The following is a 72,089-nucleotide window of genomic DNA, read 5'->3' on the forward strand; positions in this document are numbered from 1 at the left end:
TATGGGGCTGTTCCGTAGTACAAAGGAATCATGGGCAGAGTGGGGAAATAGGCACAGATGCTGTGATGTACAAATCTGGTAAGCAGACAACTTGCATGTTGATTGAATGGAAGTTCTTTCATTTCCACTGGACCTGCTCTCTGAAATGTGGTGGCACTAAGGCATGGAAACTGGATGAAGCTGTTGATGTGTTTCATCACAGAAGATAGGACTCTTTTAGCACACCACTAAAGGTTGGCTTCATGCCCCACTAGATACTGCCACAGTGTATTGGAAGGTTCCTGTGGCCCCAAAATGAAGTACAGACTTGATTTTGGCAATTGGTGTAATAGAAGATCTGGCTCCAGCTGATGATATTGATCCAGTATCATTCGCCAATTCAACCTTAACTTCTTGATTATATCCCTCCATGGTGGCAAACTCTGAAAATGTTTGGTACATCGGAGGCTATCTTCTGCTCACTCTCCCATGGTTGATATGTCTGGATTTGGAAAACATGTGAACCTTTTTTATATCATCCACAGTAACATATTTGCAACACAAAGTCATGTATTTTGCAAAAAGGTAAATGGTTTAGTACATATTTTGATGCATCATTTGATTCTTGTCCTTTAACCATCACAAATGGCATTTATGCCATTTATATGAATCATGAAAATACCTAAGTAAATAATTAATTTCAAATGTATTATTTCCAAGTTAAAAAAAAAATTCCACCAGAAATACCGTCAATGGAGGTATTCACAACACCGCCTTAATATCACATTTCAGCACAGTAATGTTAATTGAAAAAAAATAAGTGTCTATCGAAGTGTGATTATATGAACAAAGTAGCCCCTATTTTAACTGGTAGTGATGCACTCAACAGTCATAGATGTAATTTGGGAGTAGTTAAGGGTTGCATCTCCGACTTCTAACTTGCACCCTGCTACTCCTGGCACTTCCTTTGCAAACCCCTGGCCTCATAGGAGCCAAATGTTAACGATCCAAGCTGTGACCCCTGATTACTCCCAAATGACGTCCATGTTAACAGTCAGTAACACACTAGTTTGAAGTCCTGAAATGGCAGGCCTGACCTCACTGATAAGATATTTGGAATTAGATGGTGATGGAAGAAGTCGACCAAGCGATGGCCAGTAAACTCCATGAAGGATACAGCCATAGGCTAACATTGATGAACGTAACAGTAGGGACCAATGGCTGTGTCCATCTCTGCTGAAGATGGCGTACATCACTTACCAATATACAGTGGTTAGAAAAAAAGCTCAGTTGCCTCCTATTACTGCTGCTATCAAGACCTCCTCCACTTGTGCTGCTGTTTCCCACCATAGGGAGCAACCATGCGAGGTCCAACAGGTGAGAGGGCCACTGCCTTCATGCCAGAGGAGCTGGGGTTGCTGGCAAAGGAGATCCTTTCCCTTTATGGCCATCTCTGTAGCTCACCAGAGGAACAGGTACATGTATGGCATACAAATGTGAATATGTTTAACTTGCTCTTTTTCATTTACACAGACTACAATGTCCCTTTAAGTTCTAGAGTGAAGTCGAGTGATTGATGTTAAGTGTTACATAATGTGGTCCTTACGTAGGACAATGATGTTAGGGATTTTTATGCACTCTCCCATGTCAAATACACAACTCCATCAATATGTGTTGTGTGTTTAAATCTCTAGATTCAAATTGGTCTGTATTTAGAGATCTATGCATGCATGTGTTTGATGTACTTGTGTTACGTTGCCAAATAGCATCATGGTAAATGGTAAACATATCATGTACGCTTTACACCTGTGGATGTGTATGCACTGTGTAAAAAAACTGTACAAAAACAATGTTAGCTATATGCATTGTCCCACAAATCACTCAGCCTAGATCAGGGCTCTCCAAAATGTCATTTGGGAGCTAACAGTAGCTCCCAGTCCCCTTCAGAGTAGCACACAGCTTTGAAGTCACTTATTGGATAGGCAGAAGGTGACCCGTTTAATGTAAAAGTTGAGGAAAGGTGGTGTTTATGTGACATCATGATCATCAGGATGCAGATATCAAGACCTGTCAATGAGCAGTGCTTATTCAGAATCAGTCATGGGCCAGGCAGATCCATACAACTGAAGCACTGAGGTACAGCTGTCAAGAACGAATGTATGACGTTAGATCGTGGTCTTTACACCACGATATATTTACAACGCAGTCATTACAACACAAGTCGTTACAACGACTTGCGCAGGAAGGCGCTGGACTTAGAAATAGTATGATTTACTATTCCAACTCCATCCTACGTAACAGTAGGGAAGGTGTTGGAATAGTAAATCATACTATTCCATAGTGTATAGCGCCATCCAGCGCAAGTCATTGTAACAACTTGCGTTGTAATGGTCACGTTGTAAACGTAACGCGGTGTAAAGACCGCGTTGTAACGGATGTCTCCAGTCAAGAACATTTATACTTTGCAGGTCAAAATCTGAGGTGTGCTTAAAATATGCCCCTGAATGTTTTAAATGAACGACAGTTGAAAGGGAATGTTCCCTGACTTATTGAGCTAACACTTCCTTTCTATTGACTCACATTTCAAAGTATGTCATGTCCAAACTTCAGGCTCCTTATTCACAGTGGCAACTAGCCACTGTCCTATAATTATTAATATTTAGCCTTCAGTACTTCACAATCTTTTGCACTGATCAGATGTAGGTAACATCACAGATTATGTAGGGGCCCTTGGGCTAGATAATGTTGCAGGCCGGAATTTGTCTGTTAAGACCATGACATGGAATAAGGATGGGCTATTAAAGTGTTTATGAGTATATTGATTTAGGTCAGCATGTGATAATTCACATGTTGTATGGAAACGGATGAGTTATGCTAGTGATAGCTGTAGACAATTTTTGTGACAGCAATACAGACACACAAAAAGTCACAATACCATTGTTTGCTCTTTCCTTTCATGCATCCATACAGGTCTACGCCCATCAGAAGTGCGACATATGGAAGGCCATTGTCAGGAAGGTAGAGACCTTGGGGGTCTACAAGTGGCGCAGCATCCATTGCTGCAAGAGGTGGGAGGACCTAAGATGCGGGACCCGTAAGATCACTGAAGTCTAGCTCGGGAAGATCTCAGAACATGTGAGGGGTGCACGCCGCACTCTTGCCACTCTAACGGCCCACATTTTGTGGTGGCCTATCCGGAGTTTGATGGACAGTTGAGGGCCCAACAGCAGCAACAAGGAGGTACGTTTTTATCAGAGTTACACATATTACATGACCCATTTAGTGTTATAGCCAGGATTTTGGCCATCAACATTCAGAGTGACCAATGGCCAATGCTTTAGAAGAGTTCTTGAATGTGTAAGCTTTGTACAAGGTATATGATGATGTGCTTTGCCTTTTGTCTTTTTTTAAATTATGATCCCACCTGATTCCTGTCTACAACCAATGGACTTCTCTGAGCAGACACATGGCTGTCTAAACTCCTCACATGCATCATGTTGTTTGCTGTCATGAGGGGCACTTACACTAAATAAAAAAATAGTCTTTATTGTGTCAGGTGTGATGCTCCCTCACTGATGTGGATGATGTAAAGGTAGCCCTATTACAGGTGATATAGCAGACTAGGCACTTATGAGACAGTGGATGTACCAACAATCACCTTGGTAAATTTGGATTCTGCACAAACCAGAGTGAGCATGTGATCCAAAATCACTAGTGACAGCAGAATTGAGGGCTACATATTGGTATCAAGACATATCCAAATTGTGTTTAGCCTCAGAAATACTGTTTCACACATGGTAAACAGATTTTCATGATGTCTTACTGCTTCACAAACGGTGATGACGTCACATATTACATCACTCATGACATGGTGAGTGACATCACTGATGACATCACTGATGACATCTCAAAATGACATCACTGATGACATCACTGATGACACCATCCAGTGAATGTCTGTTTCTGTAAAGTTTAAATATTTTTCATATATATCTATGCCAAGGTGTATTGAAGAAAGAGTGAATTTACAAGTCCCTGAATGGATTATTTAGTAGGTGCGTGACTGACTGTATAAGTGAGTGATTGAACATGTGTTACTGAATGTATGGGTTAGTGACTAAACTGTGTAAAAGTTTGTATTAGTGTCTCAGTTGGTGTATAAGCGGCTCCATGGGTTGGTGAGTAGCTAGATGAGTGTCTATATCGGTTATTGATTTGTTGTCTGTGTTATGTTATGTTATGTTAAGTGCACTTATTACGCGCGCAGATACTCCGAGGAGTGTATCTGTATGGGTGCCTGAGTGTCTGTATGGGTGGGTGCGGGGATGTGTGACTGTGCATTCATGTCTGAGTGAGTGATTCACTGGTTGTATGGATTAAAAAGTGCATCTGTGAAGGGCTGTATGGGTGAGTAAGTGTTTGTATGGGTGTGTTGGTGAGTGAATGAATGTCTCACTGGTATATGTGTGAGTAACTACATATGTTTTAAGGCAGTATATGTCAGTGTTGGAGTATATAAATTACTATAAGTGAGAGTAAGTTGTTTGAAGAGAGGGTGTATAAAAGAGTGTCTGCTTGTATCAGTAATTGTTTAAGACAGTAAGTATGTGTTAGTATCTGAATAAATAAGTGATGTGATGTGTGTATAAATAACACAGTTGCTGTGTATAACTGTAAACACAAGTAAATGCCTATGTGATTTGCATGACCGACTAGGTGTGTGAGTAACTCTATGGATGAGTGGTGGACTGTGACTGTATGTATAGGTGTATGAGTGCATATTATAGTACTGTATTGATGAGTAACTGCATGTATAAGTGAGTGCATGTGAGTGTAGACCTAGGAAATAGTGGGTGGTATGCAGTATCTTGCATTGTTGTGTGTATGGTTTCAAAAACAGTAGTCTGTATTTTAGAGTGCGGGTATCACAGTTTATATTAGGCCATCAGTATGTGCATCAGATTATCACGTGGATGATGTCATCAGTGATGTCATCAGTGATGTCATTTGAGATGTCATCAGTGATGTCATCAGTGATGTCACTGACCATGTCATGAGTAATGTAATATGTGACGTCATCACCAGTGCATTGCGGGCGTGCGAGTTATAGTTAGCTCAACTAACTATAACAGGTGAATTTCTCTGGTTTTATATGAGTCAAATGTCCAACTAACTATAACGTCCCTGAAACCTATGGTTTTTTCAGTGAATTTCAAAGGTTTTTTAAATGTTAATTTCATATTTTAATATTTATAAAACCTATGTTTTTTCTATTTAAAAAAAAAATATTTTGCAACTCTTTTATCCTTTTTTTAAATGTGAAAAAATCTGTAATTTTTTATATCTTACCCAAAAAGTATGAATATATATATTTTTTTTTTAGAAAACTAGACTCCTGTACCGGTAGTGTACCAAGCTCCATCACCACGTGAATCCTATCCGCGATATTGCGAAACTCGTTAACGTTTGGTATCCGACGGCTTCGTAGCACCGTGTCCTGCCTAACATCATATACGTATAAGGTTGCGCCAGCTCCTAGTTTGGTATGCAACGGCTGCGCGGTACCAATCCATGCTTTCCGTCATCTATGGATAGGGTCGCGCCAGCTGCACGTTCCGTATGCGACGAGTGCACACTGCCAGGCCCTGTGTTACGTCATAGGCGTATGGTATCGCGCCGGGTACGCCATTCCCTCATTTATTATTTTATGTCTCAAAACAATATCTAAAAAAGTTTAAAGTGTATATGAGAGCAAGCGATAATCTAAATTATTTTCCACATTTATATATTCCTAACTGTAATAAACTTATATTATGGTAAATATATTTTCTCAAAATCGTGCTGGGTGCGGCCTTCTTGCGCGCTCGGTGCGCGCTTGCCATGTGACCTTAAAAAGAAGCTATTCATTGGTTCATAACATTTCCCATTGTAACAGTTGGAGGACCCCACCCATTTTAGTCATTCTCTCTACACCGTTTGATGAGAGACACCTCTTCTGCTTACAGAGCTTTTTTGAAAAGTTTTTTGCTGTGTACACATATCTTATAGTACACACAACATGCAACGATCATCTTAATCAATAATCATGCTCTGTACTGTAGCCTTCCACATGTGATAGCCATGCATCTGAAACGTTACATAAAAAATCAAATTTGTGTTACACGATGCCCCTGGTGTGTGTGTGCGCGCGAATTATTGTGCTGCCTTTTGGCCTGGGTATTGGTGGCTTGAAGGGGTATCATCAGCCACGGGCAGAGTGCACATCCTAGATCACATGTGACAAAGAGCAATGTGTAGATTTGTGTTGCGGTATGCTCTGTTGTCAGGCTTTACCAGTATAGTAGTGTGTCATATGTGAGACTTTCAGATTCACGTTTGGCATGCATTGCTTGACTGTAATGAGCGTTATCACTGTGTGTGACGTAGCCTCACTGCTGATCCTCCCTCCATCCGAGCACATTCACATGTGTGCGCTTCGCGATAGCAACACTTTCAATAATACCGCACACCATTGACTTGCGTGTCTGCGCATATCCACAAGCTTGACAACGACATGTGCTGTTGTCCATTCAATATTTTCGGACAGCATCTCATTAGCGATAGTTGCCGCCCTCCCGGTACATGCTACATTAATGTAAATTGCGGATTGTGCGACGTTAAAACTGCAACAGGGACACACACATAAGTACACTTTCTGCCCAGGCAGGAACTGAACAACGCCCAGGTCCCCGAAATTATTATTCACACCCCTACGCTGGCCTGGCGTACACAAGCCCAGCCCACTTTGCGTACGTACAAATAGGATAACAATGATGACACATGTCAATCAATCAGTTAATTTGTAAAGCGCACTACTTACCCGTAAGGGTTTCAAGGCGCTGGGGGGGGGGGGGGGGGTGCTGCTGCTACTGGTCGAAAATCCAGGTCTTGAGTTGTATCCTGAAGGTCAGCAGGTCTTTGGTTTGTCGTAGGTAGAGGGGGAGGGTGTTCCAGGTCTTGGCGGCGTGGTGGAAGAAGGACCTGCCTCCGGAGTTGGTTCTACGGATGCGCGGGACCGCGGCCAGGGCATGGTCAGCGGAGCGGAGTATTCTGTTGGGTACTGTTAGAGTCGGGGATCTCTGGTTGGCGCAAGGTTGCCCTTGTGTCAAGCAGGAACCCTCTCCTCCACGTCAGGGCGCAGGATAACCCCTCGCGAATGACCCTTGCTCACCCTCTAGGTGCGTGGCGTGAGCAGCCAAGGCGATTCCTCAGGCGTTGTTGGTTAAGCACTTACAATCATACACACAGCAAATACATCAATCCCCCCAGAAACGGACACCAGACTTGGATATATATAAAAATACGATTCTTTATGTAAAAATAAGGTATATATATCTCAGCAGACTTATCACAAGACCAATAACGTTTCCGCTAGGCCACCAGGTTATACAGCAGGCAAATGTTCTGGGTTCGTTGTTTCAAATGGATACTTTGTAGTCTCTTTACTTGTAGTTCCAGTACTCACAGAGATCGGTTCCTGCGAACGGGGAAATAAGGCGTTGCGGGCCCCGAGCCCGATACTGGGACTTCTTTCGTGATGTGGAGAGTCGGCACAGGTCGGTGCGACTCTCGGCTTGGGAAGTGTTCTTGGGTCCTCAATCAGCAGGTGTGGGCACGTAGGCAGGCGCGGCCAGCGACCCTTTAGCACGGCGGTGCAGGAGGGTCTCCACAGCGGGGGCGGCGCGGCCTGAGATGTCCGAGGATAGCGAAGCGGGGCCACAGGGCACAGTCAGTGCAGCTGGGTGACCCGGCGTAGATCACAGTCGTCGGACGGCTTCCGGCAGGAGGGGTGATAGCGCGTTCAGCGCGCTCCAGTAGCAGGCGGTGACAGGGATGCAGGCGGCCTGGCCCGGGGACAGAGAGCGGCTCGGGACGGAGCGGGGCTCTCACGGGTTTGAGGCAGGCGAGCTTCTGGGTGTCACGGCCCTAGGAGGGGCGATGAAGGGCGCAGTCTCTTTTCCAGCGGGATGCACACACGGCTCGAATTGGAGGACGAGCAAGAAGCACAAAGAACCCACTGTTCCTGGGGTTCAGTTCAGGGGGCAAGCTCAGATCAAGCCCTTGGAGAATGTTCAAGCACAAAGTAGCAAAGTCTTTTCAGTAAGTCTCTTCCTCTCCTCTCTCAGCAAGGCAAGCAGCAGGCCAGCTCCTCCGGCGTCTTCTTCTCCTTCTAGTCGGGCAGAGGTTCTTTGTGGTAAACAGGATTCTGATTTCTTAGGAGCCAGGCTCCTACTTTTATACACCAATTCTTTTGTTCTTTAGCGCCAGGGGGCCTAGGCCTGGCTCAGTCCAGTTCTGGAGCACTTTGTTATGGTGACTCTGCTCTTTCCTTTCAGCAGCAGGGCAGAGACATCAGCCGCCCCACAGGGGGTGGCGCCGGCTTTGTGGTGGCAGAGCACAGGTCTATTCAAGAGTCAAGGTGTACTCCTCCCACCCATCCAGGTGTAATCTCTCTACCCGCCACCTGGCAGCCAACCTGTCTCTGGGGATCCCCCCACCCTGCTCCTTACTGTTGCCAGGCAGAACACATACACACAGCAGAGGCGGACTGAGATGGTCAGGTCAGTAGATACTAACTTTCTAAAAGTAGTATTTACAAACCCAGGATATTAAAATAAACTTGACTACAAGAAGTATCTTATCATCCTGAGTTCAGGCATACCAAACTTGACACTCTACCATGCTCTCTGAGTCCACTGGGGTCACAGCGTTGGCGGGATCCCAGCAGCCCATTCTGGCCTATGGAGAGCAGGTAGCCTTCAATAGTGAAAAACGACAAGGGCTGTAATTCACTACTAAGACATGCCACACACATCAGGGCATGTCCTACCTTATGCCTACAATGCACCCTGCCCTCGGGCCTACCAGAGGGGTGGCTAATATGTAGGTAAGGGAAGGTTTAGGGACTGGCAAGTGGGGGCACTTGCGCAGTCAGCGCGACGGTCCCGGACCGCGCACAGGGTCGGCGGTGGCAGACCCTAGACACACTTTACAAGGCCGCTTCCGTGGGTGGCGCAACCAGCGCTGCAAGCCCACCAGCAGCATTGGCATTCACAAGCCCTGGCACCCCTGGTGCACTTTACTGGGGACTGACAGTGAATCCAATAAACCAATCGGGAACATCAATTACAGGTACACTTTACTTAGGGAGCACTTGCACTGCGGCACGGATTAGCCGTGGCGCAGTGCCCTGAGCGGACAACACCAGCAAAACAGTCGAGGCACACCATCAAAAAAAGTGGAAGGGAAACTCACGCCAAGGTGCCAGGTCTAACACGTGTCCCCTCCAGCTGAAATGTGGGGAGAACTACCCTTGCCCAGGGGGTTCCTCGTCACTAAGGCGGAAATACCTGGACAGACCGTCAGCGTTGGCGTGATCTGTACCAGGACGGTGTTCCACCGTAAAGTCCATACCCTGTAGGGAGATGGACCACCTCAACAGCTTCGGGTTTTCACCCCTCATTTGCATCAACCATCTGAGGGGCCTGTGGTCCGTCTGAACCCGGAAGTGAGACCCAAACAAGTAGGGTCTTAGCTTCTTCAGCGCCCAGACCACAGCAAATGCTTCTCGCTCAATTGCACTCCACCTACTTTCCCGTGGAAGTAACCTCCTACTGATGAAGGCTACGGGTTGGTCCCAGCCCTCCTCAGTCATCTGTGAAAGAACAGCCCCCACACCATGCTCTGAAGCGTCTGTCTGGACTAGGAATTCCTTGGAGAAGTCAGGGGCCAAGAGCACGGGCGCCGTGCACATGGCAGTCTTCAGGGTGTCGAAAGCTTTCTGACAGGTGTCAGTCCAAATCACGTTCCTGGGCTGCTTCTTCGAAGTCAGCTCTGTCAAGGGGACAACGATCGTTCCATAGCCCTTGACAAACCTCCTGTAGTACCCCGTGAGCCCCAGGAAGGCCCTCACTGCGGTCTGCGTCTTGGGGGGTTCCCAAGCCAGGATGGTTTCAATTTTGGGTTGCAAGGGTGCCACCTTGCCACTCCCCACTTGGTGTCCCAAGTACACCACGGAACCCTGCCCGATCTGGCACTTGCTTGCCTTGATCGTGAGGCCTGCTCGGCGCAGCGCCATCAACACTTCCCAGAGGTGGCGCAGGTGTTCAGGCCAGGTGGCACTGAACACCGCGATGTCATCCAGGTAGGCGGCACTGAACGCATCCAGCCCAACCAGGACCTGGTTGACCAACCTCTGAAAGGTGGCAGGGGCATTCTTCATCCCAAATGGCATGACTCGGAACTGGAAGTGCCCATCTGGTGTAGAGAATGCTGACCTCTCTTTGGCCCCATCGGTCAAGGCGATCTGCCAGTACCCAGACGTTAAATCAAACGTACTGAGGAACCGGGCAGCCCCCAGCCGATCAATGAGCTCATCAGCTCTGGGGATGGGGTGCGCGTCAGTCTTCGTGACTGAATTGAGTCCTCTGTAGTCCACACAGAACCGGAGTTCAGGTGTGGCTCCCGGCGCAGCAGCTTTGGGGACCAAGACCACGGGGCTGGACCAAGGACTGCTGGAGGACTCAACCACCCCTAGCGCAAGCATTTTGGAGACCTCCTCCTTAATGCAAGCTCTGACCCTGTCAGTTACCCTGTAAGCCTTGTGCTTCACGGGTAAGCTGTCTCCTGTGTCCACATCATGGACGCACCAATCTGTGACACCAGGAACCAGGGAGAATCGGTCGGAAAATTGTCCCAGCAAGTGGCGGCAGTCTTCCTGTTGTTCGGGCGTCAGTGTGGGTGAGAGGTTAACTCCATCCACTGACCCATCTTTCTCAGAGGCCACTAAGAGGTCAGGAAGAGGCTCGGTCTCCTCTTCCATTCCATCATCAGTGGCCAGCAGCATGCCCACTTCGGTCCTCTCTAAGTGGGGCTTAAGGCGGTTAACATGTAGGACCCTCAAAGGGTTCCTGGGAGTCTGCATGTCCACCAAGTAGGTGATAGGACTTTTGCGCTCCACAACCTCAAATGGACCGGTCCACTTATCCTGAAGTGCACACGGCTCCACTGGGGCCAAGACCCACACCTTTTGTCCAGGTTGAAGCTCTACCAGAGTGGCATTCCGGTCGTACCACCGCTTCACCTCCTCCTGGCTGGCTTCCAGATTTGCCTCAGCAAGTTGCCTGAAACGCCGAGTCTGGTTTCGGAAGGCCAGCATGTAACTATATACATTCTGGGGAGGTTTCCTGGGAGATTGCTCCCAGCCTTCCTTTACCAAACTCAGAGGTCCTCTTACCGGGTGACCATACAGAAGCTCAAAGGGGCTGAATCCTAGAGACTTCTGTGGCACCTCTCGGTAAGCGAAGAGCAGGCATGGCAAGAGGACGTCCCACTTACGCCTCATTGGACCGTCCAGGCCCATGATCATGCCTTTGAGGGTTCGGTTGAATCTCTCAACCAACCCATTTCCTTGGGGATGGTAAGGAGTGGTGAACTTGTACGTTACCCCACACTCCTTCCACAGGGATTTCATATATGTGGATATGAAATTGGTCCCCCTGTCGCTCACCACCTCTAGCGGGAATCCCACTCGGGAGAAAATCCCCATCAGTGCCCGTCCCACCACGGGGGCCGTCACTGTCCTCAGAGGGATGGCTTCAGGGTACCGGGTGGCATGGTCCACCAAGACCAGGATGAACCTGTTGCCCAGGGCTGTCTTGGGGTCCAGAGGCCCCACAATGTCAATACCCACTCGTTGGAATGGCGTACCGACCACAGGGAAAGGTTGCAGAGGAGCCTTGTGCTTCCCTCCGCTCTTACCACTTGCCTGGCAAGTCTGACAGGTTCTGCAGTAGGAATCTGAATTCTTATGCATTTGGGGCCAGTAAAAGTGGGTGACAAGCCTGTCATAGGTCTTGTCCATCCCCAAATGTCCTGCTAACGGCACATCGTGAGCCAGCCCCAGTAGGAAGGTTCTGAACTTCTGGGGTACCACCAGCACACGGGCTGACCCAGGTTCAGCAGCCTTAGGCTCGGAATACAGGAGGTCACTCTCCCAGTATACGTAGTGTGTTTTGGCCTGAACACCATTGGCCTGGTCTGCAGCCTGTTGCCGCATACCCACGAGAGAAGGGCATTCTTTCTGCTCCCTGCAGAATTCCTCCCTGGAGGGACCTCCTTCTTGCTGCCAATGGGTCAGCTCAGGCAGATCTCCCAGTTCGGCAATTTGTTCCCCGGTAGGCTCCAGAGCATCCCCCTCAGGGTCTACTTCCTCCTGGGCCGTGGGAACTTCGGGGGCCGGTTTCCCGCGCCTCCTGCGCCTTCTCCCTAAGGCCGGTTCCTGGACCTCTCCCTCAGGCTCCAGGGCCCTCTCAACACCCCTACTGGCTGCCATGGACCGGGTGGTCACGCACGCCCAGTCGGGTAGACCCACCATCCTCAGATGCGTGGTCTTCTCCACCTTTTCCCAAGGGGAACTCTCCAGGTCGTTCCCTAGCAGACAGTCTACAGGCATGTCAGTTCTCACAGCGACTTGTAGAGTACCAGAGACCTCCCCCCACTCAAAGGGACCTTGAGCCATTGGACAACGACTCTCTACGTTGTCAGCATTGACAACCCTACAGTAGGCATTGGGTACAATCTGCTCTTGAGACACCAGGTGTTGCCTCACCGAGGTCACGCTGGCTCCTGTATCTCTAAGAGCCTCCACCTTCTTTCCATTGATGGTCACCACCTGCCCATATTTCTTAGTGTTAGAGGGCAGGTAGGTTACAGGGACCATCTCACTGTCTCCTAGCGAGACTAGGGTCATCTGCCCGGGACCCCCACCCTCCTGGACTGCTACTTCCTCCCCAAAGTTAACACTAGCTACTTGCCGGGGTGGAGCACCAGTGGGTGCGGTCTTACCAAACAGGCGACACTTAGGATCAGAGGCAATGTGACCCGGATCACCACACTTATAACAATTGAAGGGCCCCTTTGGAACAGGTCTACCTGTCGGGGCCCCGTTCTGCTGCGGGGTTGGGGGAGGCTGAGAACCCTTCTGCTGGTTCCCTTGGGAATTACTTTGGGGGCCTTTTTGGAACCCCTTCTGTTTACCCTTGTCCCCCCCACTCTTCTGCTGGGGACCCTGCCCACCTTTGGCGGAGTCTCCCACTTGACCCTTGTGGACCCTGGTGCTGAGCCAGCGGTCCGCCTCCTCAGCAAGCTTCCTCGGGTTGGACAGCTTGCTATCAATCAGGTGCTGGCGTAGCTCAGGAAAACATTGACTGGACAAGTGCTCCCATGCAATTAAATCAAGCAGCCCTTGATAATCATTCACTTTGCTACCCTTCACCCAACCATCCAGCGCTCTGCAGAAAAAGGTCACATATTCCACATACGTACTCTCAGGGATCTTCTTGGTCTCCCTGAACCTCTGTCGATATAGCTCCGGAGTTAACCCATACCGGGTCATTAAAGCTTCCTTCATATGGGGGTATGAGGTTTGGAGATCTAAGGGTAAATCTAACAGGGTGTCACGTCCCTCAGCAAGGAACCTTCCCCACAACCCCGCTCCCCAGTCTTTCTCAGGGACCCGGTGTGAGGACATGGCCACCTCGTAGGCCCTAAACCACTGCCCTATGTCATCCTTTCTGAAATACTCCTTTACTACATCTTTGGGGATGTACACCTTGGACTCTACCTGCGCTGGTGGAGTGCTGCCACCAGAAGGAGCGGTGTCCAAACTTTTCGCCTTCAGCTCCAACTCCTTCAATCTGATATCATGATCCATTTGGCGTTGTTGTGCCTCCAGGGCCAACTTCTGCTTTTCCATTTCCATTTGTCCTGCCAACTTTGCCATCTCCATTGCATGCGCCCTGTCTGCTGCCCTGTCTGCCAGCTCCTCTGGCGACCGGACTCTGCTGGGCTCCTCAAGGTTGTCGGGTGGAACGATGTCCCCCGCATTCCGTAGGTCTCGTGACTCCTTCCAGGCTCTCAACGCCTTGGTGTACTGGGTCTTCCTCTTGCATCCAGCATGGGGGACTCTGAATTGTACACTGTAGCCTTTCAATTGCTCCATCGTGTAGCCTTCCAGTCTCTCCCAATCCACCTCATCGATTCCAGAAATCACAGAGAGTGCTCTCCCAGCGGAGTGTGAGCCAGGCATGGTTGCAGTAATGGCAGATGTCTCAACAAAGTTCAGAAAATGAAAACCTGTGGCTGCGTTACTTGGTCTGCTCTCACTATCTGGTGATTAACAATTCACTGTATGCAAATTACAAGTGCAAATCCGAAATCCCACCCGCTGCCAACAATGTTAGAGTCGGGGATCTCTGGTTGGCGCAAGGTTGCCCTTGTGTCAAGCAGGAACCCTCTCCTCCACGTCAGGGCGCAGGATAACCCCTCGCGAATGACCCTTGCTCACCCTCTAGGTGCGTGGCGTGAGCAGCCAAGGCGATTCCTCAGGCGTTGTTGGTTAAGCACTTACAATCATACACACAGCAAATACATCAATCCCCCCAGAAACGGACACCAGACTTGGATATATATAAAAATACGATTCTTTATGTAAAAATAAGGTATATATATCTCAGCAGACTTATCACAAGACCAATAACGTTTCCGCTAGGCCACCAGGTTATACAGCAGGCAAATGTTCTGGGTTCGTTGTTTCAAATGGATACTTTGTAGTCTCTTTACTTGTAGTTCCAGTACTCACAGAGATCGGTTCCTGCGAACGGGGAAATAAGGCGTTGCGGGCCCCGAGCCCGATACTGGGACTTCTTTCGTGATGTGGAGAGTCGGCACAGGTCGGTGCGACTCTCGGCTTGGGAAGTGTTCTTGGGTCCTCAATCAGCAGGTGTGGGCACGTAGGCAGGCGCGGCCAGCGACCCTTTAGCACGGCGGTGCAGGAGGGTCTCCACAGCGGGGGCGGCGCGGCCTGAGATGTCCGAGGATAGCGAAGCGGGGCCACAGGGCACAGTCAGTGCAGCTGGGTGACCCGGCGTAGATCACAGTCGTCGGACGGCTTCCGGCAGGAGGGGTGATAGCGCGTTCAGCGCGCTCCAGTAGCAGGCGGTGACAGGGATGCAGGCGGCCTGGCCCGGGGACAGAGAGCGGCTCGGGACGGAGCGGGGCTCTCACGGGTTTGAGGCAGGCGAGCTTCTGGGTGTCACGGCCCTAGGAGGGGCGATGAAGGGCGCAGTCTCTTTTCCAGCGGGATGCACACACGGCTCGAATTGGAGGACGAGCAAGAAGCACAAAGAACCCACTGTTCCTGGGGTTCAGTTCAGGGGGCAAGCTCAGATCAAGCCCTTGGAGAATGTTCAAGCACAAAGTAGCAAAGTCTTTTCAGTAAGTCTCTTCCTCTCCTCTCTCAGCAAGGCAAGCAGCAGGCCAGCTCCTCCGGCGTCTTCTTCTCCTTCTAGTCGGGCAGAGGTTCTTTGTGGTAAACAGGATTCTGATTTCTTAGGAGCCAGGCTCCTACTTTTATACACCAATTCTTTTGTTCTTTAGCGCCAGGGGGCCTAGGCCTGGCTCAGTCCAGTTCTGGAGCACTTTGTTATGGTGACTCTGCTCTTTCCTTTCAGCAGCAGGGCAGAGACATCAGCCGCCCCACAGGGGGTGGCGCCGGCTTTGTGGTGGCAGAGCACAGGTCTATTCAAGAGTCAAGGTGTACTCCTCCCACCCATCCAGGTGTAATCTCTCTACCCACCACCTGGCAGCCAACCTGTCTCTGGGGATCCCCCCACCCTGCTCCTTACTGTTGCCAGGCAGAACACATACACACAGCAGAGGCGGACTGAGATGGTCAGGTCAGTAGATACTAACTTTCTAAAAGTAGTATTTACAAACCCAGGATATTAAAATAAACTTGACTACAAGAAGTATCTTATCATCCTGAGTTCAGGCATACCAAACTTGACACTCTACCATGCTCTCTGAGTCCACTGGGGTCACAGCGTTGGCGGGATCCCAGCAGCCCATTCTGGCCTATGGAGAGCAGGTAGCCTTCAATAGTGAAAAACGACAAGGGCTGTAATTCACTACTAAGACATGCCACACACATCAGGGCATGTCCTACCTTATGCCTACAATGCACCCTGCCCTCGGGCCTACCAGAGGGGTGGCTAATATGTAGGTAAGGGAAGGTTTAGGGACTGGCAAGTGGGGGCACTTGCGCAGTCAGCGCGACGGTCCCGGACCGCGCACAGGGTCGGCGGTGGCAGACCCTAGACACACTTTACAAGGCCGCTTCCGTGGGTGGCGCAACCAGCGCTGCAAGCCCACCAGCAGCATTGGCATTCACAAGCCCTGGCACCCCTGGTGCACTTTACTGGGGACTGACAGTGAATCCAATAAACCAATCGGGAACATCAATTACAGGTACACTTTACTTAGGGAGCACTTGCACTGCGGCACGGATTAGCCGTGGCGCAGTGCCCTGAGCGGACAACACCAGCAAAACAGTCGAGGCACACCATCAAAAAAAGTGGAAGGGAAACTCACGCCAAGGTGCCAGGTCTAACAGGTACGTAGAGGGAGAGTCGACTGTTGAGATAGGCTGGGCCGGTTTTGTAGAGTGCCTTGTGTGCGTGGATCAGGAGCTTGAAGGAGATCCTTCTGTCGACGGGGAGCCAGTGCAGGTTCCTCAGGTGGGTGGAACTGTGTCCCAGTTCTTACACACTGCTTCAGGTGATATGGCCACATCCACCTCGCATATCACAATGCGCAATAAAAAAAAAGGGATCCATGAGGTGTACATCATCCTGGCAATCAAAACTACATCTGAAATGTGAACCCTGCTGGCCGTCGTGTTTTGACACAAACTAATGACAGCAGGTGAGCAGTGGGGCCTGGGTACACAGGGGCTGTAATTGAGCGCGGTGTGGCGGAAGGGATGGGGTGCATCAGCCTGGGTGCACAGGTGCAAACAAGCGATGTTGCCGTGCGCAATGATGTGATCTCTGACCTTATTCAGTCACATCCGTACTGTAGGCCTGAGCCAGCGGGCAGCACTGCTCTACAGACACGTGGCGTTGGCTTTTGGGGCACTGTAGTGAGCTGATTACTAAGTGTACATGCACACAGGCTTGCCCAACTGCATTGCACGTGCACATTATCCTTCTAGCATGTGTTCTGTTCCTTTGTATGTGAACGTTGGCATAATATATTATTATTTACCTTTGTGTATTTTCGTGCACTCCAACTCCTCTTTGAACCACTATTTCCACTAACAGTTGGTAGATCGTACTTCAAGAAGGAAGGATGCACTCAATTGGTGTTCTCTCTTAAGCTTGAAATAAACCTTCATTTACCTTAAGATGTGTTCACCATTATATTGTTTTTCCCTTTTCAGATACTGAGTTAGTTGCACGAAAAAGCACGCAGCAGGTGCTCAACTGGTGCTGATGCTCTGGCCTTTCTGACGCCTTCCATCGTGGTATCAAGACACTGTCCCCGACCGGAGACCTGCTGTGCCACCCTGAGAGGGGCACCTCGGAGTGGGAGCTCGCACCGGCACGTCGTTGGACCCACTGGTTGTGGAAGGTGAGCAGTGAAGCCTCGGTGCGCAGAAGCTGCAATTGAGCACAGTGCGGGGGAAGGGGCTGGGGTGTAGCAGACTGGGTGCACAGTTGCAGACAAGCGATGTTGCCATAGATAATAATATAATCTCTGGCCTCATTCATATCGCTGTTTCATTTGAAATACTTGCTGGACCGCACTGTTTCTCGCGGACCCCAGCATCCCAGACACATGGGTGACGGAAGGTGAACAGTGAGGGCTGGGTGCAGTAGGCCGACGCTCTGTCTCCTCCTCCCTCTGTTCTTTTGACTCTCCCTCCCCTTCTCCCTTCCACCCACTCGCTCTCTGTCCCATTCTCACTTTCTTCCTTTTATTCTGACTACCTTTCTTTTTAGGTCTCGCCTACGCAGTGCGCATGCACTGCATAGGAGACCTTTAGTCGTCGTGCAGCTCTTTTTACAAAGCACATACTCGTGCTTGTGGCGTCATACGGCTTGTGGGGGTGCCCAGCCATGCGCCACAAGCACGAGTATGTGCTTTGAAAAAGAGCAGGATGCGCGATCACATACCCGCTCATCGCCAGCGTACTCACTCAAGCACCTCTGAGCACCACTCGCATGCTTTTTAAAATTTTATTTTAGCGCGCATGCACACAACTCCCGGGCTTGTTATTTCATTGTTTTTATTTTGACGTTTTTAGAGCGCCTAAGTGGAGCCTTATGAGAACTTCAGGGCTGGACTGGTATTTTCTGAAGCCAGCTCATGAGCGTGGCTTAAGTTTGCCTCTGGTCTCATGCGGTGAGCCAACGGTGGTGAGCTTTAGGGATAGAAACCTTCTACTGTGAGCAGGAGCAAGTGTCACTGGGCAGGGTGCATTGGGTCAAAGGGCAAGGAGCCTTTAGTCTCGTGCAGAGGGCGCTTGCTTGAAATGTACAGTGCCCAGGGCTTTAAGTGGGCCGGGTCCCTCCTGGTCGTAGACCTGCCAGCAATTAACAAGCATTTGCAATGCAATTGGTCTCGCATTTACACGAGTTTGAGCTATTGACAATGCAAATAACGATGCCTTTTATTTTTGTTTTTAAAACATCAATAAAAGGCATTGTCATTTACAATGCCAATAGCTTAAACTCGTGTTAATGCAAGACCCCTTGTTCTCTTTGACATGGCACACATGCTTATGTTTCTTTTTTCTCTTGCAGGTTTTGTACGCTGCTTCCGGAGGAGTCCCACCCACTTCTTTCATGTTTTACTGTTGTTCGAATAAAGTTACGTTTCCATTTATTTGTGTTGTTTTAATAAAAGTAATTTTTTTTACCAATAAATAAGTGAGTGTATGGGTCTTCTTTTTCTCACAACACTTGTCTGTAGTTTATTGTGAAAATCGGTGGTTGATAGTAGGTTATGAGGGAAAACATTTTTAATTTTGCGGTGCACCTACCAAATATAAACCAACAGACTATTACATAAATGAAGCCTGGGTAATTCTACAACGGCAAGGGTTCTATGAGTGTGTCACTTTACACCATGAGTACTGCCAGTGTGATTTCAGAACCAATAAGGCACTGCCTAGGGCCACCGAGGCTTCAAGGACTGGCAAGGCCCACCCTGCATATTTAAGTAAAGCCCCGGAGGTTGCTGATCCCTGGTCTTGAGTTGGCCTCGAAGCCCCCTGAACAATTCGTAAACAATACCTGGGGAGGTGTCGATCCCCTAGCCTGCGAAACGTCTCTGTGCCCTCCCGTGCCTAATTTACATATGAGATTAAGGTCCCCAGTGCTGCAGAGACCCCGCAATATAATAATAAGATTGGCTCCGGAACATTACCCACCAGTGGGCTCATTTAAATGAACGGGTGAGACCCAGCTTCATTTTTTTTTCTCCATTTTTACCATCCGGATCCGCTTTATTGAGGCGATACAAGGATTTCCTCCTCTCGCTTCAACGAGGCAAACAAGAATTTACAATCACAGGGTGGAAGCAATGCTCCTGCCCTGTAATAGCAAACATAAATGTCCCGCGGATGCACACCCTGGGACATTGCATGACCTGTGCCTGGGATGTGGCGCTCCATAGGGCCAGGATGCATTGGTTAAAGCATAACTACAGAATTAGTATAAACGCATACTAACACTACTTAAACACTTGTAGTACAGCAACCAGAGTGTAGTGAAGAGGCAGAGGAAGCCCAAAATCAAAAAATATAAATCCTACCAGTAGGATCACATAATTTGATCAGCCGATGACTCTGGGATGAGTCGAAACAGCATCACCAAGAAAACGGGTCTTCAGCAGAACGCAAGCAAGCTCAAAAACTTGGTGAGTGCTGCCTTCTTTTTACCTTCTTCCGCTCGTCACCAAATTTATGTAGTGAAGAGGAAGACAGCAGTGGATCCGATAAGTAGATTTATTGCAGGAAAAGAAGACATCTTAAACAGCCGCCAACAGGAGCACACAACAAGGCAACCGTCTTCTCCAGCATCGTGTACAAACTCCCCAAGATTCCCCTCATGACAGCCCTACATTCTAACATTATATACTTACATTATAGTAGCATTATATAATAACATTCTACTATGACTTACATTGGAATACTACACAGAGCACATGACTTTACAGCAATACGCTCATGGTTTCATCCATGAGTCTTGAGACCGGTAGGGGTAAGTAGTTCACTTCCCACTCCCTGTATTGTATAAATGCAAACTAACACTACTTCCACAGGTATACTACAGCACCCAGAGCACATCACTTTACAGCAATGAGCTCACGGTTTAATCCCTGAGTCTTCAGACGAGTAGGGGTGAATAGTTCTCTTCCCACTCCCTGTATAGTATAAACGCATACTAACACTACTTACACAGTTATACTACAGCCACCAGTATGCTACAGTGCCCACAGCCCATCACTTTACAACAATTAGCTCGGTTTGATGCCCGAGTCTTCACACCGGTAGGCGTGAGTACTTCACTTCCCACTTCCGGTATAGTATAAATGCACGGCAGAGGTCAGTAGTTCGCTTCCCACTCCCTGTATGAATAAATGCCTACTAACACTTCTTCCACAGGTATGCTACAAACACCTGAGCACATCACTTTACAGCAATGACCTCTTCCTGTTTCCTACTCTTTTTGCCCTTTTTCCCCCTTACTCGTTTCAACAGAATCACAAAATGGCTGTCAACACTTCCTAGTTACAACCACTTTCACCACTTGCAGCCAATAAGCAGCAAGCTCGTGCTCGTAACGCCTCAGCCAATCAGATGGCAGAATTCCCAAACATCGATATCTATAAATTTTGATATTTCTCCAAGACTACTGAACGGATTTACACCAAATAAACAAAAGCGTGCTTTATAGACCAAGACCCTTCTCCTTGCCAAATTTGGGGTAATTTGTTCACCCGTTCGACCTGTAGCCTTGTCTAAAGTTTCCTATGGAAATTAATATGGAGAAAACATGTTTTTGGACCCCCCTTTTTCTCAGCCTCCCCTTGACAAATCACCCCCAAACTTTCAGCATAGGAGCTGATATGAACAAAGAATTAGTTTGGAAAATGTCATGAAGATTCATCAAATGACGCCAAAGTTATAAGCAAAACAAGAAATGCTCTTCCTATGGAAACTTGATCCTAACTATAACTACCTACTGGCAAGCGCCAGTAGGTAATATATATATATATATGTATATATATATATATATATCCGCTACTTTCCGTAGTTTCGTCAAGTCCGCCCGCTTCTGGTGCCGATCCCCAACAGTACAGACACGGACCTCGGTTTTGGTGCAATTTTTATTTACAAATCTCGCGTGCTAGTCGCCATAACATTTCGGCTCCACCTGAGCCTTGTTCACATGACCATATATATATATTCACCGAAAAAAACATAGGTTTCAGGCACGTTATAGTTAGAAATTAGCATTTAAAAAACCTTAGAAATTCACTGAAAAAACCATAGGTTTCAGGGACGTTATAGTTAGTTGGATATTTCTCTCATACAAAACCACAGAAATTCCCCCGTTATAGTTAGTTCACCTAACTATAACTCACGCCCCCGCAATGCACTGCTGATGACGTCACATATTACATCATTCATGACATGGTCAGTGACATCACTGATGACATCTCAAATGACATCACTGATAACATCACTGATGACATCATCCAGTGACTGTGTATTTCTATGAAGTCTAAATATGTATTATATATATGCCAAGGTGTATTGAAGAATGAGTGGGTGTATAAGTGTCTGAATGGGGGATTTAGTAGGTGCGTGACTGACTGTTTAAGTGAGTGATTAAACATGCCTTACTGAATGCATTAGTTAGTGACTAAATTGTGTGAATTTCTGTATCAGTCTGTCTGTTGTTGTATAAGCTGCTGCATGGGTTGCCCAGACACAGCGGGGCAGTGACCCAATAACAGTGAGTACGGCACAGTCGGGGACCCTCTTTGGCGCTCAATCGACCTGGTAGTACGCCAAAGTGTCCCTTACCGGTACTGATACCTTTGCATATCACCATTTTTCTTTCTCTATATTGTGAAGACAGGCACCCCGTCACAGGCTCATGGGGCAACTTTATCTCTCAATTCGAGTAGGTCACCCTTTTTCCACTCTGCTTACTTCCATTCAGGAACCAACCCCCCCAACCCCACCCACCCCTCCATTTTTTCAATGCATCATCTAACTCAACCTTTTGGGATCGCTAGACGTGATCTTTTGACATAGTGTGTGCTTTATGTTTAATGTATGTGTGTCTCTGTCTGTCCTTTTTCCTCCTACTATTTTAGCGGGATACACCACCAACAAACTGCACTAAGAATAATGATAATGAGATATATGGTCACTCATTTCACCTCTTTGTTGCAGGTATATTATATAGTCACCACGGCGGGCTATGCATTATGTCGCGCATTAAGACACTTGTACCTCCTTTCTTTATTTCAGATGAGTTGACTCATGATACCTAATCAGGTATCCAACAAAGTGCATTGGGAATCGACATGCACTTACATCCTTGTGACTATTAGCATAATTTTGCAGTACACATAATTCGTGAGTGTAGACAGGGATCATTCCAGTCCTGATGAAGAAGGTTGGGGAGCTTCGAAACATGTTGACAAACCTAGGAGGCATAGCTCATTGAGGCATATCTACCTCCGCCCCCTTATTTTTAATAATACTAGCTCACAGGTATATTAAAGATTTTTCTAAACCGACGTGCCAGGTATTTTTTAACCTCACCCACCCATTCACTCCTGACCCTAGCACTCACTTCCCTACAAACCACATAGTCGTTTTCACAACCAAAAGGTTCTGCCACGTAATTGTAGGTTGTAGCACGCCCCGTCCCGTAGAGGGGCGGGAAGACCCCTATGATGAAGCATGACACCAAGGGTGCTTTTCGTGTGTGAGGGGTATTTTAACAACACTGTGTGTTCTTTTCCCACAATTGTAGGAAACACACATTACCAGGGAGGACATTAAGATATTCTTTCTAAAATCTGTTCTGAGGGTTGATCTTTATGGTTTACTAGACTACATGACCAGGTGCACCCCTATTTCAGTGACTACAATCTTGGATCTGTAGCACAGAGGTGTCAAGCAACGTCTGGGGTTGGTTGTGCAGGAATACTATGAATTGGGACGAGCGGGTGGTGCGGATACAGGGGCCCGAAGTGCTTTTGTAGACATGCATCCAAGACGTGTGAGAAAGTTTAATAGGGCTGAATGTGAGACTCCTCCGACTCTCGCAGTTGTTAGTTGGAAGGTACCAGAGACTAACAGGTGCAGCACAGCCAGCAGCTTTGTCTGCGTAAGGATGTTGATTGTCCACTGTGTTGGTACCATCAGCCTGTGGGCAATGTGGGCAATGTGGGCAATGTGGCAGTGTGCACCAACTTGAGAATGGGGTGAAAATTCGTTTGCCACTTTTGCTGCGCTAAAGTGCTGATAACTCAGTCGTAAGTCCCAACTGTTGGGTTATAGGGTGACTCTAAAATGAGCCCTTGTGTTATTATGACTTTGTTGTAGCTACATGCAAATCACAAGAAAAAAGATGAAAAACCAAGAAAAAGTGGGCAGGGTACAAACACCCTCACCCCCTATACCTGCTCAGGGGATCCCACAAAAAGCCCCAGGGCCCAAAAATTATTACTATTTTTTTTTTAAACCGTCTGGATGCACGAATCTGGACAAATAAAAACAAAAAATGATGGGGCGTATTCTCAAGGAGTTATCGCTGAGTTATCGGCACTTTAGCGCAGCAAAAGAATTATCATCCCAATCTCAACCTGGTGAAAATTGCTGTTATCGCCAGTTTTCCAGCGATAGCTTCCGCAAAAAACAGTGCCACCAATGAGAGCGACAACTAATGCTAATGATATGCAGAATAGACGTTTCCGTGCAAAAAAAACACGAAAACACCACTTCCGGATATTTTCAACGACCAGCCAAATCTGCGATGTGATCCAAAAACAGGTGATAAGCCACGGTAGCAGTAAGAATTTAACATCTGCCTTTTACTGGTGTAAAGCAGGATGACTAACTACAGTATGAAAGGGAGCCCAACCCAGAGCCACATCTGAAGCCCAACACATGTCATAGAACTACTGATCATGCAGCTCCGACACCCAAGAAGGCCACAACACCCACCGCCACTACCCCCAGGACCTCCCCCATACCACCCTTCTACTACCACCGAGGCAGTGCAGAACACAACAGCAGACCTTCCCAAAACGGCATGCCACACAATGCCAAGTGTAGCGGTGATGTGCTGGACAGACCTCACTGCACAGACCTCTCCATGTGTACATATACTGCTGGTGCTTGTACTGTTGAGGACAGTGGATGCAACCATGTTACCTCAGGCAGTGAGGAAGATCTCAGTCATGCAGCTGTGTCGTCCCCTACTATAAGTGGAAACGGAAGCAAAGTGGTCTGTTCCAACATACGCCACTCCAGCGTAGGAGTGTGAATAAATAGGCCGGGGCTCTGGGCGTGGTTCACTTCTGGGAAGGCCAACGCATCTGCCAGAGCGGCGGCCCTCACCCTGTCACTCGGCCGTCGCCGTGACCGCCGGCCTCTTTGACACAGGCCCCTTGCGAACCCAGTGGCACAGCACTGCAGATTTATGTCTGTACAGACTACTGCCTTCAATGTACACTGCAGACAGCAGGGGGTTTACAATTCAGATCAAGTCGAGATTGCAGATGACGCAGTTCAGTAGGTAACAGGCATTGCTCCCAGTGTGACCCACCCGCACCACACATTATCGCAGGCTGCGCACACGCTGAGTGCTTCAGGTGCCACTAACTCAGTGCACCACAAGTCATCGCCACATAGTCCTATTAAGGCAGAATTCATTAGGCAAAAGACATTGCTACCAGTGCGGCCCGCCAAGACCATGCATCATTGCATGCTGCGCAGACGCTGAATGCTTCTGGTGCCACTAACTGTGCAGCTGAACTCAATGCTGCCTCCGGCCTACACTGCAGACAGCAGGGCTCACAATTCACATCGAGTCGCGATTACAGATGACGCAGTCCAGTAGGCAGCAGACATTGCTCCCAGTGCAGCCCTCCCGGACCACGCATCATCGCTGGCTGTGAACACACTGAGTGCTTCAGGTGCCACTAACTCTGTGCAGCTCAAGTGAACACCAAATGGCTGTTGACCCTTGCTGACCGCTACCTCCGGCCTACACTGCGGTTAGCAGGGCTGACAATTCAGATATAGTAGCGATTCCAGATGACGCAGTCCAGTAGGCAACAGACATTGCTATCAGTGTGACCTGCCCAGATCCCACATCATTGCTGGCTGCGCACATGCTGAGTGCTTCAGGTACCACTAATTCTGTGCAGCTCCCCAGGACATTGCAGGAGCCGGCCCCGGGGTGTGGCGGTCCCCAGGGCTATGATGGTTCCAGGAGGGGGGCCGCGCGGCCCCCTTCCCTTTATTTTCAAAGCCTTGGGGAGGTGGTGGTCCCCGGGGCTTCGGGGGGCTCGCAAGATCCCCCTGCATATTTAATTAAAGCCCCGGGGGTGGCGATTCCCGGGGCTTGGGGGGGCCTCGGAGCCCCCCTAATAATTACAAAACAAGCCCCGGGGAGGTGGCAGTCCCACAGGCCCCCGCAATATGTTTATAGGATTGCCCCCGGAACCAGGCCCACCCAGGGGCTCATTTAAATGAAGTGGGGGAGGCCTCGCTTCATCTTTTTAAAAAATCTCATCCGGATTTGCACACCCAGCACGCAATCGGACATTTTTAAAGACAAAATTAAAAAATGTTGGGCCTGGAGGTCCTTGTGGGACCCCCTGAGCAGGACTAGGAGGTCAGGGTGTTTCTACTCTGCCCCCTTTTCTTCTTTTTAAACGTTTTTCGACTGTTTTCTTATGACTTGGTTCGACCGAGTCATAAAATGGCTGCCAACACTTCCTGGTTTGGAGTTTTGGCAGCCACTCACAGTTAAGCTCGTGGTCGTGGCAGCCAATCACAGTGAAGCTCGTGGTTGGGAGGGTGCGCGAACCCACCGCTGCCCCAGATATCGAAACTTTTATTTTTTTAATTTCTCAGCAACTACTGAACAGATTTACACCATTTAAAGAAAAAGTCGCTTTCTGAATCAAGCACTAACTTTTTGCCAAATTTGGTGTAATTCCGTTCAGCAAATCGGGCTGTAGCCTGTAATAAAATTTCCAATGGAAATTAACATGGGGAAAACACTTTTGGTACCCCCCTTTTTTTCTCAGCCCATGCTTGACGAATCACCCCCAAACTTTCAGGATAGGAGCTATCCTGGATAGACCTTCTTTTGGAGAATTTCGCGAACAGTCGTCAAACTACGCCAAAGTTATTAGCAAATCAAAAAATACTTTTCCTATGGAAACTAGGTTCTAACTATAACTACCTACTGGTGACCGCCAGTAGGTAATATATATATATGTGTGTGTGTGTGTGTGTATATATAATTATCCCATCAGGAAACCTCAGATTCAAGCCAAACGCATGACTCATTAGGCAGATGTTGAAATGCATAAAGGTGCACTATGTTGCATATTGTGATTCATGTTTCAATCTCTGAAGTAAATATCATATATGAGTCATTGTATGTAACGATTAGTGTGATATTCTTCAAAATTTTGACTGCAGTGAATGCCAGCAGATTTAGTGAAACCATTTCACAAAGATACAGTAAGGTTCAAATAACTATAGATATTTAGTAGTCAAATATGAAGATGCTTTTTGTTCTGCACCGAGGGCTATGTAGTTCCTTATTTTGTAGTAGTCATTTATCAATCCTCAAAAATATTAGTGTTAGACTGTCTTCAACAACAAAGGTATGTAGACAGTATGTGATACACTGCTAAACCACTTCAGTACAGAATTGATGTATGAACTTTGATACTTGAGATACACTTTAGAGGCTTGAAGTGAGTGTTACCATCATGTAATGTCTAAAAAAAGGTAACCTGCTTTCAGTTTATGCCAATATTGGTACAACATTGCAGTATATGTTTACAGACATTGAGTCATATTTTACTTATTATGCAGATTGCAGGGCTCAGTAAACACTCAGTACAAAGGTTTTGTTTGGTGTGCATCCTTTTTGGTGACATCAGTTCATTAATCTGTACAACAAAGGGCAACCATTCTAAGGTTTAAAACAGTTCATGAAGGGACATAACCCTGTCTCCCCAGTTGTGCTGAATAAGAAGTCTATTGACCTCCTCCAGAGCACCGCTGTAGGCCAGACCTCCCTGCTGAATGCTATTAAGGGGCTTAGCTGCCATATGAAACAAATGGTAGTTTACCAGGAAGGCCTTCTCAGTGGTGTATCTGTCCTACAGTGGTCATTTCAAGCTCTGGTCTCTTCATTCACCAAAGTTTCCCAGCCATACCAACCTTCTGTTCAGCTTATGCATCTTTCCCATTCCCTAGTCCCAGCCCTTTCCAAATCACACTCACAAAATGTTCATCTAAAAATACAGACTGAAAACACACATGCATCACACTGACAGACAGCACACCCACCTCCACACACACATGTGCCGCTCCCAAAGACAGAACGCCAACAGCCAGCACACCCACCACTACACACACATGCACCACACCTTTTAATGAATAGGCACCCACAGTGATTCTACCTTGACATATGGTTAACGCACCTGGGAATGTGATGCACATCCTGATATTTAATAGCAGTACCTGAGTCAAATATGGTGAAAACAGAGGCAATGTTTAAATATATGATGGCATTATCTGATAGTATACTAGCAGTAGCACATATAATGAAAGCATATGTCGCCAGAAATAGAAAAACATTATTGCACATTTTGGGTCTATAATAGCCCTACTTGCACATGCATGGCAGCAACTGAAAAAGTGGAGGCAGTACCTGGATGCATTGGAATAGCTTGTGGCCAAATTATGATTGTGCCAGGTTAAAATATGCCAGAATCCAAGTAAATGACAATAGTACCTCATCATTTTATGGCAGTACCTGGACAGGGTTTGACCAAAATGTCAATGCAAAATGATTGTGGGTAACATATATACTTGTAGCCAGAATATCGTTGTATAATATTGTGGGAATTAATATTAAAGATAAGAATATATTTTTAGTGTATAATATTGTCTTATTTAATACAATTCTTTAAAATATCAGTACTTAATTAGTTTAATAAATATGAGTTATTTTTGTGTTACTACTATTATACTATTATTAGTGTTTAATAAATTGTTTCCATCTCCTTTATAACTTTTTTAAATGAAATTAGAAATTGTTAATTGAGTAGCAGGCATTAGTTTTGCAGGGATTTATGGCGGGAGTTTTTTAAAATGTAAATTATTATTTTTAATTTAGAACTAACTTTTATGTAATTTAACTTATAATTGATAAATAGTTATGTAAATTATTTGTTTGAGTAATTCTATTTTTTTGTTAATTTTTAATTACCTATCAATTGGTTGATCTGTTTTTGGGGTAATAAATATGCATTTTGTTTAACATTTCTGCTTATTAATTGTATTACCATTCTTCTTATTATTGTGCCATTTAACAATAAATTACATTTTTCTTGTAATATTATTTATGTTTTAATTACTTTTAATTGTTTAATGGCGTTAGTTTTTTATGGTATTAGCTTTTGTGCTTAAATAATCTTCTTTTTTCAATTTATATATTTTTATTTTTATTTATCTATTGCATCAATGTATTATTTTAATATGTATTCTTTTATTGTATTTTAGGTACTTAGTTTTTGATCTCTATTTCAATCTTTTATTAAAAAGATAGCAGTGGATATAGTAAATCTGATCCCTCAAAAGTCCAACCCTATTCCCATTGTTTCTCAAATTGGTGTTGGAATACTAAATCTGACCCTTCCAAATTCCAACAGTTTCCCTACTTTTGCTGAAATTGGAATGGAAATAGTAAATGTGACCCCTCCAAAGTTCAACAATTGCCCTACTTTTGCTAACATTGCAGTAGGAATAGTAAATCTGACCCATCCAAAGTCAAACACTTTCCCTACTGCTACTCAGATAGAAGTGGGAATAGTAAACCTAGCCCCTCCAAACTTCTGCACTTTTGCTACTTTTGATTGCATTGGAGTGTTAATAGTAAATGTGACTACCCAAACTCCAACAATTTCCCTGCTTTTGTTTACACTGGAGTTGAAATAGTGAAAATGAGCCCTGCAAGGGCCAATACTTTCCATACTGTTGCCTGAAGTGGTGTGGTAATAGTAAATTTGACCCCTCAAAACTCCAGCAATTTCCCTACTTTAAGCATACATTGGAGAGGGAATGGAAAATCTGAACCCTCCAAAGTCCAAAACTTTCTATAGCTGTGCTTAAGTGAGACAGTAATAGTAAATGTGACCATTCAAAAGTCTCTCAATTTTGTCAAATAATTACAAATTCGAATCATTTCTCATTTGTTGTTTTATATATATTTTTTCAATTTTTTCTATAATTTGCAATGCGCTAATTTTATATGTATGCTTATTATTTTTTCTTATTGATATTAATTTCTTTGTAATTTATGTTTAATAATTTGCAACGTAATTTAGAATTTTTTAAATAAGATTTAGAGGTAATTTTATAATATTTTTAATAATATTTCTAAAAAATATATATTATTATTATTATTATTATTATTATTAATATTGTAACAGGCAAATCAGTAATTAAATGAAATGCAATGCAATATAGAGTCAATTTGAAATACTTAGCTGTTTTGGGAGCACATACAAATAGGGAATAAATGGCTCAGTGTTAACCAAAAAAATGGCTTAGTAAGATGAAGGAATTGGTTTCCCACCTGCACACCTCCTAATGACTGTTAATGCTGAATTTTACATTTTAAAGTGTTTCACAACAATGCATGCAACTGAGAGCTTGCGGGCGTGCCTAAACGCCTTGTGACCAAAAATGTAAAATAAATTAAACAGAAGATTCCATTCCAGTCTCTCAATGCGCAGCGGTAGTCCCTAAGGTTTCAAAAGCAGATTCAAATTTATAATATTCGTATAAACAAACTTTTTGCTTTTTATCACGATGTTAAAGATATAGAATCAAACAACTTTTTTGTGCATCTCAATGCACGGGGAAGGTATAGAAGCTGTGGAATGGAGACTGTTCCGGCAGGTGCTTTTATCCTGATCATGTTGTCCGTATAGTTGTTTCCCCTGAAGAAGGGTTTTTCAAACCCGAAATGCATTGGGACTTGGTTTAAAACTGTACAATAAGCCATCTGATTTTCTATAGACATATTCCTACTTTGTGTTTGAAAACATATCATTGTACATATGGAATTTTTCACAATGTGATTATAAAGCATTGAGACGCGCAAAAAAGTTGTTTGATTTTATATCTCTAACATCGTGATAAAAAGCAAAACGTTTGTTTATACGAATGTTATAAATTTGAACCTGCTGTTGAAACCTTAGGGACTACCGCTGTGCATTGAGAGACTGGAACGGAATCTTCCGTTTCATTTATTTCCCTTCTCAGTAAGCCATCGCTGATCTTTTGACTCATCAACTAAATTGATGATTATGTTCAGACATCTGTTGGTAGGGTCAGTTTTCAATGGACAGCAGGCACTGGTTACTGCAAGTCGTTTCAAGCATTCTTCTCTACAAGAAGAGGAATCCATGATGACATGGATTATATGCTGGTTTGATTGTGATCATCTCATCCCTGCTCAAATTCTGTAAGGCTTCCTCCTCTGTTTTGAAGAAGTTCTTGAATAGAGACTGATGAGTCACTAGACCCAGGTTTAAATCTTTCAAAATGGCCTTCTCAAAAGTGCTAACCTATGGTGGTATGGTATGCAGTGGAGGCATGGACGTAGATTTCTTACAGAGGTTATTGATGACCAGAGGGTACAGTCCTTTAATAGTATCTTTGTCAGAGAAGAAAAAGTTCAGGCAAACTCTTCTGAAGAATTGGGCAATTTCCTGGTGTATCTGGAAGGGGTCCTCCTGAGAGGAGGGTACTTAGCCAAGCCCAAGTTCAGCAAACCAATCTTGGCCGAGTACAGGGTGCGTTGGTTCAAATCGACAAGCAAGTCGTCTCCCTGCTTGATTCTGATAATGTTGTCATATTGTTCATTCTCCCTGTCATCCATGGGGATGGAGGTGCATCCCAATGCATTTATGGCTGTGATCTTCTTCTGCCTCTTGACCGACTGTGGCCCTGCTCTAAAAAAGTGGGATGGTAGAAGGGTTGTGGTGGTGGCGGATACTGGGCTGCAGGATGATGGAAAGGCAGGATGGGAAATGCCCATGGACCTGGGGGTCCCCTTTGTTGCTGTTGGTTCTAGGTGGGGTTGTTAACCTGTCTTCTTCCCTAGTGTAACGCCCTGAACGTCTCAGGATCGTTTAACAGACACGATAATGAGAACGCAACCACTTGTGAAGGTTTAGTTATTTTAATGAAGGCAAAAATAATACAAGGAATAAACAAAGGTTATAGTCACTGGAATCCTCCAGGCTAAGTACGTTACCAGCCCACAGCACGGATGGTCCTAACCGTCCTCTGCATATACGCCGATCCCGGCGTATGCCAACAGAGGGCAGAAATGAAATGGCCGACAATGCCAATCGGTAGGCTGTGAGGGGCACGAAGAGTGTTGGGGAGAAACGAGGAGTCAGGGAAACACCCAGCCGGGGTCTCTACCTGAAGGGAGCAGCCGCTCAACCTCTTCCTCAGACTGCACCGGGACGCGGAGTCACCTCCTGGTGATGCGTCACCGATACCCCAATCACAAGCAAAGAAAACTGAACCGAGAGCAGCCGCTCGATCGATCCTGTGGACTTCCGAGTCTGTAACGCGGCAAACACCTCCTGGTGTGCGTTACAGCTGGCAGTCCCTGTATCTCTGGTCGGGCTGGGAGTTACGACTCCAACCAGCAAAAGCGCCACTGCGCTTTGACTCAGCCGAGTCAAAAAGCGAAGCTCAATGGTTATCCGGTAGAGCTTCCGGGTCCTTCACAGGTGACGATGGGGCAAGACACGGCCCAGGGAGTAACGACTCGACCTACCTCCGTTCTTGCCTTACTGGAGCACCACTCCGGAACACTGCTCTTCACTAAGCAGGTACGTCGGTGTAAACACAATATCCGACAGCGTTGTACCTCCCGGTTCCTCCCTTTATAGGGCGTGTTTTCCTTGAGTTATGTAACAGCTCTCCTGTTTACATAAGGGCGTGTTTTCCTTGAGTTATGTAACAGCTCTCCTGTTTACATAAGGGCGTGTTTCCCTTGAGTTATGTAACAGCTCTCCTGTTTACATAAGGGCGTGTTTCCCTTGAGTTATGTAACAGCTCTCCTGTTTACATAAGGGCGTGTTTTCCTTGAGTTATGTAACAGCTCTCCTCTTTACATAAGGGCGTGTTTTCCTCCCCTCGCATGACAGGAATTCTTGACAGTACATCCTCCCTCTTAGCGGCTCCCCACGTGTCCAGCGCTGGCAGGAAAACGCCGATGGAACAAGGAGACCAAGCGCGGAGCATGAACCCCTTTCAGCCGGTTCCCATGACTGCTCCTCCGGGCCATAGCCTTTCCACGCAACCAGGTACCACAGCTTCCCCCTGCGCCATTTGGACACCCGTATGCCCGACACTTCATACTCCACCTCCGACTCCACGCATACCGGCCTAGGTGTCCCAGACGGCTTGGAGGGTGCTGGTTTGAGCAATGATACATGAAAGACAGGGTGTATCCGCAATGACTGGGGCAAGCACACCTTCACGTTCACGGGACCCATACACTTGGTAATTCGATAGGGGCCCATGTACTTGGGATGGAACACACTGTTCTTTCGAAACCTCATGTTTCTTGTGGATATCCAGACGTAGTCTCCAGTGCGGTACAGTGGCCCGGGCCTTCTCTTCCTGTCTGCCGCAGCCTTGTATCTTCTCTTGGCCTCTATTAGGACAGCCCTTGAGCGCATCAACGTGTCTTTTATGTGTGCCACCCTGTCCGCCGTGGCGGGAATCCTGTCCTCTCTGAACGGATGTAGAAATGGCAAGAACCTGGGATGTTGGCCATAGTTGCTATAGAACGGAGATGACTGTGTGGAGCTGTGAGTGGCGTTGTTATAGGCTATCTCTGCAACCCATAGCAAGTCGACCCATTCTTCCCTGCCCTGGTCCACAAAACATCGCAGATACTGTTTGAGCGTTTGGTTCAGGCGCTCGGTTTGGCCGTCCGTTTGAGGGTGGTAGCTGGTGGACAGGGCGGTCTTAACATGCAGCGCAGTGCACCAAGTCTTCCAGAATTGCGCAGTAAACTGCGACCCCCGGTCCGACATGATCACCCCAGGTAATCCATGCAGTTGTACCACATTCTTTAGGAGTAGTGACGCCAATTCCCCGGCCGTAGGGACTCTCTTGCAGGGGATGAAGTGCCCCATTTTCGTCAAATAATCCACCACCACCAGTATTGCCGTCATCCCCTGGTCTACCGGCAGGCCCACCACGAAGTCCAGTGATATGCTATCCCATGGTCTATCCGGGGTCGGAAGTGGATGTAAGAGCCCTTGGGTTCGGCCATGGTCGGCCTTCATGGTAGCACACGTAGGACACTCCTGTCCCCACCTCCTGACATCCACTCTCATGGTTGGCCACCAGAAATGCCGTCCCATGCTAGCCACTGTTTTTTCAAAGCCCAAATGACCTGCGCATGGAGAGTCATGGCACCAGATGAATGCTTGTTTCCTTAGCCTAGGCGTGGGTATCAATAGGCACCTGCCCTTCAGGGGTATCCCGTCCTTCAGCTGCCATTCTCTGTGACTGAGGAGCCACCTCCGCCATGCGAATGACCTGATCCCTCTCTTTATTCCCCTCAGGAAAGTATCCGGTTGGATAACCCCCAATACCATCCTCGGGGAAATGATGGAATGCTCGGTCGCAGGCAATGGTTCCTTAACTGCAGATTGACGGGACAGGGCGTCCGCCTTCCGGTTTTCCGTCCCCGGCCGATATGTGATGCGGAAGTTGAATCCCGCAAAGAAGATCATCCACCGCAGCTGTCTGGGAGAAAGGTGTCTTGTGGCCGTCATGAACTGTAGGTTCCGATGGTCCGTGTACACCGATACCACATGTCTTGCCCCCATCAACCAATGCCTCCATTCGGTGAAGGCGTCCTTGATTGCGAGAAGCTCCTTCTCCGCAATATGGTAGTTGCGTTCGGCGTCGTTGAGTTTGCGGGACATGTACGCAACGGGATGAAGCACCCCTGTGTCGTGGTTGCGTTGGGACAAGATAGCCCCCAGCGCCACATCCGATGCGTCCGCTTCCACCACGTAGGGGAGATCCGGATCGGGGTGAGCCAACACCGGCGCCTTACCAAAGGCGCTTTTCAGGGCCTCAAAGGCTTTGTTCGCTTCAGGGGACTAGACAAACTCCTTGGACTTCCTCAGCAGCTGTGTGATTGGGGCCACCAATCCTGAAAATCCATCTATAAACCGCCTGTAAAAGTTGGCGAAGCCAATGAAACTTTGGATGTCCTTCACGCTTTGGGGCACCGGCCATTCTTTCACCGCCTTGATCTTTCGTTCTGCCATCTCCTGTCCCTCTGGACTCAGCATCACTCCGAGGAATTCCACGGATGTGACGTGGAAGTCACACTTGCTGAGTTTACAAAACAGCATGTTTTCCCTCAGCTTTTGGAGCACAGCTTTGACGTGGTGTACGTGCTCCTCCACACTGGACGAATAGATGAGGATGTCGTCGATATATACGACCACGTAGATATCCAACTCCTCTCTGAATACCTCATTCAAAAAGTACTGAAAGGCTGCCGGGGCGTTGCACAGACCGAACGGCATGACGAGGTACTCAAAAAGGCCAAACCTGGTCTTAAAGGCGGTCTTCCACTCGTCTCCGTCCCTCATGCGCACCAGATGGTATGCCCCTTTCAAATCCAACTTGGTGTAGATACGAGCTTTCTTGACCTGTTCCAGAAGTACACTGATGAGAGGCAAGGGGTACCGATTCTTTACGGTTATCGCATTCAATGCCCTAAAGTCCACACAGGCTCTCAGCTCCCCATTAGCCTTCGGGATGAAGAAGAGTGGCGAGGCGGCCGGAGACTTGGACGGGCGGATGAATCCTAGCTTGAGGAGTTTATCCAGGTACCCCCGGAGATGCACGTTTTCAGGCTCCGTCAGGGCATACAGCCTGCCGCTGGGAACGCTGGCCCCTGGCACCAGGTCGATCTGGCAGTCAAACTGTCTATGTGGAGGTAGCACTTCCGCCTTCACCTCATCAAATACATCCTCAAAACTGTGATAAGCCTGGGGGAGAGCCACATCTTTTTCTGCCGCTGTAGCCACCGTCTGACTCCCGCTCTCATCTGCGTCAAGGGATTCCGTTCTTATTCCACAATGCAGGATGCAATACGGTGACGTCAGTTCGATGCGGTGTATTGGCCAATCCACAGAGGGGGTGTGTTTCTGTAGCCACGGCAATCCCAATATGACGCCATATTGGGGCGCTCGGATGATGTTAAAATCGATTTGTTCCAAATGGTTCCTCCCACATCTCTTCAGAAGGACCCCCGTGTGCTGCCCAATGGGCCCCGTCACCAATTGCCTTCCGTCTACAGCATAGACGTCTTCGGGTACAGCTTTGGGAAGAAGCACTAGCCCTAGCCTGCATGCCTCGTTGTGGTCCATAAACATGCCAGTGGCCCCTGAATCCACCATGGCCACAACGGGTATCCACTGGTCATGCACTCCCACGTGCACCGTGAGAAACAGGTGTCGTTGTCCCTTAGTGACCGAGTTGGAAAGTGAAGGGATGGATGAGTGACTCCGAGATGCCCCTTCTTTGGTCTGGGAGTCCTCTAGTTTTCCGCCGGTACGTCCACCACGGCTGTTACCGACCGGTTGGCCCGATAACGTGACGTCTTCGGTTTGGCAGGGCATTCACGTACGTAGTGGCCTTTTTTGCCACAATATAGGCACAATCCTTGTTTACGGCGTGACTCTTTCTCCGTGGCTGTGAGGCTCGCTCGTATTGTGCTGATGTCCATGGGTTCTCCCTTGGATGCGTTGGAAGTTTCAGGACTTCCCACTGTCACATAGGATGGAAGGGATTTTCCTTTTCTCCCATGATCCCCCTTTCTTTCACTTAGCCTATGTTCCAGCCGTAATACCAGGTTGATAAGGCCCTCACATGTCTTGGGTTGTGGGTCAATATGAGCCACGGCGTCCTTGAGCTCATCGCACAGCCCGTGATGGAAGAGCGCCGTCTGTTTAGCAACAGGCCACTTGCTTTCCGCAACCAGCCTTCGGAACGCGTTGAGATACTGCACCAAGTCGTTGGATCCCTGTCTCAACTCAAGCATTTCACGGTCCGCCGTGTACGAGTCAGCCCTTCTGTCGAAGACTTTCAGGAATTCCTCGCGAAAAGCACCCCAATCACATAAGATGGGGTCGTCCCTGCTCACCAGAGGTACGGCCCATTGTGCCGCGTTTCCAGCCAAATAGGATATAAGGAAAGCCACACGAGCCTGACTCGTGGGGAACGCCCTTGGTTTGCACGATAAATGTAGCGCCACTTGTGTGAGGAATACCTGCACTGTGTTAGGATCCCCACTGTACCTCTCTGGTGTTGCCAAGGGGACGGCTACCGGCATTTCCACTACTACCGCAGGGGTCTGGTTCGTGAGGGAGGTGCTGGGCGTGAGCGGGTCCAATTGGATAGCATCCAGTCTGGCTTTTACATCGGCTGTTTCTTGCCTGGAGGCAGCCAATTCAATTTGCACGGTCGCTAAAGCAGCCAGCACATCATCAAGTGTTGCCATGTCTGTTATCGACCGGGAGACAGTTAGTGTTATTAAGGTCGGATATTTTGTAACGCCCTGAACGTCTCAGGATCGTTTAACAGACACGATAATGAGAACGCAACCACTTGTGAAGGTTTAGTTATTTTAATGAAGGCAAAAATAATACAAGGAATAAACAAAGGTTATAGTCACTGGAATCCTCCAGGCTAAGTACGTTACCAGCCCACAGCACGGATGGTCCTAACCGTCCTCTGCATATACGCCGATCCCAGCGTATGCCAACAGAGGGCAGAAATGAAATGGCCGACAATGCCAATCGGTAGGCTGTGAGGGGCACGAAGAGTGTTGGGGAGAAACGAGGAGTCAGGGAAACACCCAGCCGGGGTCTCTACCTGAAGGGAGCAGCCGCTCAACCTCTTCCTCAGACTGCACCGGGACGCGGAGTCACCTCCTGGTGATGCGTCACCGATACCCCAATCACAAGCAAAGAAAACTGAACCGAGAGCAGCCGCTTGATCGATCCTGTGGACTTCCGAGTCTGTAACGCGGCAAACACCTCCTGGTGTGCGTTACAGCTGGCAGTCCCTGTATCTCTGGTCGGGCTGGGAGTTACGACTCCAACCAGCAAAAGCGCCACTGCGCTTTGACTCAGCCGAGTCAAAAAGCGAAGCTCAATGGTTATCCGGTAGAGCTTCCGGGTCCTTCACAGGTGACGATGGGGCAAGACACGGCCCAGGGAGTAACGACTCGACCTACCTCCGTTCTTGCCTTACTGGAGCACCACTCCGGAACACTGCTCTTCACTAAGCAGGTACGTCGGTGTAAACACAATATCCGACAGCGTTGTACCTCCCGGTTCCTCCCTTTATAGGGCGTGTTTTCCTTGAGTTATGTAACAGCTCTCCTGTTTACATAAGGGCGTGTTTTCCTTGAGTTATGTAACAGCTCTCCTGTTTACATAAGGGCGTTTTTCCCTTGAGTTATGTAACAGCTCTCCTGTTTACATAAGGGCGTGTTTTCCTTGAGTTATGTAACAGCTCTCCTGTTTACATAAGGGCGTGTTTTCCTTGAGTTATGTAACAGCTCTCCTGTTTACATAAGGGCGTGTTTTCCTCCCCTCGCATGACAGGAATTCTTGACACCTAGCCTCTCCTACTTGTCATGGGTCGTGTCATCTTATCAGCCCATGAATCGGAATCACTGTACCACGGGTCTTGGTCTGGAATATCCTGATTCTGATAAGGAGTATCTGGAACCATGTTAACAACCTTGTTGATTATGGTCAGGTGGTTTGTAATCATCCGAAGAATATGTGTAGACCTTTTCTAATGAGAAACGGGCTAGATCCTTCTGGAATTTCTTGATCTTTGACACTAGAAGTCTCTCTTTTAGGTCCTCTTTGGTTTTGTTTGTCTTCTTGCCCATGGGAGTTGAAGCAATATACGAACTGCAACTCGGATTGCTTGATTTGCTTAATCACCTGCCCATGTGGACTGAGATATGTGGGCATGAAAACGAGGAAGGTCAAGACATGGATCCTGGAACATAAGAGCACAATCCACTACAGAAAACAGGTAAATAAATTGACTCCACATTTTCAGGAAAAGGAGCATGATGCAAATGAATTCATAAGGTGTGTCTTAGACAAACCCAACATTATTCAGCCAATTGCAAACATGTCCCAGTATTTGTTCAGAAAGGAGCAACATTAGGTCTTCAGGCTATGCACTGATAGCAGGTGTTTACATTATGATATCCCCTTATTCAGTTTATCCCGTCCTTAATGGGTTAGTCCATAAACCTGGTATGCCCAGAGTCTGTACACACTTTATATTCATTTGATCTTGAAGCAGTCCTCTGCAGATGGACCAGGAACATCAACACCTAACTATCCCATCTGAGTTTTTAACTTAAAAATCATGACGCTAGTTTCTCTCGTTGCTTCCATACAGGGTGTACCAAGTCTCTGTTTGGCCTCATTCACAAATGCTACCTGGCCTCAGGGGACACTGCGCCCTGGCTTCATTCTCAGAAGTTTCACTTCCACGATGTGTGGCTTTTTAGCAAACCCCCTGTTTCCCCCACACTGTTCCTGGCATCACACTCAGGCACCACTGTGCCCTTAGTGGTAGCCCTTTTCAATATAGTTGTGCAGACCTGATTCAATACGAGTCCCTTCATCTAATAATGCTTTATGCCCTCTTCTGGCATCCAACAACCATGGTTGACACTAGTGGACAAACATGAGGTGTTCAATAAAGTTTTTCTCATTCAAAAACCAGTGTGAGTTCTCTCCATACAGGAGTTGTCTTCAAGTTTGCCAATAAAGTTTAAACAGCACTTTTCAATACAGTGTTTATATGCGCTTTCATTAGGTTTGGGCGACATTGTCACTCTTCCTTTATCGATTTCCTTTACTTATTATTTCGGGGGACAGTCTCCCCAGCCTCACGCTGACTATTTCTTCACTCTCCATACACTACCAGTCAGATGGTGGGTGGAGTCATGCCTCGAGCTGAGGCTGGACTACTGGGCTTGTTTTATTCACCAGCTTCCCTTCCAAGGCACACGTTGGGGTGTGAAGACGCCATCTGCTAGATACTGTTACATTAGGTGTTAGATTTCATGCCTTAGCCTATTTAAGTGAACTGGAGCTCCCAAGCTCCTCTGAGCCTCCAGCTTCTTTGCTTAGTTTCACTCATGGCCCTAATAGTTTGTCGGGGGTCTCACGGGCTCCATTGAGCCTCGAACCATGTGCATGCCTCCTTTGTCTTAATTTATATGTATGACTTTGGCCGCACATTTGCACATTTTCTTTACATTCCGGGCACTCATGAGCTCCATTGAGCCGTGAGCGACGCTCAACATCGACATCCCTTGTCCCATTGTGTTCAATTGTAGCCTTACGGATCGGGCATTGCCCCCGTAATTTTTGTGATATGTACATACCAGTCACAGGCACCTCTGTTTTCATGTGGGTTTGCCAACCGATTTAGGGCAGTTAATGGATGTATTAACCCTTTGGTTCCCAGCCCATTCGAGGACTGGTGTGTTCCTGGACAGACGCCCTGCATATGGAAGCCATTAAAAGTCTTTCCCTCTTTATGCGTTTTGACACAGAAATGCTTAAGGCCAAACAATTGTAATTTCACTGGGATATGATTAACCCATTCCGAGCTAAGTAACTACCCTCCTTTGATGCCCCCGTATTCATGTGCGGCTTTGAGCCACGGGTTGCGCATCGCTTTTCCATATCCTGCTTGTTTGCAAATGCAAGGCTTGCTGGTTGCTAACCCCATAATAACAATTTTTTTAATTCCTGCCATAATATGCCATGCCCCATCATTTGTGAGGGGTTGACAGATTTATAGTTTTTTTGAGAATTTATTGTGCCAATACATGGAACAGGTTGTGTCACTTGGGACCAGTGTACTGAGCACATTGAAGCAAAAATTCACCGCCAACAGAGAAGCCACCCTCTTTCTCTACTTGGCGTCCTAATTATATTCTGAGGTGGATGCCTATTCTATCAGTGGTTTTAGACATTATTTCGACTTTTTTTTATAGAATCCATTACAGACACATTTTGAATGGTAGCGAAAATGCCATTCATAGGATATTTCCTTGCCAATTTCTTGGATAAGCAAGTTTTTTGCTACAACAAGGCTCCAGTAGCTCTCTTCATTGTTTTTTTAATATGTGTATCAGGTCAAGTGTGTGTTTGTGTACTTTTATGACCACGTTACAGTTAATCCTAGTTTTCCCCACTTTTTCCCAACATAGAAATTGGATGCCACCTCAAGTGTGTGTGTCAAGGTTAAGGTACCATTAGCTCACCCGATAATACGGGTAAGCATTTATAACAGTCATTCTGATACTGTAATAGGCCACAAACTGCATTTACAGCACCTATTTGTGACAATTTACAAGTGAGTGTGTGTAATATTTGTTATACATTGTTTATATAACACTTTGTCTCCTTTTAGGGAAGATGCTGACCAGCGGCAAATTCGAGTGCTTATTATACCCACTAGCTGGTTGTATGCCTTTTTCTCACCACCTACTAAGTTTGGTTTGCATGGTTTTTTCACCCCACCTTTCACGTTTGGTCCTGAAGAAAGCCACTACATCTCTGCGGAGAGTACCAGGCTGAAACATGTTGACCACTATTAGTCTGGGTAAGGTTGAAATCTCCTGCCATAGGATGGTGCCAGACTGATTACATGCACCCCTGCAGGATATGTTGTTCCTCGGACCAGCTAGCTCACAGAGCCACAGTTAGCCCCCCTAGACCTAGATAGGGAGCGAACAGTTCTGGCAACTACTGATCATGACAACCTTGTTCCCTCGAGAATCGTGGTGACAGACCTAGAACTTTTCACTCAGTCATTTGTGCTCTCTTTCACTCAGAGAAATATACAAAGAATACACGAAGTGATGTTTTCAATATTTATTAAACCGTAGTGATTCTTGTTTAGAAAATATGTGCTGCAATGATTAACAGACAGAAGCAAACAAAAGTTTTAATGAGTGTCAACACAGTGAATAAAACAGAGTTCTACCATCTTGTTGAGACAGCTTATATTTGCATACATATAAAGTATTTATAACAATCTAGCCTACTCCTATGATGCAAAACCTTGCTACGGTGTGAATGTATGTTCTGCAAGACATCCCCTTCTGGATGATTTAACCCCTTACCTGGTGGGTAAGAGTGTAGGACCCTGTCTTGGTCAAGCACTGAACACCCCTCATGGAGATTTCAATGAGCTGCAAGGGGAAAGCTTCACCATGCAGGAATCCCTTTAAGTCAGCAGAAACATCTCCTCTGATTGTATTTGGAAACAAAAGGATTTATATAGAAAAGGGCATCCTTGCCTTGGGCCATGATTGTGATCAGGCTGCCTATTGTTTGTATTCTACAGATAGGTGCGTCACCATATGGATGTCATAACAAATGCATTTGTATAACACACGTGAAGGCCTTGCACATAATGCCAAGGCAATGTGATAGTGTTCTCACAAAGTTTGTTTGTGCCAGCAAGGTCAGTGTTTCTTAGAAACGAACCCAAGTGTCACAAATGCAAATGTGTGTCAAGTCGATGTGACAAAGTGTAGGCAACTTTAGGAAAGAATTGTGTACATGTAAATTGGCACAATTTACTACCAGGCGGAACTCTGGCACATGACAGTTTAAAGCTAGCCACGGTGCTGATTCCTTGCCTTGGTATCAGAACCCTCATGACATACCTTCAGCCCTTCACTTTATAGACCACAAATCTATCCATTCTACCAGCTCCATGCATCGACCTGCTGATCACTGCTGATTTCAGGGCTTTTCCATGTTTCATGAGCACTTGGGTGACACAGTCTCCTCTGCTTCATGTGTATGGGAGGCTTCAGTCTCCCTTGACAGCAGAACTTTGCCCGAGATCCTGAGAGAAGCTCAAGTCTCAGAGGACATCTTGGGTGTTGCAGTCTAAAGACTGCACCCATGATTGCAACCATGCTTTGTCTCTGCTCACCTTTATGAGTACTTACCTGTGCCCAGTTGGTGATTTTTTGTTGAAGACTCGATTTCAGTTTCTCCACCTCTCCTAAAGCTCTACATCCAGTATTCCCTTGGTGGAGCAGGTAAAGCAAAAATGTGTATACCTTCTCTATTTTGAATGAAAATACTAATTACGTAATCATTCTAAATATTAACCTGTATTAATGGTTTGGAGTGTTGTGTTTAACCAACAATTGCACCTTAATAAACACAAGATACCCGTGGGACTAAAATGCTAATTGCATGGCTAATAAAAGTATTGAGTAACTATGGTACACAAACTAAGTGTACAATGTGTTGACATAGAAGATTGCAAGATTTGTGTTGCTTTTGTGATGGTTTGTGCTTCTAGTGTTGCGGAATGGTGAGTATTATTGCTTTAAATGTTGCTATAAGCTAGGCCAGTCCTAATATATATTTGGGTTAGTGTGGGTTCAAACGTTAGAATCTTCATTTCCATATATTAATTACTTTTATGTTTATTTTTGCTTAAGTTGGCATTCGGGCCTACTAGGCCGCGTTATTCAAAATGGAGTTCGGAAGTGGCCACCGTCATTTGAGCGCGATGTCTACTGCGCAGACTCGGATGGCTCTGAAGTTCTCCAGGCGACCTCTAACCACAAGACTACATGTTCCTTGTCAAGGATAGGAACGTGGATGATTGCCAGGACCCAGCCAGTGTGAATGACTGAAAGACAATAGAGACCTATACCCGGAGGTCTACATGTTGTTACTGCGGAACTTTCGCTTGAGAACTCGTGAAAAGATTACAATTTTGGGAGATGTCATACTATGTCCCATGGGAAGCAAACAAACTTGGGAAAATCACCACTTCTTGCAAATTCAGAGGGATTTAGCCAATCAGAACACTTCTGCCTTTAAAATTGTTGCATATTTGTTCTAGAAGTAAGAGGAAAAAGGATAAAAAGGGGGGTATCTAGTAGAAGAAAGAGGTCGGTACCATTTTTCCGTTGGTGACTGTTGATGTGGAGGTTCGATTCGTTAGCGCGATCACCCGGTCCCTTAGCTACATTTTTGGGACTGTTGTCGTGCTGAGAGGGACTTTCTTGGATAAAATTGAGTTTCTATTCAAGACTAATAGGCTGATTCCATCTGAAGGGATTTTGAATTATGCTGTGGGTTGACGGGTTCTTCCGGAAAATGGTCGCCAATATTCAAATCTAAGTAAATATCATTGTCATGTTCATTTGTGTTTATGATCCAAGTGTAAGAAATCGCTCATTAGAATTCTGATTTGACTGAAATTTTGATAATGCTGAACGGAGTGAATTAACTAGATAAACTAAACATTGATTAATAAGAAATGAGTCTGTGATTCTTTTAGTAAGGTACTGATTTATTGAAGGTTTCCGAAGCTTTAAATGTGTTTTAGCTGGTTCTAAATCACCATCAACCAGTCCAACTAATTGGTCCATCGACCAAGTGGTGGAGTGCCTTGAAGCTAAAGTTAGGATTCTATTGGTGCAGATATATATAATGTATATAATGTAAAAGAATTACTTCCGATAGGTAACAAGGTACCCCACATGTCCAGTGCTTCTTTCCTCCTGTGTGCAGATTCGGAGTGAGGCGTATGAGTGTTGGTGTTATGGGCCCCACCAATGGATGCGTGCGTGCGTGAATGAGTAAGTGTGATGACGGGTCTGTGACGCAGGGAGGATATGTAAATTTGCCCTTTTCCGCTGGAGCACCCTCAATGTTTGATGTGAGGTACCTAGAAAAAAGAAAACAATTTGAAACTAAGAACATAATTGTGAGATATGGCACCGTTCTTCAAGGATAATTTCAAATAATCAACGATAATTCATTTTAGAGTAAACAACAACCTATTTATTTCAATCAACAAAATGTTTTGAAAAGGTAATGAGACCTGATTAAAAAGTTGAGATTTGTAAAAATGATACTACAATAATAATTTTGATAGAAGTTCTACTGACATGTTTTTTTTTCTCCAGAAAATGAAACATTTAGGGGCAGATTTACAATAACTGGCGCATCCCTGCATATCAGCAGGGATGCGCCAGTTATTGTACATCACGGCTCCGCCACCATGGATGCGCCGCATTTACAATGCGGTGCACCATGGGGCAAAAACAGACAGATACGTAACGCATCTGTGCCGTAAATGCAGCGCATTGCTGGAGTTGTCGCAAGCGCGACGCAGCTCCAGCGAGGGTCTGTGGTGCCCTATCTGCACAATGCTGCGTCAATCCTTACGCCTGCTTCAAGCAGGCGCAGGGTTTTGACGCAGCATTGGCTCAAAAGTGACTGAGTGAAATCTTGTAGATTTCACTCAGCCAGTTTTAGGAGGCGTTCCTGCGACGGAACGCCCCCCTCTGCACAGGAACGCCTGCTTCTGGCGCAGGGCTTTACAACGTGACGCATCTCCCAGATGCATCACGTTGTAAATACCCCGCAGCATGGCGCTGGTTTTGCGCCGCCGCTACGTCACAAAAGTGACGCAACAGCGGCGTAAAAGAGGCGCAAGGGGCTTGTAAATCTGCCCCTTAGAACTCATTAGCGCTAATACCTGAAAAGTAGAAGCACATTTTTTTTAAATAAAATACTTCGGATCCCAATGTAAGAAACCACAAGCAACTCTGATGTTGGTTAAAGCCACAAAAGTGGTTAGGGTGCATTTTATGTTTTGTGTTATTTATAGAAGGTGATTTGATACATCTGATGCAAGAACTGATAGAAGTGTTTCCAACATAATTCACACAAAATAGAAAAGCAATAAGAAGACTCTTACCTATTTCACCTTTCCTCAAAACTCACCTCATCGCCTGGATATGGCTACACTAACCTGGAGGCAATGAGCAAAGAAGCATGAAGAGGGGATCCACATTGCTCCCCAAGATGTCTGTTCAAGCGAAAGGTTAGTCTGGGGCCTCTGATTTGCCATAGAAAAGCCTAAAAAGATGGTGTGGAATGAGTGAGAGAGTGTGCTAGATTTCTCCAGAATGCCCAGTTACACAAGTTGCATCTCAGGTACAGCTGAATTTGTTTATGCTTTCCTATCTCTAGCTTAGGTTTTGCTTTTTTTATTTTTTTTGAAGAAGTGGATATGATGAAGGGACCTGTAAAGTGATTGATTGTTTCATGTGTGGTACCCTGACTTTGATTTATAGAGTGTTTATTGAAATTCTAGAATGTGGTGGTTTAATGAAAGGGAAGAGTGAGAGTGACTCTCCATGGAGTTCTTGTTGTGTTAGAGTTGTTCTAGCCATCTACTCCCTTCTGGGGTGTGTTTTTTGCTTTCACTCAATCAACATCTACTGTAATAAGGTTGAAGTACTGTCTGTTCACTACTCTCTTCCGTTCTTAAAATTCTTACTAAATAAATGTGGTGCTCTAGCATATGCCCATCTCTGGTCTACCCTCTTTCTTTACGTTAATGATGCTTTTGAAAAGGGAAGACTTTGCATCATGTCACTCTCTCCCAGGTTCCTCAGTTGCCCTCACTCCAACAATAAAGAGAACTTTCTACAACTTTCTCCGGGCTTTCTCTCAATCTCCTTCCAATCCCTTTGCTACCAGCTTCTAACTTGCCATATAGTCAAGCTCTCATGCCTCATTTAAGATGAACTTTGCTCAACAATTAGTAGGATTTTCCAATGTTCTATTCTATTCCCAAGCAGGAGGCAAGAAAATGATTTCGATAAATTCACAATTGTATTCCTCTGGATGTCCTAATTGATTCCCTTACACATGTTCATTAAATCTTCCATAAAAGAAAATGTATCAAGACTCAGTTATGACAGTACCGAGTCTCACTGAAGTCTGAAAAGTATTTCGGATTTATCTGCATTGTCGTAGAAAGTAGTAATGATGTTATCATTGCAGCCGTGGTCGGATGTATACTTTAAACGAAATTTGAGACATTGATGAACATTTCCTTTCTGTCTTCAACAAAAATCTGTGATGGTCGGTAATTATTTGATCTCCTTTGGCTGTCTTCGAAGCCAACGCCGAGGTAGTTATCACAAGAAGAAGAATATATCTTCATCCTCAAGGCGGATTTCAGATATTTCTCCCTCCTCCTGGGTCAGAAACCAGCCCAACATAAGGATTTTCGACAGGAATCAGGTCCAGCAACTTTTATTCCTGTGGTAATTCTCCATTTCTTTGAGAACGCACATGGGACGACAAAGTATACTTCAGTATTCCTGCATGCAGTATTCACCTTAGACTTAAGGCCTCAGCCTGCTAAGAACAGAACTTTTGAAAACTAGACACCAAGGGGCAGATTTACAAGAAACTGATGCATCTGTACAGATGCGTCAGTTTCCCTGCACCTCCATACGAGACCCTTGTGCCACCATGGAAGTGCCATATTTACAATACGGCGCACCATGGCGCGAGGATTGACAGATGCGTCAGAAATTCCAGCAATGCACCACAACACATAGGTGGGTCCCATTCAAAAAGCCCTGTGTCATTCCTTATGCCTGGTCTGAGCAGGTGTAGGGATTTTGACACAGTGAAGGCGTAGAGTGACGCATTGAAATGTAAATTTCACTGTCAGTTCTACATGGCTTTTTGCATGGGAACGCCCACAATGCATACATTATACCTGATGCAGGTAGAATGTGGCACAGGGCTTTACAAGGTGACGCATCTCCCAAGATGCATTTGAATTGTAAATTAGCTGCAACGTGACTCATTATTTATGCCGCCGCTGCGTCACAAAAAGTGACACAACAACAGCTCAAAAGTGTTGCACGGGGCTTGTAAATCTGCCCCCAAATATTTTTTCATTTTAAGTCATAGCTACATATAGATCTTGGTTCTCTGTTAATTATATACGGGAAAAGTTTTGAGAAAAACAGTATGTAACTGCGGGCTATCAAACACACTCATATGTATTGTAAATGCACACAAAGAACAGTATGAATATGTAAAAAAAAGAATTCTATGACTCTAATTCCTAATATTGAGCATTAACTTGTTTTCTTGTTGATGGTGTTGCACGTTGTCTTGTTCCAGTCTTACTATTCATTTAGATGTATAGTTTTTTGTTTAGAAGGTTTGTTTTACATACAGCCCTTTTCCATGTCACAACAGAAATACTTAGCAATCAGTTACTTTAAATGTAATGTTTTTACCACCCCATCAATTCGAACAATAGGTGTTGATCATATTCTAGTACTGCTGTTAGTAATCTCGAAAATCACTTATAAAATTAATGCAAAATATGATCAAACACAGGTATTTAAAACCAGTCTCACCTAAGTAGAATACGCTTTTGCACCATGGGTAGATTTAGCACTTCGTTGTAATTAATGCGACAGTGGATGCCATTTTACACTGTCAGAAATATTGTAATAAACAATTAGCATTAAAAACTATGATTCATAACATGCTCGTTTTGAAAACACAAGGGATTGAAGTAATCGAAAAGCATTTCCTCATTTCCATTGGATTCTCTCAATGCGGCGTCCTGGTGGGAATAAGACTGCTTTATTTAATGCAGCACTCTTAACTGTTTGCTGTACATCATGTGTTCGTAGATTATCTCTTATCCCTTTCTTACACGTCTTCGAAAGATTTGAGTTGAAAAGAAAAGAGGAACGTAAATCATATGATTATTGACCATATTTCTTTCGAAAAATGTTCAGGGGCAATAAGTCCAAGTATAGGTAAGGGACCTACTTTTCACCACATGGTTGATAGTGTACAAGAGAGTTTCATGACAACGAAAAAAATGAACTGTTCAATGTTTAACTCTAAATGGAAACGCAGAGAAAATCCAAAGAAAACCCAAATAACTAATTAAAGGGGATGCAAAGAGAAACCACACATGTGCATATAAAGCACTAAAAAAACAACAACAATATCTCAACTGGTGTGATTCATGTAAGACAGTTTAGACAGGCATGTCAAATACTTTGCAGTAAGGAAGAAGAGAGAGTCTTGGGAACAAAATTTTTTGATTGGAAGGTGCACTAGGCATCATATATTTAAAACAAAATTGAGTACAGTTGTACCAGCACTGTAAGCATGAACTTGTATAGAGACAACCCGAAATTGACCTTGATGCTAGTTGTGTAACTGAGTGAACAAGTGGCGACGCAAGTGACAAAGTGCATTCAGCGGAAGAGGCGCAGAGTGAGATTGGTGACTTGAGATATACAGTGAATCTTGGTGGTTCCGGTAGTATTTAGATACATTTAGAATTTAAGGTAATCATTGGAGGGAACCACAGCATATAAATGAAGAGAGTAGTGGTTGGCGACGTTTTGATCCTCTAATTCAGGATCATCTTCAGGACTGGGTTGTTGGTTTGGGCGGCGCAGAGGAAACGCGCCGGGGCTCGTGTTGCGGTGGGAACCAATTGAAAAGTTGGGGTGTCGATCAATGTGGAGGGCGAGAGCTCGATCTGTGCTGGAGGCACCGTGATTTAGTGTCGAGCGTTGGGGTCTGCGGCAGCATTCCCGGAGTGCGTGTAAGAGCGCCGGATGAAAGCCGGAGGGTCAGCCAGTAACTTGGGCGGTAATTGAATAGATCCGTCCAGGAAGGACCGCAAGTCGGTCTCGGCGGGGGGGAGAGTTGTTGTTCTTGAATGAATCAGAACGTGAGGGAGTACTGAAGTGGGCGACTTCCCGCTGCAGCCAAGGCAAGTGTAGACATTATTTAGAGTTTGGCTGTTGGGATACTCACAATATGTGAAGGAACTCCTGTCCTCCGTATTACAGGTGCCATGCATTTGCAATATGGTGGACAAGACATCTGCCATGTTTTTGACAGAGTATTCAATCCAAAAAACTCTAAATAAGGCCCTAAGATATTTGCAAATTAAGTATAATGTCTATCCAAAATGCTGATAATATGCTAGATTTGGGAAAAAGACAAACATTCAAAAAATACCCAGTGGTGGAGAAGGATGAATTTGCAGACCCTCCACGGAAACCACATCTTCTAGCAGCCTCTGTCACTGGAAGGAGACTTGCTGAGAGCTTTTTATGGCACCACCTGCCTTATAGCCAAATGTCGACTCCCTCATCACAGGACATCACAGACCCACCACGGAGACCACATCTCCCAGCAGCCTTTGCCACTGGGAGGTGACTTGCTGACAGGTTTTCTTCACCACTACCAGCCTTATAGCCGAGCGCCAACTCCTGCACCGCTGGACTTCACAAACCCTCCACGTAGACCACATCTACCTTCAGTCTCTGCCACTGAAAGGAGACTTACTGACAGGTTTTCTCACCACCACCAGGGTTATAGCTGAACATTGACTACAGTATCACAGGACGCATGCGGGTGGTGCCCAGGCAAAGACTGGGCCAAGAGCAGGCCCGTTTACGACCGTCTGAACCCAAAAGATGCTGGGCCACCCTCCTTTCACTGTAATTTCAGGTAAGTCGCCTCCCCTTTCCTGCACCCACACCAGCATCTGCCCCTCTGCCTGTCAGGCATCATTTACTTGAAGCAGCAGCAGCTTGCTGCCCTGCAGTGCTCCCCCGCCCCCTGGCAACCTTGGCCAGCAATGCGTGCCCTCTCTCTCTGCCTGCCCTCCCCCCGGGACTAGTCTAGCCTGCCTTACCTCTTGCCCTGTCTCTTGCCCTACTGCTGTGCAGAATCACTGTTGCCCCCTCTAACTGACCCCATGAGCCAGTAGTCCTCCACAATCCTACCTCCTGCTCCTCTCTCTGCCATGCCAGGTTTTTCTCTCATGGAGGTCCACTGCCATTCTTTCCTCCACAGCACCCGATTCCCTCCGGCATGTACTGCAGTGCAAGTAATGTAGTGGAAGCACCCAGAGGGCTCTCCATGCACCCGCATGGACCACATCCAGCGACAGGACCCCAACTCCCATGGACCTCTTCCCTTTTACCTGGGACCTACTTTGAGCCCTGAACCCTGAATGTCAGGGCAATAAAAACTGGGTCCATGCCTCCCCCAGGACTGTCAAAGGCACTTTAGTTTGCTTGAACTGCCACTTCATGTGCATCCCCAAGGATATCATCTATGTCACACTCATCAGCCACACTGCGTCACACACACACACAAACACACAGACTAGCAAGGCTGAAGTCAACATCTCTGGAAAGATCCACTGCTTGCTGATCAATGTGAAACCCACTCGGAAAACATGCCACAGAAATCTGGGATACCATCATGATCCACTCCCCCTGATGTCGTCTTCATCACAGAGACATGATGGAACCCTGCATCAGCTCCAGACATCACCACAGCCACAGCTGATAGATCGCACACCGGGACCGACCCAACAGAAACGACGGTGACATTGCTATAATCTACAAAGAGAACCTCAAATGCTCTACCACAACAGACGACTCCACCCCCTTCAACTTCCAACTCTGAACAAACAGCAAAATCACTCTCAGATTCACCCTCGCCTACAGACCTCAAGTACCCCGCTCTGCCTTCTGCAACACCATCCCCAACTTCATTGCCCAGTTTACCATTGACTCAAATCTCCTAGAAAGTATTACCAACCTCAGATTCAAACAGCTGGTCACTGACCCCATGCACACTGTAGGACGCATGCTCGACCCTATATTTTCAGCAAGCAACAGAGTAAAATCCACCCAAACCCAGTGGTGGCTGCCTTAGAATGGGGGTGGTAGGGCGGGGGAATGGATAAAAAATGTAGGAAAAAATAAGCTTACCTTTGCCACTTCGCAGCTGCATGCCTCTCCTCTGTCCTCTTCATCTGCTGGTAGCACCAGAAGCACCCAGGCTCCTGGACTCTGCCAGCCAATCACAACGCTGCATGAACAGCATCGTGACTGGTCTGAGCAGCCTGTTTGGCTGCTCAGGCAGGGCCTGGGAGCCTGGACATGTTCTCCATGGGGCTCTACAAAACAGCCCGGTGGGGAACATACTAAGTGTCCATGAAGGTTTGGCCAGCCAAAGAGGTGCAGCCAAACCTTCATGCACACCTAGAGTGCAATCCACTCCTCACTCTGCTCTGACATGACCGAGCCCAACCACACCCGACCTGGTTCTGAGTCCTGCATAGAAAAATAAAATGATAGTAACGCCCTGCTGTTATAATTTTATTTTATTTTTTGCACTGCTGAAATAGCAGTGGGGCGACGTTCCTCCACCTTTATGGAGGAGCTGCCCCTTCCCACACCAAGAAGCTCACATCGACCAACCACTACTGCATTCACTTCATAATCTCAGAGGCCCCCAACACCTTTGCCTCCACCGCCAGCTAGGCAATGGAATCAGAGCAACAATGGCCCAACGACCTCAACTCCTGCCTACCCACCACCACCGAAGACACAGAACAAGTGGCTGACAACTTTGCAGACAGAATCACAGCAAGGGCTGATAAAGACGCACTGAAGAAACCCATCAACCCCAAGAAACGAATATGACATCCCAACTAGTTAATGGCAGAACTGAAAACCCAGAAAAGTGACTGCAGACAGAAGGAAAGAAGATGACATGCCAGCAAGGCCCTCGAGGACCAAAAACACTTCAAAAACGCCCTCAACCGATACCACCACCTCCTAAAGAGCACCGAGAAGGCCACCCTAGCCACCTGCATCAAGGATAGATCCAACAACAGCAGGGAACTATTAAACATAGTCAAGGAGTTCACCAACCCCAAGGCAACCGAAAACAACATAACACCCACACCCAATGCAAGCTCTCTGCGACACCTGAGCAGACTTTTTTCATAACACAATTAACACCATCTACCAAGACTATGCAAGGAAACGGCGTCCATCATGAGATCCACCCACTCCGGAGCCCCAACAAATCCCTGCACACACCATACTTTGAACCTCCGCAATCAACCCACCAGAAAAGAACGTACTAAGCTCCTCAACTTCTCAATCACAAGGCCCACTCTCCCCAGAAATGGAACCATGCCAACATGAAGCTGCTGCTGAGGAAGCCATCCGTGGACCGAGGAGAACCTAAGAACTACCAACTCATCTTACTGCTCCCTTTCCCAGCAAAGGTAATTGAGAAAGCCATCAACATCAAGCTCACTAGACACCTGGAGAACCACAACCTTCCGGATCTCTCACAATCTGGCTTCAGAGCTTACTACAGCAGTGAGACAGGCCTAATCGCAGTCACGGACAACATCAGAATCCTGCTAGACCACAGAGAAACAGCAGCCCTCATCCTCCTCAACCTTTCAGCTGTCTCTGACACCATATCCCATCACACAACAGACTCCACCAGATCGGAATCCAAGGAGCAGTCCTCAAGTGGATCACATCCTACCTCACAGTAGGAACGCAGAAGGACATCCTCCCACCCTACTCCTATTTCCCCAAGAACATCACCTGAGGGGTGCCTAAAGGCTCTACCCTCAGCCCAACCCACTTCAATTTACACATGAAACTCCAGGCTAACATCATCAAGAATCAGACCAACTGGGAAGGTACTGTTCTTATCAAAAGAAATAGAGGGGGAGACAAAACAGTGAGCAAACCTTGGAAAGGGAATGCTATGAACTATTTCTTGTTATCCTGACACATCCTTGGGGATGTCATGCTTCATTATTGGGCATTGCTCCTTGTTGGGCATGCACTGCAATGCCATATTGGCCCCACGAAGGAAACAATTGGGGAATAATTTTTGTTGTTGTTTAAGCAGTATGATGAATGGTGCAAGTATGATGGCATCCTAAAAGAGTGGGGTGATTGTGTATGTAGGAGTCAGGAAAAATAAGATAAAACTGTCTAGGAAAAAGCAAAGGACTTTTAATGTGATGGTTCTCCGGGCAGGATTAAAAAAACAAGGAATATTTGGGGCTATTGTGAGGGCGTAATGTACCAAAGTAGCTTCAAATTTGTAGGCATAGTGTAGTCAGGTCACATGTTTCATGCCCAATGGTCCAGAAAAGATCCATGGTGCTTCTTCAGGACCAACCAAGGGAGGTGGTGAACCTACACCACACCTGTGCTGTGATATGTAGTTTATGTATTCCCTAAAGTAGGAAAATATCTGGTTCAAAGATAAAAATGATTGTCCAAACCCACGGATCAATCAAAATTGTCCCAATGGTCGGAACATAGGTTAGCGCACAGCTGTAAATGGCTCCTGCTTGTAAAGTGTGAGATACCCACCCTCCTCTGCTCACCCAGATCAACCAGGTATTTTCTCCTTTTGTGAATACCGACACAACATATCTGATATTAAGGAGGAGGCGAAGAGGAACCCCCTCCATTGAGCTCCAAGCTCCCTGGGTGCTGCCACCTCCCTTTGACTTTATTTACACCAAAGGAGGGGGTCGAATGGACCGCCCTTCCTCCTCTAGCTTTCACATGCCCCGGGGACCACCACCACCCCAGGTCTAACTTACAAATTATGGCGGGGCTGCACAGACCCTCCGACCCCAGGGAACACCACCCCCCTAGGGCCAAATACTTTATTTAAAGTGGGAGGGGATACACAGCACCACTCCCTGGTCAGATTTCAGCCTCGAGGACACAATCCCCCAGGGTCCAGCCCTAATTCAATCGGCAGGGGGGCCACGTGGCCCCCTCCCAAGACCAATCTCTTGTTTGTGGGTGCTATGGAGCCTACCCAGTCACCACTGTTGGAGGCTGTGGGGGGCGCCTCACGGCCCCCTTAGCCCCTGCCAACTCCCCTCCTCCTGCGGGAGCCAGCACTGGTCTTACAGACACGGAACTGTTAAACATGCAGCTCCCTGTCTGTGAGAGCAATCTTTTTATCTGTTTTCCTGCCCACTTGACAACAGTAGGCAAACAGATGAAAACTCTGTTCTCAGTTAAGGGTGGGCGACAATTTCCGTTCCGCTTGCGGAAATTGTGAAAATTCGCAAAAATGTCAAAACATCTGCGATCCACGAGGGAACGGAAATTGTCACCCACCCTTAGTTGCACTTTGCCAGGCAGGTGAGATGCTGGTGCAACTAGCTGAGCGAGGTGACTTGCAGCCAAGCCATCTAGCCTGCCACCTTGGGTCATACAACTAAGCAAGTACCTTGGGACAGCGCTAGCCTGCCTGGATTCAGGCACACACACCCACTGCCAGGCAGGAATGCCTACATGCATACATGCCTTGTATGCACGTGTCAACCAATAGGCTGTGCAATTCGACCAACCAAAGCGCCTACTGAGGAGGATAAATTAAGGTACTTTCTCAAAAACAGATTAGATGTATGTTTCAGGCCGTGGGACCTAGAGAGGTGAATCCACAATCTGAGGGACCCTTGAAGAGCATGCTCAAGTACGATTTCTCGGCATGCCATCGGTGGGTTGTAAAGCCAGCAAGAAGCAGACACTACGGCATGTGCACTCCAAAATGGCAGGCACTGAAACCGGGTGTATGGCACCTCTGCTCCATTGAGGAACAATTCCCAAACAGATGGCTGGGAACTCACTGACCTGAGATCACTGCTCCTAAGATCACGTACTCCGTCACTTTAAGTAATCGAGCTGCACTTCTTTGAGCGTGAGCCAGTGAGTTTCTGCTGCCAGCGTGCGCCAACAGCGTGTCTTCCGTTGCGCACACACAAAACGGTGTCAGACTTTCCAGCTGATTAGATAACGTCCGAATACAAGAAAGCCACGCGTCACGTGTCTGAACTACAAGCAATGGTAAACAGCACTCTCAACACCTGTGTCCTCACAAGCAGAGGACCTTTTAACGATAGAGAAATCCTAGACTCCCACTTGGGGCTTTAAAAAAAAGTTTTATCAAGCGTACGATCACTAGAGAGGCGTCCTCATTAATGAGATGTGAATCGGGCCTTCTCTGGCAGCGCGACAATGATTTGGAACTCCCTCCCTTCGGGCTTACGCACTACAATGAATCAAATCCCTTTCCAGTGGGAACTCAGCCTTATAACTAAGAGACACCTAATTTAAGTATCAGCCTTCCAGAGGAGGTGATACTGGGCTCATATGTTCACCCTCTCATTGTATGATGTGGGAACGCTGCGTGACCAAAGCTCCTACTGAGGAGGATAAATTAAGGCACTTTCTCAAAAACAGATTAGATGTATGTTTCAGGCCGTGGGACCTAGAGAGGTGAATCCACAATCTGAGGGACCCTCGAAGAGCATGCTCATGTACCATTTCTCGGCACTCCATCGGTGGGTTGTAAAGCCAGCAAGAAGCAGACACTACGGCATGTGCACTCCAAAATGGCAGGCACTGAAACCGGGTGTATGACACCTCTGCTCCATTGAGGAACAATTCCCAAACAGATGGCTGGGAACTCACTGACCTGAGATCACTGCTCCTAAGATCACGTACTCCGTCACTTTAAGTAATCGAGATGCACTTCTTTGAGCTTGAGCCAGTGAGTTTCTGCTGCCAGCGTGCGCCAACAGCGTGTCTTCCGTTGCGCACTCACAAAACGGTGTCAGACTTTCCAGCTGATTAGATAACGTCCGAATACAAGAAAGCCACTCGTTACGTGTCTGAACTACAAGCAATGGTAAACAGCACTCTCAACACCTGTGTCCTCACAAGCAGTGGACCTTTTAACGATAGAGAAATCCTAGACTCCCACTTGGGGCTTTTAAAAAAAGTTTCATCAAGCGTACGATCACTAGAGAGGCGTCCTCATTAATGCGATGTGAATCGGGCCTTCTCTGGCAGTGCGACAATGATTTGGAACTCCCTCCCTTCGGGCTTACACACTACAATGAATGAAATCACTTTCCAGTGGGAACTCAGCCTTATAACTAAGAGACACCTAATTTAAGTATCAGCCTTCCAGAGGAGGTAATACTGGGGTCATATGTTCACCCTCTCATTGAATGACGTGGGAACGCTGCGTGACCAAAGCGCCTACTGAGGAGGATAAATTAAGGCACTTTCTCAAAAACAGATTAGATGTATGTTTCAGGCCGTGGGACCTAGAGAGATGAATCCACAATCTGAGGGACCCTTGAAGAGCATGCTCAAGTACCATTTCTCGGCACACCATCGGTGGGTTGTAAAGCCAGCAAGAAGCAGACACTACGGCATGTGCACTCCAAAATGGCAGGCACTGAAACCGGGTGTATGGCACCTCTGCTCCATTGAGGAACAATTCCCAAACAGATGGCTGGGAACTCACTGACCTGAGATCACTGCTCCTAAGATCACGTACTCCGTCACTTTAAGTAATCGAGCTGCACTTCTTTGAGCGTGAGCCAGTGAGTTTCTGCTGCCAGCGTGAGCCAACAGCGTGTCTTCCGTTGCGCACTCACAAAACGGTGAAGGACTTTCCAGCTGATTAAATAACGTCCGAATGCAAGAAAGCCATGCGTCACGTGTCTGAACTACAAGCAATGGTAAATAGCACTTTCAACACCTGTGTCCTCACAAGCAGAGGACCTTTTAACGATAGAGAAATCCTAGACTCCCACTTGGGGCTTTTAAAAAAAGTTTTATCAATCGTACGATCACTAGAGAGGCGTCCTCATTAATGCGATGTGAATTGGGCCTTCTCTGGCAGTGCGACAATGATTTGGAACTCCCTCCCTTCGGGCTTACACACTACAATGAATGAAATCACTTTCCAGTGGGAACTCAGCCTTATAACTAAGAGACACCTAATTTAAGTATCAGCCTTCCAGAGGAGGTAATACTGGGGTCATATGTTCACCCTCTCATTGTATGACGTGGGAACGCTGCGTGACCAAAGCGCCTACTGAGGAGGATAAATTAAGGCACTTTCTCAAAAACAGATTAGATGTATGTTTCAGGCCGTGGGACCTAGAGAGATGAATCCACAATCTGAGGGACCCTTGAAGAGCATGCTCAAGTACCATTTCTCGGCACACCATCGGTGGGTTGTAAAGCCAGCAAGAAGCAGACACTACGGCATGTGCACTCCAAAATGGCAGGCACTGAAACCGGGTGTATGGCACCTCTGCTCCATTGAGGAACAATTCCCAAACAGATGGCTGGGAACTCACTGACCTGAGATCACTGCTCCTAAGATCACGTACTCCGTCACTTTAAGTAATCGAGCTGCACTTCTTTGAGCGTGAGCCAGTGAGTTTCTGCTGCCAGCGTGAGCCAACAGCGTGTCTTCCGTTGCGCACTCACAAAACGGTGAAGGACTTTCCAGCTGATTAAATAACGTCCGAATGCAAGAAAGCCATGCGTCACGTGTCTGAACTACAAGCAATGGTAAATAGCACTTTCAACACCTGTGTCCTCACAAGCAGAGGACCTTTTAACGATAGAGAAATCCTAGACTCCCACTTGGGGCTTTTAAAAAAAGTTTTATCAATCGTACGATCACTAGAGAGGCGTCCTCATTAATGCGATGTGAATTGGGCCTTCTCTGGCAGTGCGACAATGATTTGGAACTCCCTCCCTTCGGGCTTACGCACTACAATGAATCAAATCACTTTCCAGTGGGAACTCAGCCTTATAACTAAGAGACACCTAATTTAAGTATCAGCCTTCCAGAGGAGGTGATACTGGGCTCATATGTTCACCCTCTCATTGTATGACGTGGGAACGCTGCGTGACATGCTTCCTTTCCGTTGCCTTAAGCCAGGGTTACATTTGTGACGTGCGGAGAGGGCAGCCTGCCCTTGACTCTCATGCAGACCCCATAATATGTGGGGTCTGGGCTTGTTCGTGGCAGAGCCCAGTGCAAGGTTTGAGTGGAGGTTCGACAGTGGCTGAAAACAGCACAGGGCCGGCTGTAGGGTGGGGCGGTCGGTGCAATTGGTGGTCATGGGGGAGCGCCAACAAGCATTGTTGCACAGGGCGCCACCGGTGTTAGAGCCGGCCCTGACGCCACATGGCACCTCCAGAGGCTCATTGAACCGTGCACCTCTGCCTCTCGCTCTTAACCTTGTGACCCGTGAAGGGAAGGGTCAGTGGGCACACGGGTTTGTCGGGGGGGCGCTCACACACAGAAGCCACTCCTGAAGCACCAACTAATGGACGCCCTCGTTCACACAAATTTGAAATTAGATTGGCTGCCAACACTTCAACCAGGAAGTGTTGGCAGCCTTCTTGGGATCAATATACATGATAGCACCCTATTGAAATGCATTTTAGTGAATGGCAGGTTTCCAGGGTCACAAAAATTAGAACGTATAAATGTTGATAACAGATTTTAGTTACAATATAAATAATTTGTTGATGGTATCATTTTAACTTTCGGAACTGTGGTGTGTTCTAAGGTGATTTTGCCACGTGGAAAAGACTTCTGCTGGGGTTTCAAGAAACATGTTTGAAAGTAAACTGTTTTCTCATGATTTCCCCATGGAGGTAATGGAAGGTCCTCCAGAAGCTAAAATGAGAGCATATTTTCTGTAAATTCACACTATCTTTCTCAGCCATATGAAAATGAAGTCTGACAGTTGATTCCCTTGTATTCTACTGCAGCCATCCAGAGTATTCTAAAGAACAACTAGAGCGCTAGCTGTGTTACTTATGACAAAATTATGGGACACCTGAAGCCATGTTGATTGAATCAAACTGGTAAAACTTGAAACATTTAATTTAGAAAGGAACAACATGAGGGGGTTCAGTTTGTCAAAGAAATTATAGTTAGTGCTGTAGAAAGAAAAGTTAGGACACATTTTAAGTGAGTTCTCAAATATCTCCCTTTTCTATTTCAATAAAATAGACTGAAACATGCAGACTGGAACATGTACTTTCAACGCCAGTAGCAGACCGCCAGGTAACTCCCCTGTGATCAGCAATTTTACTACAGAGTTCCAATGAGCAACTTGAGTGCTAACATTTTGAATCTATGCCAAAGATGTGGGACATATGAACACCATCTTGATTGAATCAAAGTAGAAAACTGAAAGCATTTTCTACTGAGGATACTGCAGTAAATGATGATGGTAAGGAGCTTCATAACAAATAAGACTCCCAAGATGGCCACCAGAGAAAAAAGAGCCCAAATATAGCACAAATATCACACAAATGTAGCCCAAGTGTATTCTAATGTCAGAAGTGTGCAAAACGCTTAATTAGTTAATTTTTTTTTTGCAGTTTTATATAGCACAGACTTAACCCAAAGGTATAGGAGTGCTTTACGTGAGCATCAGTTACATTACAGAAGGACACATTCATTTTTGTTTTATGCATGGGGAGATTAAGTGAATTTTGCCCAGAATCACAGGATGTCGATCTGACTCTGAAATTCAAATCTAGTTTCCCAATTGCAAAGTCTACAGCTCTGGCTGTAACACCATATCCTCTCCCTTAAGTGTAACATATTATCTGGATAAAAAAAAACATAAAGATAGCAAATTATTGAAAAGTGCTTTATTATAATTTGAGAACTCAGAAAATATGTCTTTTTTTTAGTTATTTAGAGCACTGACCATAATTTCTATGGGAATAAGACCGTCTCATGTAGGAGGGTGCAGATGCAACAAGTTGACCATGCTGTGCATGTGGGAAGGGGCATTGGCAGCACAAAGGACTATGGAGGGCAGGGAAAGGGGGGTCAGGAACAACAAACCAACCATGCAGTACAGGAAAGAGATGGCAATATAAAAGATCATTGAGGGTGGAAGGAAGAGGCAGTGTCAGTACAACTATACATGCCAACAGACCCGATTCAGTTAGGTGACTCCCAATACTTTTAAGCCCAAAAGGGCATAAAATCACCTCTTTTTCAATGCAAGTCATAGGGGAAAATCAAATCTTCCTCTTACCAAGTTCAACATTTTGGCAAGTTTGGTCCATGTATTTACAAATGGCAGGAGGAATGGGTTAGAACCACAGACTCGAATAAGTGAGGGTAGACAGAAGATGGGCAGTGGCACCAAATTGACCTTACAGGGCAGGCATCAGGGGTTGTAGCTGTAGAATACATCGCACAGGGCAAGCAGGACAGCAGTGCAGAAAACAGACCATTGAAAGCAATAGGAGGGAACTGGGCCAAGCACATGGACAACAAAGAGCAGAGGGGAAAGAGGAAGAGCAGCAAGCCGACCATAGGGGACTGAAAGGAGGGACAGTTGCAGCTTAACAGACCATAAAGGGCAGGAGGGAGGGAGCAGTGGAATGACAGTGGGCCAAACAAGGCAGGAGCAAGGCAATAGTGGTCTGCACATGGAAAACAGAGGGCAGGGGGAAAGGTGGCAGGAGCAGCAAGCTGACAATGGAGGGCAGGAGAGATTGGCACTGGAGCACAACACACCATTGAGGGCAACAGTGAGACTATAATGGCATACACAGAGACAATGGAGGGAAGGCAGAAGGGGGTCAGGGGCAGCAATCTGAACACAGAGGGCAGTTGTGAGGGGCTGGGGCAGCCGAGAAGACCATATATGGCAAGCAGGTGGGTTAATAGGAGCACACCATTCATGGTAGGCAAGAGGGAGGGGGAATGCACAAAAGACCATGGAGGACAGAAGGAAGGGGCAGGGGCTTGACAACAAACCATGCAGGGCAGAAAGGGGGAGCAGTTGCAGCTCAGCAGAGCATGGAGAGCAGAAGGGAGTGGCAGCAAAATGGACAATGGGGGACAGGTGGGAGAGGATAGGGGCCTGGAACTTGGACAGGCAGGGTGGATGTGGCAGGGACAGATGGCAGCCATCTGACCATACTAGGCAATTGGTAGGGGCAGTGGCAGCTAAACAGAACACTCAGAGTATATAGAAGGGTGGCAGGTCCATGGAATATGGTGGTCAGAAAGGAGGGAGCAGGGATATGCACACCGATATTGGAGAACATGTGAAAGAGGGGAATAGCTCTGCAGGAAGGATACCACTTTTTATTTGTGACCTCTGCTGGAATAACTCACATGCTATTATTTCATTTTTTGGAAACAACTGTATATGAAATAAATCAACAAGAATTATAAAGGTATTGCTGTGCACGATCAAAGAAGATGATACCCCCACAAGATGACATTCTTCTTCAAAAAATGTATTTACTTAATGACCTAATGTTTATTATTAATCACGTTGTGAATTACAATACATATATTTGTATTACAATCAATTTCAATGTAGCAACTAGAATAGTACAAACAATATAGAAAAAAGTAAAGAAAAGATTAGGTGAAATAGGTGTCTGCATGTGATAGATGATGAGCCCTTCTTTGGGTCACAGTCATTAGACCGTCTTTAAGTACCAACAATCAACTCATAATAAACCAATAAGTGCATATCACAAATTAATTGGATGCAATATTAGTTCTGTGGTCCAAACCATGTCGTTTTTTTTCTTCCTTTGAGATGAACAGTGTTGGTCCTAGGCTATAACACATTTTGGCCTTCAATTTTGGCCTCCTCAGAACAAAGCGGGACTGAAATCACCCAACCTACAATGTTCGGAACTACTATATGGAGCATTTCAATTGGAAATTCCAAAAGCCAATGTGGGTTCCAGGGTCAAATGTAATCAGGGAACATAACAACTTCCCGAGTGGCACATATGATGTGAGTCATTCTGAACGTGAAGGGGGAAAACAGCTCGCTCTGTACTCTGGTCTTGTTCTACAATCGGAATCTTCCTAAAATCTCATTTGGGTCGCATCCGCGATCCACAACATTTCCGCAGTGTCTTGTTACTCCATCAAACATCGGAGGGCAGGGGAAGGAGAGTAGGGACAGCAAGCTAAGCATCTAAGAATTAGTAACTGAGTGTGTAAGTACTGGTATGGGTCAGTGAATGGGTTTGTGAATGGTTGTGCGGAAGTGGGTGTGTGAAAGGTTCTATGGGGTATGATTGGGTGTGTAGGTGATTTGTGGATGATGTCATCAGTGATGTCTTTTGAGATATCATCAGTGATGTCCCTGACCATTTCATGAGTGATGTAAGACGTGAGGTCATAAGCAGTGCATTGCGATAGCGTGAGTTATAGTTAACTCAGCTAACTATAACTGCTAAATTTCAATAGTTTTGTATGAGTATATATATTTATTCACTGAAAAAACCATAGATTTCAGGGACGTTATAGTTGGGAATTAGCATTTAAAAATTTTTAGAAATTCACTGAAAAAAACATAGGTTTCAGAGCAGTTATAGTTAGTTGGACATTTGACTCATATGAATTTCTAAGGTTTTTTAAATGCTAATTCCTAACTATAACGTCCCTGAAACCTATGGTTTTTTCCAGTGAATTTCTAAGGTTTTTTAAATATTGAACTACTATTGTGCTATTTGTCATTAGTACTGTTTTTTCTAACTTGTCAAATACATAAAATAAACTGCAAAACTGCTATGTAATGTTATATATTTCACAAATTACAGTGAGTTATTAAATAATACAAAATAATTTAACATTCAGAAAACAATTTTTCTCCCTTTTTTTGCTGTCATCAGCTTCTACTTAACTTCACTATTCACAGTGATGTCAGTGTAGATTCATCATAAAAATCAGGGGAAAAAAACAATCAACTAGATTGTTAAAAAAACCAAATCCCTAATTCTCGCAAATATAATACAAAATCAAAACAAATAACACATCCAATACCACTTCCAAACTTCAAATCTTACCTTTACTTTGTAGTTTCTGTTCACATTTTGCAATACGCCAAATAATGTATCAAAAATTTTGCTTTGAAATCATCCAGTATGAATTCCTTAAAGTATCTTTACACCTTCCCACTAGGCCGAATGATGTATCTAAAATCTTTGTTTCAGAAATATCAAGTATGAGTTGGGTAATTCATGAGGCAATCTCAGTTTCATTTCTAAGTGTGTACCATTGCAGTGACTCCAACCATTATTACACTTTAAATAAACTGTATAATGTCTACTTGTGGTAGTACTTCCAGCATGGAAAACAATAGCAACTGTTGCAAAAGTTCTTCCAGAAATAGATACTTGACTAGCAACAACATTTTTAATTTTGGTTTCCACTTTTCTTCCATTTGGTCTACAGCGTTGCAGCATTATAATAAAATATTTTCCATATCTTTGTAGGCATAATGTAGATAGCATTGTTGATTTACAACGAGAACAGATCATATCGTGATCAGCTTCTTTTACTAATTTGGAAAATGGTACAGATTTGCAGTCAGGTATTGTCAAATATAGAAATCGTTCTCTGTCAACTATAGTGGTTCAGGTTAATGAACACTGTTCACATTTATGTTCCCATTTGTAACTGAGTCTAAATAAACTCTCAATCTGAATTCCTTCATCTTCTAGTACTCCAAGCATAACCATCAGAAATTCTTGTGCATTTTGTTGTATATTAGCACTGAATGTTAAAGATCCAGTAGATGTATCCAACAGTTGGCGAATACCAGAAGCAGAATGGATTTTACTTCTATCAGTTCTCAATTCTTGAAATAAAGTATAAAGTGCCGAACATAATCTTTTTTCCTGACTTTCCATAATTTCACCATAAACATCTTCAAGATAAAATATAACGGTTAGAATAACATTACCATAGCAGTTGACACCAGAAGCATTTTCTAATTGGTATCTGACAACATCATCACTTGTTTGTATTTTCTCTTTCTTTACATCTTTTTTTCTCTGGATTTTGTTTCTGCTTTCCAACCATAGTTGATTCTTCAACATGTTTGCATTTTTAACACCCAACACGTTTCTCATAAATAGGATATTCACCTAAACTTGGAGCATAAAGCCTTCTCAAACGATTATATTCTCTTACACAATTAACATCAGCACTAACCTTGTTCTCATCAAAATCAATTAAATACAAACCAGACAATGTTCTAACTCGAGATAATGCAACATATACCATTCCCTCTTTAAACACATTTCTTCCTACATTTACCAAAGCATTAACTACACTTAAACCTTGAGATTTATGAATAGTTATTGCATATGCTAAATAGAAGGGAAGCTGTTTTACGAACATACAAGCAAAAAACATACAGCACAACGCGAAATCTGTCTTACCTCTGCAATCTGATCAAATTTAACTTTCAAGAATTCAATTCCATTTCTATTTTGATATTTCACAAAATCAACAACTTTTCCCATTGCTCCATTCACTAAACCTTATTCTACATTCAGATTACGCCTCAAAATTACGCGACAGTTTAAACATACATCTACATTTTTTTCTAAGCCAGCAGTGTTTGATACAGACTTTTCCAGAGAATCCAATTTAGTCTTATTTTTTTCTGAAAGAAGAATTGCTATTCCTTGATGCTCGATTTTATCAATAGCTTCAATGTGAACTATTTCTTGATTTTCTAATTTCATAAGCTCTCTATTAAATGTATAACACTTTTCCACTGTAGGTATTAAGCAAAGTAGAGACATTTTTTCTTTCATTTTTTTGTACATTACTTCTGCTGGTGTGTTTTCATTTGTAAACAAGTTCTTTAGTAGACGACTTTGAAAATCTTCTTTACCATGTTTGCTTAGAACACCAATTCTTACATCTTTTAGAATATTTGCATAATCTTCATCTCTTGCTTGTCGCATATTCTGAGTGTGTTCTTTATATTCAAAATGTAACCACAGATTCACATTTCCAATACTTCCCAAAAATGTATTTGTGTCTTCATGTAGAAGAGTTTTAAACACTGGTTCTCCTTTACAGGGGTTAGTTGTAGCAGATCTCCAAATACAGTTAAATGTTTTCCTCCAAAGAGAAAGTTGTAATCAGTTTTTAATACCTGTTGCAATCTTAAGTGTACAAAAGCAAGCATTAGGTTTGAGACTATGCTCACCTCATCAATAATTAATAGTTTCATTTTCTTCAGCACTCTTAACACTTCTTGAGAAGCTTCTCCATATAACTTCTGATACTGTAATTTATTATCATGCTCAACTGGTAACATCAGTAATCTATGCAAAGTAACTCCTTTAACATTGTGTGCAGCTAATCCAGTTGGAGCTGTTACCACAGAACATAAATGTGAACCAGTAGTTTTTTGAAGATAACTGGTCAAAACTTTAATTAAAAAAACTTTTACTTGTCCCAGCTTGACAACTGATGTACATCAGAAGAGGTTTAAAAGATGAACACACACATTCTTTTTTTTCATGCAACAAACCATGTTCTATCCTTTCTCTCACTTGTACATATATTTCTTTCTGTTCAACATTTAGTTGTTCTTCTAACTTTTCCAAAGTAATATTCTCCTCGTTTGCTTGTAGCATTGCAATTTCAACTTCATGCATAACAATCGCTGCTTCATTTTCCAGTATTGGTTGTCCAAGAGGATCTTGACTACATTGACCACTACTTTGACTATCTTGAGAACTTTCATTAGCTATTTCAGCTGTAATAGTCTTTTCCTGTTCAACTTCTTCATTCAACATTTTTAAATATTGTAGGGAAAATTGTACATACAATGCTATCTTTACATGCATTAAAAGAATCTTCGTAGCAGTCAAAGTCTCCAAGTAATTCACTTTCGCTACGCCATGGTTTAAAGAGTTGGAGAAGTGATAAATAGTAAAATTCTCGCTTATCTGGAGTTTCACAACTGAGTTTCTTGTGGTTTATAAGATTACCCTTTGCATGTTTTACTAAACAACCATGACATCCAACTACTGCATATTTCCCTTCATTTAAATTCTGTTTAACATTTCTTTTGAAGCTGTAATGTTGAAGTACTTCATACAGACATAGCTGTTCCAGATGTCGACTCCTTTTCGAATAGTATGTGTCCAACATATTAGTTTTAAGAATGTCTGTACTGTCTGGTTCATTTGCTGCTAAGTATTCAATTTCTTCTAATGATTTCAACACTCTATTCCATGAGCAGGCAAGACCTAAACTTACCCAAATGATTTCTCGTGACTTTGAATACAAACTTGAAGAGCACAAGCGGTCTGAACATTCATAGGATACAATTTCTTGGTGGGAAAGTATTTTCAAAGTAAAGCTGTACATTTTTTTGCTAAGGCTTTTCTCTTGTGCAATTTCTTCCTACATTTGTTTCATCTCTGTTTTTTATGATTTTGTTATGTACGATGTAACATAACGTGCAACAGCAATTGAGTTATCTGCAACATACTGGATGTCCATGTTCACATTCCACATTTTTAAAATGACTGGATTGTAGTCATTTATATACTTTGACACTTCTGTTCTTTTTAAGTTGCAGGTATTTTTTGGAGATTTCCGAGTTATTGTGTGCCTTACAGAAGGAAAAAAAAGAATTTACTCTTCCTTTACAAATGACTGGACGTGGAAAACCAAACCGACATTTGGTGTAAAATTTTCCTCTAGACTTGTATTTTCTTCTGCAGTACTTTCCACAACGGTGACTTTGAAAACGTTAAACTTGCTGTCTCAAGCTTCTATCTCCTTCTTCTCTCGGAATCTCACATGTCACATACTGTTCGATGAATGACAATACTGTTTCATCAGAATCAGTTCCAAATTTAGGTGCATCCTTGACCCATAGTAGCATATGTATATGAGGTGCACCTCTTGCTTGGTACTCCTGTCTCCAAAAGAAATTGGTAACTTCTCCAAGAGGTGGATTCTTTTCATTGCAGATAAAAGACGTCATAGCTTGAAACATATGATTAAAATATCTGCACACATTTATAGCATCCAATGAACACAGTTCACCAGGAGTCTTTATTTAAAAAAATGTTATATTGGAATTCACTTCTCTTAGAAACTCAAGCAAATCTTCCCATGCATACTCTGCACAGCTAAGTGTGGCAAACCATGTTGGTGTATCTAAGTTCCGTAACATACACTTGAGTTCTCCATGACAACGATACCAATACTCATTTGTTCCACGTTGACATGGCATCAAATTGATTAACTGTGCTTCTAAATTTTCATCTGTTTCTTGAACTTTCTCCACAGATTCTTTCGCAGAAAGAAATGATTGATGAACTCCAGTTTTAAGTATGTGATTTCCTGTGAACGACAGAGAAGATAGATCACTTTCAAACAAAAGATGAAATATGTATGGAATGCACCATCGAAATCTAGGATCTTCAGAATATAATCTTGTTGAAAAATATTCTGAAGCTGGAATCCGTACAGGTCGGTCATCATATCGTCCACCTTCTCCAGTAGGAAACAGCTGCGGAAAACAACAAGCTTCCAAGCTCTTCTCCCATACACTCATTGGAGTTCCCTGTGCTTTTTTATTTGAAATAACTCAATGCTGCTTCCTATTTCTTCTTTTGAATGCAAAGGACATATTGTGTAATGTTCATAACTCTCTTCAGCCCTTGACTTGTCCACTTTCTCTGTTTGACCACTTGAAATTTCACATTCATCTTCTAAACTTATCACCTGTTCATCCACATTTACAGTTTTGTAATAAATATTGTTCTCTATAAGATATATGGTAGCCTTTTCAACTTTATTAACATCCACAAACTCTTGCCATATTTTCCGACTCTTTGTTGGTACACCATTTACTAGAATGACTACTGCCTCATTTTCCTCTTTCTCTCCAGCAATAGTATCAATATTTTTCTAAAAATTCAAAGGTAAGTACACCACTCTTCCTTTCAGCCCTATTTGCAAGTCTGTTGGTGGCAGTTTACCTGTTTTAGGCTCCATCCGAATTATAGTTTGAAAAGGATGAACAGATTGAATTAGAACCAACTCATATGCATTCAATTCTGCCAGTTTCTCCGGAATAGCTACTAATTCTAAGATATTATGTACTGCTCTAGCAGGCATTTTGTTCTCTTCTAATGTGTTGTAATAATATTTACATATACGTTGATCACTACCTAACTCAAATCGACCTTCCACCAACAAGTAAGTTGCAAATTCTTCCCACTTACTATTGTTCTCCTTTTCACTTTTCAAATACATATCAACATTCCTAGTTTGACTTTTATAATGAGTATGTCGACAACAAACACAAACATAGTTTGGTATTTCAGAGCTCACTACATTAAACTTTCCAATTTCTTCTTCAAACTGATCAGTGCTAATCACTTTCCCATCTCCTTCAACATCTGTAATTGTCAAACCTTCATTGTCTATGGACTGCTCTTCTGAACCAAAATATCGCATTTCAATATCATCACGCTTTTTATTGAAAATCTGATAAAGAACCATGTAAAAGACCTGTATTCCGTTCACTTAAACATAATGCAGTACTTTTTACATAGTACAGTTTCCTTACAAACGTCTGAATTTCTGAATGGTGTACTGCTAACATCCTCAAGTGATGAAAAACACTTTTATATCAATAGATTCCTGTTGAATACTACAAATACTGCTTCAACCCCACTTATACACAGGAGCTTGTGTGCATTTCCCTTGCACTTCTTCAGCTATTAACTCTTCTGCACTTTTACCAACCAATTCCTCATTTGGAAGGGGACAACCATCCTGAACTTCGTAGCAACGACCTCCAGTATCAACTGCAAATGGTAAACTATTTTCCTGGAAGTAACTTTCCTCATTAAAAAAAGGCTCACTAGTAGAAGTATGTTTCCAATGTCCACTAAAGATTTTGAAAAAGTTGGTTCTGTTCGCAAGTCTTTTTATTCTACTTTTCTCTTTCAACACTTTGATTACTTTATCCAACACTTTGATCCTCTTCAAAATCACAATGAATAACTTCTGTTTTAAAGTGAAAGCAGTATCCACTATACTTTCCATACGCTGCTTCTGTTTGAATTGCAGCACTTTCTTTTTATATTTGCAGCATGTTTTCATTAAATTCTGAATCACTCTAGCTCGAAAATGTGTCTGACGAATTTCTTGAAATTGTTTTTGTCTCCGGGTTACAGATATTGTTTCTTTATCATGTTTTCTTTTCCTGGTATTTAAAATTGAAGTCTCCTTCTCCTTACTTGAAAAATTCTTCTTTTTCCTTTGTATGATGTTATTTTCATTAAATGTTTGTAATATTTTTTTCAGAAAATGTCTAGTGTTTTTACAAGAAGAAACTGTTTGTGTAGTACTCTCATTTTTTTCTAATTGAAAATCTTTCCTTTTCTTCAAATATATATTTTTTCCTCTTGTCTTTTTTTTCAGTTCTTCTAGGCATTTAAAAATTTAAACCAAACAAAATCATTTTCTGAAAAAAATAAAAAATAGATTCAATTATTTTTTGCATCAGTTCAATATATTAAAATAATACCATACAATTACATAAGTTCTACTGATGGCTTCCAGAGGCAGTGCTGCAATGTGATGAAGCAGGGCAGGGGAGCAGTAGGATGACCGGTAGTGCCATAGAACATACAGCAAGTATTTATTTAATTATTTACATACACCTTCACAATTTACATGTAACTGCACTACCTCGTACTTTTCACCTCTCCACCGCACCCCACCACCTCACAGCAGTCCCTCTGCAACCCACCGCAGACAACTTTATAGATAGTATTTTTAGAAATTGTAATCTATGTATTTAGGATGATATTATCAACAAAACGGCACACAGAAAAATTACCATTATTAGCCTAACAATTTTGTCTACAACTTCGCAAACATAACACTGCTCCCACAGCTTTAAGTGGGGGGGGGTTGTGGGGGTCTGAGTACCAGCAGTTTATTTTTGGGGGCCTCAAAACGGATCTCTATGGGGCTCTATTTTCGGGCCTCACAAAGGTAGTCCGTTGTTTTCTTTTTTTTTTGGACTGTAGTGAGACAGTGAGACATTGCACATTGCTCACTACTGAGAAGTGGAGACATCATGCCAGAAGAGTCACGTTGCAGGAGAAAAGAAATCCTTTAAAGAGAGCCATTTTCTCTCACGATTTCCCTTCTCTTTTTGCAGCGCAGAAGCAACATCATTGTGGCGTGATTAGCAGAGAGACCACCAGGCGCGCAACACCCATTGCCCCGGACTCCCTGAATCAGCTTCCCAATCGCACACACAGAGCCGCACCCGAGTACTTCACAAGTCTTCAAAAGACCATTTGCTTGTAAATGATGCTCTGTTCTTTACAACCCCTTTTTAGAGCCCCTACCTCCCCACTCTGCCTTTTGCTGAACGAATTAGCCTCCCCCGAAATTTAGCTCTGGTTGCACCTTTGGAGACGACCACACGCAGCCAACTCCAGCACAACCCTGCTCTCACCTTTCACAGTGTCTTCTTGTAGTGCTACAAAAACACACGCTTTGCCTGGCTCACTTAGGGGCATATTATCAAGAACAGTGTTAAAATTGTCGCCGCTTTAGCGGCAGGAAACTGCCGCTAAAGCACGGATAATGAGCTTGATAATATGCCCTTGTGAATTCCCATAGAAGCCCAGCTTCACACCAGAACCTGGGCTGCTATGGGAATTCACAAGGGCATATTAGCAAGCCCATTCTCGCTGCTTTAACAGCAGTTTCCTGCCGCTAAAGCCTCGATAATTTTAACGCCGTTCTTGATAATATGCCCCGTTATGTTTCCTAAATTAACGTCTTACACTGAAAAGCTGCTTTACATTTCTTTCACTGGATCAACCTTTGTTTAAAACACCACCAGAGAAGGGTGGTGAACTATGGTCCACAAAGAGCAACTCAAAGCTTTCTTGTTCTTTATCAGAAACTTCTGCCTGTCAATGATTATCGCCAGCCTTTTCGGGCCCTTAAGAGGCTGGGTGGATGAGTATAATAAGCGGTATTTAGGATCGGGGTGGAGGGTGCACAGTCATAAGGACGGATAGTTGAATAAAGTGCAAGTGGATGGATGGCTAGATGGATGAATGGATAGTTATATGGATGGATGTATGGATGTACGAATGGATGGAAGGATGAATGGATGCATGGACCAGTACTTAGGATACACGGGTGGGCTAATAGATACTTAGGATTGGTTCTGGGACAGATGTATGTATGGATATATGGTAGGCCTGGGCTGTAAATTCCGTCCCGCTCGCGGAATTTGCGGAATTTCGGTAATTTCGCGTTCCGCGGAGAACGCGAAATTGCCCAAAATTCTGCTGTCCGCGACTTCGCAAAATTTTTTCTTGTTCGCGTTCTCAAAATGCGTGTTCGCGAGATATTTCTCCCCGAGCACGCAAACAGCAACTGTGAACAGGAAAAAAGCATCGCGAACAAGCAATTCCGCGTGTTCGTGGAATTTCCGCATGTTCGCGGAGATTTTTTACCGTTTCGCGGAGATTTGCGTAACGCGATTACGCAAATTCCGCCCACCCCTAATATATGGGCGTATGACTGAATGAATGACTCAGTGCTTACCATAGGCGAGTGGGCTGATAGATGCTTAGGATAAGTGCAGGGACAGATTTATGTATGTATGTAGGAAGGAATGTATAGATGAATTGAAAGATGGTTGGATGTTGCAGTGCTTAGGATGGATGGATGCTGAGCTTTAAGTGAGCCGGCTCTGAGCACCGGCAGTTATTTTCAGAAGGCCTCAAAATGGGCCTCTATCGGGCTCTATTTTCGGCCCTCGCAAAGGGAGTCAGTTTTCTTTTTTTTTTTTTATTGGACTGCAGTGAGAGCATGCACATCGATGTGCGCATACTCATTTTGCTCACTACTGGGAAGTGGAGACATCATGCTAGGTGAGCCACGTTGTAGGAGGAAGGGAAATCCTTTAAAGAGTGTGCTTTCCGAACGTAGGATAAGTGGAGGGGATTTTCTTAAGCACACAATGCTAGTTATCTTGATTTAGACCACACCCCTACTTGGATTGCCCACACCCCTTTAAGAGGTTTGCCCCGCCCCTTTTAGAGCACCCCTAGTTTTTGTTCCCACTTAAAGCCCTCACTGCACCATAGTAACAAAGAAATGGCCCAAGCTTCCATTTATATGTACAAGGGCACCAAGTTTCATAATATGTAGTTAAGGGAAGGTTTAGGGACTGGCAAGTGGGTGCACATGCGCAGTCAGCGCGACAGTACCAGACTGCACGCAGGTTCTGCAGTGGCAGACCCTAGACACATTTTACTAGGCCACTTCTGTGGGTGGCACAACCAGTGCTGCAAGCCCACCAGCAGCATTTGTAT

Source organism: Triturus cristatus, chromosome 3_1 (genome assembly GCF_964204655.1).
Source record: "Triturus cristatus chromosome 3_1, aTriCri1.1, whole genome shotgun sequence".
Lineage (NCBI taxonomy): Eukaryota > Metazoa > Chordata > Amphibia > Caudata > Salamandridae > Triturus > Triturus cristatus.